The sequence below is a fragment of the Oryctolagus cuniculus genome, chromosome 10, assembly GCF_051225735.1.
Source record: "Oryctolagus cuniculus isolate XC-2025 breed Fujian yellow rabbit chromosome 10, ASM5122573v1, whole genome shotgun sequence".
Lineage (NCBI taxonomy): Eukaryota > Metazoa > Chordata > Mammalia > Lagomorpha > Leporidae > Oryctolagus > Oryctolagus cuniculus.
The window spans coordinates 2174201-2243648 of record NC_142876.1 but is presented as its reverse complement, the minus strand read 5'-3'; the positions used below and the strand labels follow the sequence as shown (position 1 = coordinate 2243648).

The following is a 69448-nucleotide window of genomic DNA, read 5'->3' as shown; positions in this document are numbered from 1 at the left end:
CCTGGCAGGCGATGGCGCCAGTTCCTACTGTGATACTAATAAGTCCAACTTTCTTTTTCACCAAGCAAACGTCTCAGCTAAGTAACCTGACCAGTACTTGGACCACTTTTCCCAGTCATTCAGGGGTTTTTGAGAGAGTAAGTCCTTTGGGTTATTAATGTTGGCTTTAAGTATGGAGAAACAACCCCATGATTATCAGTAACTTTTTCCATGTCTCTAGAGATTTATTTAAAAAGAACTCCAGGGGGCGTTGTAAAACCGTGCTCTAAATCCAGCAAGTGCCCGTCTGGTGTGCCTGTGTGCCATCAGGTGCCTTCGGAAACTCAGATCTGTCCTCAGCTGCCTTGGTTGTGGTCGACGGAAGGGAGGCAGTTTGTCACCTGCAGGTGCTGTGAGGCTGTCAGACCAGGTAGAAGTGAGTCAATATGTCACAGATGCCCTTTTGAAGAGCAAGGGTGTAAATTTGTATATGGAAAAAAATTAAAATTATTGAATAATTAAAGGTTTCCATTTTATAATAAAAATTGCAAACTGGCAATGCAATGAAATGATGGATAAGGCAGATGATGGCCAAACGTGGAAGGCCGTTCATCCCCGTCTCTCCCCCTCGAAGGGTTTGGTGTGGCTCCTCCTTTGGCTGCTCAGGAAGAAACATGACTGGATGCGTATGTGAATATTATGGGCGAAATGTGAACAGGCTACACATTGCTCAGCCTGATTGTTTTTTCATTCCTCAGTTTCTCTCTTGCCACTCCTCCCAGCTAGCCCGGGCTGAGTGAAATGTCACCCCGACATTACTGTGTGCCCCACGTAGGCAGCACTGGGTGCGTGGGTTGCACGGGGCCGATGCGTCTTGCTAATTCATCCAGTGAGATTTAGGAAGGCTTTCAGAGCACCTCCAGTGTCCCCACTACAAAGTCCTGCAGTGAGCACGCTCTAACGGATCCACTGAAACGCGTTCATGTGGTTAGCTTGGGTTCCTGAAGGCGGGCAGTTCACTTCTGGCTGGGGCTGTGGCCGTGAGCCCTCACACTTCAGAAAACCTCAGGTCTCCTTCGCAGTGTGACCAAGGAAAGAGTCTGGAGCCGTTTCTGTCCATTTCCCCACCTCAAGGCAAGCCTCCAGTCACAATGGGATTTGACTGACAGTGCATGGAGCCTGTAGATGAGTGACGGGGGTGGGGCCACATTGCTGTAGAGGATCTACGGTCTCCGCCCTCACTTCTCCCACTGCGCATGGGTGGAGAAGGGGAGGCCTGTTTCTCTTTCATCCATCATAGGGGAGCTGGCTTTTTATGTTAATTTTATAATGAAGTCCTTTATTGAACTCTTGCTGTTTTCACATTTCTCTAGAGTGTTTCCAAAAGTGAGACTTTAAAAATTCATCTTACTTGGGTCTTCATCTGAACGTCAGTTTCTGGACCAGGGGAAGCTCTCCTACTGCATCTTGGGTAATTTCTTTACCTCTAGTTTCTCCCTCCCTCCCTCCTCCCTCCCTCCCTCCTCCCTCCCTCCCTCCCTCCTCCCTCCCTCCTTCTTCCCTCCCTCCCTCCCTCCTTTCCTTCCTTCCTCCCTTCAATGAGGAGTTAAACACAGAGACGGAGAGACAGAGAGAGAGGTCCTCCATCCACTGGTTCACTCCCCAAATGGCCACATGGCTGGAGCTGTGCCGATCCAAAGCCAGGAGTCAGGAGCTTCCTTCAGGCCTCCCACGTGGGTGCAGGGGCCCAAACACCTGGGCCATCTTCTGCTGCTCTCCCACGCCATAAGCAGAGAGCTGGATCGGGAGTAGAGCAGCCAGGACACGAACCAGCGCCCATGTGGGATGCCGGCACTGCAGGCGGGGGCCTCGTACTAGGCCACAGCCCCTTTTGAAGATTTCTTTTGTTCAGATACGAGATGGGCCAGACTTTACCTTTGCCTCGCATTCCTCTTCTCCCCCCCCTCTGGTCTCCCCTCCTCCCTCCCATTCTGGAAGTTTCCTCCTCTCTCTGTTGCAATCCCACCAATCTTTTTTTTTCTTTTCTTTTTTTTTTTTTTTTTTTTACAAGTAAATTATAAGCAGGACTAAAGCCCCAGCAAGCAATGTCTTCTAGGTTGTGCCAGAGGCCGTCGCATGGTTGGAAATGGAGGACATTGTGTTAAAATAAATCAGGCGTAGAAATCAATAAAATAAAGCGGGCACAGAAATGCAAATCCCACACACGCTCACCCGTAAGTGGAAGCTACTTCAGTTGACTTCCTGGGAGTGAGCGGAACAGCGGTTCCCAGAGGCTGGGACGGCAGGAGGGAGGTGGCGGGGGCTGGGTGCCTTGTGCAGAGGTCCAGAGAGGGGGAGGGGTTCCCGTCTCTGCAGCCCAGCAGGGGACTGTGGTTTACAACTGGTGACAGATTTCATGAGGAACCAGAAGAGGCGAAGCTCCCAGTGCGAAGAAATGACAGTGTTTGCGGAGATGCAGAGGCCACAGCCGGGAGCTGACCAGACCCACCGCATGCACGCACGCACGAACGCACGCACGCACGCCCTGACCAACGCACACACGTGCTGGCGTCACTCTGAGATGCACAGGTGCCGGCAGAGGTCGCCTGTGAGAGCCTTCTGGTTCTCTGATTATGCCATTTCACACCGTGAGGGCAACGTCGTCTTGAGTCTCCTGGAATGTTAACTAAGCTCAGTGCTTTTTCTGTTCCCAGAGAGTCGTCTCTCTCTTTTTCCTGTTAGCATTTCTTGATCTTTGTCTTCCATTTGGCCCATTTAAAAATATATCTGGAGCTCTCTACACTGGATTTATGTTTTGGGACATTTCACCTTGCTGTTGTAGAGGGGTGCCAACTTCTCAGTCTAATTCCACGTCTTTTCTCTCTATTCAAACTCCAGTTGGGACTGTTTAGTGGCCGTGAGTGCTTGGTCCTGTCCTCTGTCCCCAGCCGTGATGATGTCCCCTGTGGACCACATCCTCACAGCTCCTCGGGCTTCCAGGCTGGGTCTGGGTTTGTGCTCAGTTTCCCCCACATCATTCAGTGAGAGACATCTATTCTAATGCTGATTTGCATGTCTTTTGTGCTTGGAATTCATTAAGATTTTACCAACTAAAAACCCCCCGCCTGCTGGTTTCCCAAGTCACTGCAGGACTTTGCACCTGCCTCCCGGCATCGTCTGTGAGGGACACACTGTCCGTCCAGCACAGCCACATCCCTCACGTCTGCCTCCGTCTTTGCTCCCATTTCCTCTCCAGACTCTAGGTCTGGGCTCTGCTGACAGTGCGTAGAGGAAGATGAAGTTTGAGTGGCGGGAGGGAGGGGCCTGGGGGTACCTGTCAGAGCACCCCCACTGGCGTTTGGCGCCTCGCTGTGCTGTGCGCTCACTCCCGGGTCCCGTGGGGCTGTTCACACAAGGCAGCACCCTGAGGCCTGCTCTAGGAGATGAGGTGTGACGGTGACTGGTTGACCCAGGCGTCATCTGCATCAACAAGACACCGACTCTCAGCTGGTCAGCACAGCTAGGCCCAGCACCAATTCTATGGACTGACCAGGGCTGACCTCTTTTTTAACACAGGTCACTCCCTGGCAGCTTCCTGCATACCAGGGCCCTTTCATACATCTACACGCCCATGGCTAGGGAGCAGAAAGTCACTTGGGTATAAATTTAGGTAAGCAGAGTTGGACTGGCATTACACGTAATGTAAAATAAAGCGTGAAGTAAAATCTTCACATGTAATTTTTGTGAATTATCAGTCGTATGGTGTCGTTTTGCTGCTGACCAGTTATCTGAGCAGCAGAGGTGATCATAGCTTAAACGTGGAGAGAGATGACAGAGGCTATTTCAAGGAATCGAGATCTCCTCTTAGCAACACGGAAGTGACGACATACTGGCCTGTTGGCTGCATCTCGGACACGAACATTACAAACTAGATGGAAAGAGAACTTAAATTTGCATTTGTTCCATGCTTGTTCTTGGCGCTTTACATATGGGAGCGCGACAACACAGGAGAGGCTGAAAGCACCCGAGTAGAAGAAAGGAGGAAAGTGGGCAAGACCCCAGACCCACCAGCAGCCGAGCGGGGCCTGCCTAGGCCTCGGGCAAGAGAGCAGCCCTCACGTAGCTCCTTCCCGCTGCCTGCGGCTGCGCTCCAGCGACTCTGCGGCCAAGAATGCCGGGAGATGCCGGGGACCGCCGTCTCGTGCAGAGAAGTTTGCTGCAGGAAGAGCTTGGGCACCCCCGCCTTCACCCCGCCTCCCTTGGCGTCCCCCACCTCTGCCCCTGCCTGCCAGCAGCTCCTGGCTTAGTTGCTCACTGCTGTGCTTCTGAAGGGGTCTGGAGTTCCTAGCATTGCACGTGCCTGTTTGGGAGGCCGCGGTTGGGCTGAGCAGCACACGAACTTTTCATAAGCAGACATTTACGCAGCCACACAGCAGACCCGACGCCCATGCGCGGAGTTCCCAGACAGAACTTACGGTGAGAAGCCATCTCACTGTAGTCCCTGTAACTCATTGGTCTGCTGTGGAAGAAACAACACCCTGGCCTGCAGCACAAACGTGGGCTGTTTGACAGCTTCTCGTTCACTCAGCAAGCAGGTATGGAGAGCACAGAGGGAGCCAGGGCTTGCGGCTGTGCATAGCCCACGTGTATGTGGCCTGGGTGCAGCTTCTCTGTGCTGTACACATTTGGTGGAAGATCAGTGTGTCCCTGTGTCGCATCCCTGGGAGGAAGCATGAGGGAGCAGAGCCCCTTCCCGAGGCCTGGGTGCTCCTGGCCCTGCCTTCTCCACCCGTCAGCAGGTAGGACTAAACCCCGTGGTCCCCGACTCTCTTGAGGCCGAATCAGCTTGTCTGTCACCCTGCAGGACTTCCCATGCTTTTGATGCCACGCCTTAGGGCTTAGCCTTCCTGTGAGGGTTTCTGAGTCTTTCAGTCTGGAAGTGTTTTTCCCAGAGGTGGAACGCAGGGTGAAGAAAGCACATTTGGAGGGCTGTTGAGGAGTTGGCAGTTACTCTCATTTCAAATTGCAGGATGGGACAGGAACCAAATCTGGGGCTGGGGGCCGGGGGGAGGCTGGGAGCTTTCGTCAGCTTTGATGCAGCTTTTCCTGTGAACGTCTGGACAGGAGTGAAGACACCGTGTCCTAGACCACCTGCCGCGCCACTGTGCGTGTCTGCATGGGCCGGGCCCCTTGGAGACAGACTGGGGAGGAAGTGCCCGCCCGAGCAACCTGGCCATGATGCTTGGAGCTCAGCACCTCTAGGACACGTGACTTTCAAGAAATCACACGTGTGTTTCTCCCCCTCAGAGACAGATTTCATAATAAAGGGCCGTGTGCTGGTGTCAGAGGTCTTGCTATTTATGGAATGTTCCGGGGCTTGGAAGTGTGGCAAAGACAAGACGGCACTTTCGAAGCAGTTCCACCATGAAGCTGTCGGTCTTGCTGCCGAGGACGAAGCTAAGGTTCTCAGTGGGTGTGGCTCACCCAGGGCCACACATCTGGGGCAGGGTGAACGTGGCCTTGATGTGACACTGAGGCTTTGCTTCTCTGTCTCTCCATCTCGGCCCAGCCTTGGCCACACGTGGCACAGTCGTGAGCAAACAGCCTTGCTCGGCTGCACCCAGAGGCAGGGCTGCAGGTGCTGGGCCTGGCTGGCAGCGCAGACGCCCTGGGCCAGGCCTGCAGGAAACACAAGCCGAGGGAGACAGTTCCCCCAAGGCTCTCCCTGGGACGGAAGACAGCGTCTCCTCCGATGCTTTCTACCAAAGCTGAGAAATGGTTTGCATACAGGGCCCAAGTTTGAGACTGTAACTGCACAGGTGACATCAGCAATACCTGTTAATATTGGAGTTCAAGCCGGCGCCGCAGCTCACTAGGCTAATCCTCCGCCTTGCGGTGCCGGCACACCGGGTTCTAGTCCCGGTCGGGGCGCCGGATTCTGTCCTGGTTGCCCCTCTTCCAGGCCAGCTCTCTGCTGTGGCCAGGGAGTGCAGTGGAGGATGGCCCAGGTGCTTGGGCCCTGCACCCCATGGGAGACCAGGAGAAGCACCTGGCTCCTGCCTTTGGATCAGCGCGATGTGCCGGCTGTAGCGCGCCGGCCGCGGCGGCCATTGGAGGGTGAACCAACGGAAAAAGGAAGACCTTTCTCTCTGTCTCTCTCTCTCACTGTCCACTCTGCCTGTCAAAAAAAAAAATATTGGAGTTCAGATGGACTTGAAAAAAGAAATAGTGAAGTCAGATAGTTTGCTCTGAGTGAGCAAGTCCACACCACACTTAGATAAAACGTGTCAGTGACAGAAGTGGAAGACAGGCCATTCTCTCGGCTTAATTAGCCAGAGGCAGCAGGCCTTGTGGGTGCACCCATGACATGCTAGAATGTTCCAGACCCCCGGCCCCCAGCCACCACGTGGAGTCAGGTGTCTGGAACAAGTGCGTTAATGGTGCTGACAGGTGTTCAAGTCCTTAGCAGGATGGTTCACAGTCTGATGAGATCAGCGAGGAGCGTGGGGGGAGAGCTGTGCTACCCAGGGAGGCCTTGCTGCTGCCCCGCGTGTGTCCTGCAGTTACAGGACACAGGACACAGCCCCTTCTAGAATGCTAGTGTCTCCCACATCAGCCCTTGCTGCTCTGACCTGCGATCTTCCTGCTGCTCCCAGCGCAGCCGCGGGCATTGGCGGGAGGTAGGCAGCCACAGCCCTAGGAGCCGTGGAAGGTGTTTGGAAGCTCCTGGCCTCCCCGTGTGGGGTCTGCGCACGTTTCTGTGTTCACACGCACACCTGGGTGAGGCGTGTCTGTTCAGAAAGGACTGCAAGGAGTAACCCTTTCTTGGTGTAGATTTTCTACTCGTCCCTAGAGGAAGGATTTGTGTGCTGACTCAAATGTGAGTGAATGGATGAGCAGACGCCTACAGGAGAGAAAGAGGACATCTTGAAGGAGATTATCAGTGTTGAGGGCCCCCTTACGATGCGTTGAGCCCTGTTTTCTTAGCAATGCTAAGGGTAAGCACAGTGATTACCTTAAATTCACATCGAGAGAGAGGATTAGAATACTAGAAATACCTATTCTGAAAGCCAGTCCAAAATTCCTGTGTTCTTACATCTGTTTGCTTAATTTCTATCACCTTTGACCTCGCTGGTCTTTCCTATGCATCTCATTTCTCAAAGTGTGCATGAGATCTGAAGAGCTGAGATGTGCTACCAGTCCTTCCCATGAAGCAGTGCGGTGTGAGGTCTTAGTGGGGGATTGAGTAGAATTTACTGTGAGAGCAGGGGAGTGGACCCAGCAGCCGAGTCGGGGCTCCAGGCCCCCGTCCTCGGCTTTCCTTTCTTCTGCATCTTCTGTGCTCCTGAGGGGCTCGCCGCACCTGGCAGCCACAGGAGCACCACGGTCCTGACGCGCGTGGACCTCACCACGGTCCTGACGCGCGTGGACCTCACCACGGTCCTGACGCGCGTGGACCTCACCACGGTCCTGACAAGCATGGACCTCACCACGGTCCTGACGCGCGTGGACCTCACCATGGTCCTGACGCGCGTGGACCTCACCACGGTCCTGACGAGCGTGGACCTCACGGCTCAGAGCATCAGGGCACGACGCATCCGTGAAGGCTTTGATTGGCGAGGCCAGAGGGGCCCATTTCCAGGCTGGAGCGAGGACTGCATGGATTCATGAGGATCTGCGTCTACGCGGCTTCGTCCCGGAGAAGGCAGTGACGCTGGGCAGATGAAACAGGCACTGAGCTCAGGGCTTTGCTCCACAGTGGGATCTCGGCGACTTCCATTTTGGAGGACACCCCTCTCACGGTGCCTGTGCCGGAGAGGCCTGTGCCGAGTGTCTGGTGCCCTATCACCGGAGGAGCACAGGTGGAGGGGAATCGCAGTGTCACAGGCGCCGCAGTCGTAAGGCGGGTGTCGCTGTGCGGGCTTTAGCCCTTGGCTTGTCCAGTGGTGATAATAATGCCCACTGCGTAGGCTGTTGTGAGGATTCAGTGGTGTGCACGTTCCCAGAGTGAGGCACTCCAGAAATTCCTTCCACATTGTGGCTAACCACGCCGTTGACTTGGTGAATGCTGGCGCGCTGCTGTTACCACACCCTCACATCTGGGGAGTGGTCCCTGCTGGATCAGAGAGCAGAGACGGGAGCAGGCCGTGCAGTGGGTGAATGAAGGTGATACTAGTTGCCGTGTGATACTAGTTACCGTGTGGTACTGGTTACCGTGTGTTGTATATTCTCTTCTAGACATTTCCTTTTGATACTATAGCCTGTGCATCATTAGAACTTAGGTATAGGACAGGAATCTTGGGCAATCCACAGCTCCTCCCCCCACCCCTCCCCCACCCCCCGCCTCTCCAGGATGTCCCTGAGGGCCAGGGAGGCCCTTGATGTGAGCGGATGGATGCAGAGGCTATGCACCCAGCAGAGCTCCCAGGGCTCCAGCAGTGGGTACGGGGTCAGAGCCTCACCTGAAAACCAGGGCCTCAGCGGGGCAGGGAGGGGGGACGGAGGCCTGGGGAAGCCCCTCTGCTGGAGCCAGCTGAGGACACGCCCTGGCGCCAGGGAGAAGGGCCGCGGGGAGGGGAGGCTATGATAGGGTCACCCTGAGTGTTCCCTGCAGAGACTCGAACTCCTTAAGACTGGGGTGCAGGCCCACCACACCCTGGACGCCTGGTGACCCTGCTGAGAGAGTGAGGACAGAGTGGGTGCAGGCCCACCACACCCTGGACGTCTGGTGATCCTGCTGTGATAAGCGAGGGTAGAGTTTTCCACGACTTGGGAACGAGCCAGGCCTCAGAAAGGAGAGGAGGCCGAGCTGGGGCCTGCCTGGTGAGTGCAGGGTCCCCTGTGGTGTGCAAGGCGAAATGCCGGTTAGGCAGGCGATGCCGTGTCCCAGGGGAAGGGTCACAGAGAGCCTGGGATGTGGGCACATGGAGCCTCCTGGCTGGGGCAGCAGGGAGTGGGCAGCCAGGAAGCCACAGTACTGCAGAGGGCAGGAGGCTGGCCAGGGCCGGGAGCTCCTGTCTAGATAGAAACTGCAGCAGAGTGGTACCCCTGCCTCACCCCTGCCTCTCCTCTGCCTCACCCCTGCCTCACCTCTGCCTCACTCTTGCCTCATCCTTGCCCACCCGGCCTCACACCCCCACCTCTGCCTCATCCTTGCCCACCCTGCCTCACACCTCCCTTTACTCCTATCTCACCCTTGTGTCACCCGTCCTTTTCCCTTCCTCACCTCTGCTCATCCCTGCCTTTATCTTTGCCTCACCCCTGCCTTCATCCTTCCCTCACCCCACTTCACCTCTGCCTCACCCCTGCCTCACCCATCTCACCCTGACTCACCCCACGTTGTCACCTCTGCCTCACCCCTGCCTTACCCCCGCCTCACCCCACGTTGTCACTCCTGCTTCACCCCTGCCTTACCCCCGCATCACCCCACGCTGTCACCCCTGCCTCACCCCTGCCTTACCCCTGCCTCACCCCACGGTGTCACTCCTGCTTCACCCCTGCCTTACCCCCGCATCACCCCACGTTGTCACCCCTGCCTCACCCCTGCCTTACCCCCGCCTCACCCCACGCTGTCACCCCTGCCTCACCCCCGCCTCACACTGTGCTCCAACACCAACAGCCACAGTCCTGTCCTGGGCTCCGCAGCCCAAGCCCCTGCGTGCCTCAAGGAGTGGCCGCTGACCCCACAGGACGAGCACCGTGCATCCCTGTGGGAGCAGCCGCTGTGCCCCAGGTGCCCTGCGACGGGGATTCATGAACACTGGGCACCAGAGACGGGGCCTGGCCTTCATCTTCCATGAAACGTGTTGTGTTCTCTCTCTGGAGATGTTTCTCTGCGTCTTCCATTCCTGATACATTGATCACATAGCGCTAATCCCATTAAAAAGCGGTTTTCTGTCCGTTTTATGGACTCCGCACAGGAAAGCCTTGCTCAGTGTAAAAATAAGGCAACCCAAGTGCATAACCAAGAAATTCCTGGCATCCAAAAATGATGCCGGAGCCCAAAGTCACCGGGTTATCCAGGCCACGGCCGCAGGGCACTCCTGACAGACTCACCGTGGCCGCGGGACTTGCTGGGATAGGAAAGCGGCTTCAGTAATTACAGCGCTGCTGAGACCCACGAAGGCGTGGCGGCGCCGGCGGCGCGGTGGCTGGGGATCCTGCCTGCTCCCACCCAGCGGCTGCTCCTCGTAGCAGAGGCCTCTCACCGGGTAGACCAGGAGTCTGGGCTAGGGAGAGGACGGCTTCTGCCCGTGAAGACTTGGAAGGCGTGTTCAAGCTTGCCTGTTCCCACAATGCCTGTAGGCTTGCCTAGCAGCACCAGGCTGAGCAGCACAGCTCACCTGAACCCGCAACGGGGAGCAGGACATCTGGGGGTCACTTAGCACGTCAGCGCTGGCTTTCTAATTTCATAGGGAAAGATGGCTTTGGGGCTTAACCTGGAGACTTCAAACTCAGACCCTGTTACAAAGCCAGGGCCCAGAGGGGCTCTCCCATCGCTGTGCGTCAGCGGTGAAGCCCCCCAGCCAAACGAACGTACCCGGCAGGTTCTGCAGCGCAGGTTCCCCCAGCCGAGACCTGTGTCAGGAGCAGCAGCCCCTCTGGGGTGTGCAGTCCTGTGCTAAAGGAAGGGGACCCACGGTTTGACCTTCAGCTCTGTGACCGCACAGCAAAGGCACCCCGTTTCCTTGGCCAAAGCCTGGAGGGCGTGGGTGTTTCTCATTCCCGGCCCTGAGAGGAACAGAGAGCTGAGCCAGATCACAGCGTCTTCCAACAGGGAGAGCAGCAAATGGCTGGAGCAGAAAGTTCCAGAACACTCCGGCAGCCTCAGAGGCAGCTGGGAGAGGAAGGTAGCTCTGGGCACTGGGGCCCGGGTCCCCTCTGTCGTGCGGGGTTTGCAGTCTGGCTGCACCTCTGGGTTCCGAGTGTCAGATGCAGACGTTCCCTGTAGCACGCCCAGAGTTGGCCCCACGGGGAAACGGCAGACGCAAACGAAAACAGTTTTGCAGGACTGCGCTCTTCTCTTGATTCTCACAAATGTGCTTTGGCCAAGTAGAAATCTAAAGGACAGCATTTTTACAAAACCGGAAGCAAGTCACAAGAACAGGAGCTCGGTTGAAACAATTTAAGCATAATTAGGCTCCAAGGAGCTCATAATTAATTTTTATTTCTTTATTTGCATTTTATTTGGAAGGCAGAGAGACGACAGAAACAGAGCTCTCCATTCACTCTTCCAAATAGCTACAAGGGTCGGGGTGGGGGCAGCCTGAGGCCGGGAGGTCTGGAATTCCTTCTGCGTCTCCCACGTGGGCAGCATGTTCCCAGAACTTCCAGTCAGGCTAAGATCATTCTTTATATTGCTTCTCCTCCTGTGGTGGGAGAAGGGAGGAGACAGAGCGAGAGAGTGAACAAGAGAGCACACAGCGTAGAAAACAGAGCACAGAACAAAATGCTGAAAGTCAATCCAGAAACCCATACAGAGTAGCAATATCAATAAGTAGAAGTGTGTGAAATTCACCCGTGTGAAAACTAGAGATTGCTGGCTGGATTCTCAAGTAATTTGGTCCTGTGTTCCTTTGAAGCGGTGCCCTGCATCACAGGGCATGGAAGTGACAGGCACTGTCCGTGCATCTACAGTGCCACGACAGCCTCACAGGCCAGACCAGAACAAAACTTGTCACGTCACTGAGCACAGCACACTGAGACAAAGAACAAGCAGCCAACCACTCAGACCCACCAGTCTGTCTAAGAGCCTGTGTGTATGCCACGAATGCATGAAGCAGCAGCAGGTGTGTGACCCCTGAGACCGCCTGGAGATGGCTGAGGGGACGGGAGGTGGAGAAAAGTGACCTCAGTTCTACTGGTCATCGTTTACTCCTCTAAGCTAGGTGGTGGGCCTGCGGGTATTTGATATGATTCCAACATACCTGTTCCATGCCAGAAACGGTTCATATAAATCTTTCCCTGTGCCACACGACGTGACTTTCCGTGCAGCAGAGCCGTCCAACACCTGGCACCAGGCAAGGCAGGGACCCAAAACAGCCCTGACAGGCAGCCCCACTTCCGGAGTTTTTTCAGGTGTCCTTCGGGGCGGGGCAGGTGAGGGCACTGCAATGAGCAGGCCTATCCAGTTTGTCCCCTGGAAAACGTGCGTCAGCAGTGCCAGACCCTTTGCAGGTCCGGCGTGGGACCACAGCGTTGGGGGAGCTGCAGCAGCCTTCCCAGTGCCAGGGAGAACGGCGCGGCAGAGCTGCAGACAGCTCGGGCACTGCACAGACCCCCGCGGGCCCCAGGGCTCCCCGGATCTAAGCCCTAAATCTGCCTCCCGCAGTGCGGCGCCCCCTCCCCTTTGCGCTGTCCCTGCTCTCGGGCCGCGCGTGGTGCCCGCTGTGGCGGCGGAGTCATCATCAGGAGAATGCACTGTGGTGTGTTTGAAAGATGCACACACACGACGCAAACATCACAGAAAGTCAATTTCCGCTCTTCAGCTGGGAACCTCCGGGATGACAAACCCACGTTCGCCAGCGCAACTGTGCCTGGCTCCATCCCTGCCGTGTGTCCAGCTTGCAGCAGGCAGGGACAGGACGTGCGCACGGTTCGGTCAGCGCCCAGAGGAGGAACGCAAGGCCTGGAGTTGGAACGCTAAACCTTCCTCCCAATGCTTTCTTCTCCCTGCTGTTGGCGGGGGAGGTTGGGGGCGCTTGGGGTTTGTATCGGCGGGCAGGAAGTGCCAGCTGCCCGCTGCCCGGGAGACACTGAGCGATGAGGCAGCCTGCGCGCCCCAGCGCCTCCCCGTCCAGCGCGCCCTGGAGCGCGCTCCGCGGCCCTCGCCAGGAGCCGGGGCCGCATCCTGCAGCCGCTACCATCCTCAGACCCCAGCAGACCCGCACCCAGTGCAGGCGCGCGCGCGCGGGTTGTAGCAAGGAGGTGGGCGGCGACCCTTCCTGTTAGGATTCGCCGTCTCCGCTCGCACGCCGACTTCCGGGGGTACGCAGGGGGCCCCCAGGGGGCGCAGATTAAAGCCGGGTTAAGTCTTCGCCGCTCCCACCCGGCCCTGCCCACCACTAGGGAGCTCAGAAAGCGCTCTCGCCCTGTGCGCTACTTGGAATCCCAGCAAGACCTGCGAGGGAGTCGGAGGCGCACGCAGCTGGGGAGGTGGCGCCGAGCGCACGGGAAGCGCCGCGAACCCTCTCCGCGAGCCCCACCCTTGGTGCGCTGCGCTCCCGGCCCTGCCCCGGGTGCGCTTTGGGGAGGAGCGGCTCTGGGCAACAGGTGCAGCCGGAGCCGGTCGGCAGCACGGGTCTGGAGCCGCTAAGGCGCCGAGAGGACTTTCACCTGCAGGGCTGCAGCCGGCGGGTCCCGGGGTCGGCGGCCGCGCGGCGGTCGTAGACGCGGGGCCAGGAAGACGCCTGTGCTCCCCGCCGGACAAGAGCCAGCTCCGCGCCCCCGCGCCGGCTGTCCAACGCCCGGCACGAAGACTGCGCTGCCAGGCGCGGCTGCCCCGCCGCGGCGCCCGCTCTCCTGCGCATCGGCGGAGGCTCCGGTGGAAACTCGCGCGCTGGCACTCGGGGCGGGACCCCCGGCGCCGGCTGCCCGTGGCAGACAGCCTGCCCCGCCACCCCGCGTCCCGGGCGCCCCCGCGGGCCATGGAGCTGGCTGCAGGGAACCTCAGCGAGGGTAACGCGAGCTGGCCCGAGCCGCCCGCCGCCGAGCCCCGGCCGCTGCTGGGCGTCGGCGTGGAGAACTTGGTCACGCTGGTGGTGTTCGGCCTCATCTTCGCGCTGGGCGTGCTGGGCAACAGCCTGGTGATCACGGTGCTGGCGCGCAGCGCGCCGGGCAAGGCGCGCAGCACCACCAACCTGTTCATCCTCAACCTGAGTATCGCCGACCTGGCCTACCTGCTCTTCTGCATCCCCTTCCAGGCCACCGTGTACGCGCTGCCCACCTGGGTGCTGGGCGCCTTCATCTGCAAGTTCATCCACTTCTTCTTCACCGTCTCCATGCTGGTCAGCATCTTCACGCTGGCCGCGATGTCGGTGGACCGCTACGTGGCCATCGTGCACTCCCGGCGCTCCTCTTCCCTGAGGGTGTCCCGCAACGCGCTGCTGGGCGTGGGCCTCATCTGGGCGCTGTCCATCGCCATGGCCTCGCCCGTGGCGTACCACCAGCGCCTCTTCCACCGCGGCGCCGCCAACCTGACCTTCTGCTGGGAGCACTGGCCCGATCCGCGCCACAAGAAGGCGTACGTGGTGTGCACCTTCGTCTTCGGCTACCTGCTGCCGCTGCTGCTCATCTGCTTCTGCTACGCCAAGGTGGGGCGCGCGGGACCGAGGGCGCGGGGCCGGGGGTGCCCCGGGAATCGCGTTGTGTCCGCAGCCCCCGCCCGCGGGCCCGCGCGGCCTGGCGGTGTCCGGCGGACGCCGCTCTGCCTTTGCCTCTGCGGGCGCCCTAGCGTTGGAGGCGGCGCAAGGGTTCGCGGAGTTTGCGGTGCTGGGGAAGTTCGCGGGTCGCCAGTTGACTCCGGGAGGGACGTTCCCCGTTCTCAAGCCCTAGGCCCCCGCGGCCCTGGGAGTCCAAGCGCAGCCCGCGCGGCCGGCGAGAGAGCCGCTCTGGTGGCGCAACTGGGACGCGGGAGCAGCCGGTGCCACTGAGCGCGGCGCTGCTGGGCGCGGGGTCCATCGGAGCGCGTCGGGCCCGCCGCCCCCTCCCTGTGCTGGTTGCGCTGGGTAGAGAGGGGGCGCCCGCCGGGAGCTCCCTCCAGGACCGGCTCTGGGAAGCCGCTGCTCCTGGGAGAACGGAGCTTTGCGGTAGTCAGCCCTGTGGTCCCCGGGGCCGCGTAGAACCCCTGCCTTCCGCGTTTCCACAGCTGAATCCCCGACCCTGGGGGGAGGCTCCCGGGAACACAGCGCCCTCGGCCGCCGCGCCTTAGCCCGCGCCCCAGCTGCTGGAAGGCAGTTCTCCTTTCCCTGCGCTTACTCAGAGGACCTGAGGACTTCTGCCTTGACCTGTGACACGACCGGTCCATGTCTGCGTCAAGAGGCATGTGTGTTCAGTGAGGGTGGCGTTCGTGGGGTGCACGCCAGTGTGCACACACAGCCCCCCATGCCCTCAGCGCTAGACAGACAGCTCCCCAAATTCTGAAATTTCTGCCCACCTCCGCCCTGCCGGTCTGGCCCTCTGTTTCTGGGAAGGCTGAGGCGACAGGACCCTGAACAGCCCAGGGGGCGGAAGGAAGACGCTGGCTTAGAATCGGTTCCCAGGGCATTCTGCCCCCCCCAAACCCCCCTCTCGCCATAAGCCTGCTGGTGTTGTTCCTCCTCTCTGTGCCATCCAGGTGGGCTACGTCTCCTGCGAGTGGCAGTGTTTCTTGATGTCACCCAAAGGTTCTATGAACAGATGTGCTGGGGAGGTAGGGGATTCAGAAATGGCCCATAGCCTGGCCGTTGGGAGAAGGCTGACTCATTCCTGAGTCTGGGAATGCAACCCAGAGGCTGGTCCCCCAGCGCAGCTGTCCCTGTGTGCCGTCTCACTCGCCTCGCACACCCCGTGGGTGCCGGCTGCTGTCCCCTCTGCAGTGACGAGAGGAGTGGAGGCCCCGGGGGCCAAGCTGGAGATGGTTCCGGAAGGCTTTTCAGCAGGGGTGCCCAGGGGCATGGAGGAGGGGCAGACAGTGGGGGCCTTGTGGGCATGGAGCTTGAGACGGGGGGACACTTAAAATGCTGCCTTCCGGGTTCCTAGCTTCCTGCCTTAGACCCAAAGCGAGCGCTTCCCTCACTCCCCCAGAGGCCTGGGGGAACTTGCTCAAATCCTGCTGGTGGAAGTGACAGGGTCAATCTTCAGGGCTAAACTGGCCATCTTGCTGTTGTTTGAGAGCTTGTAAAACTCGGAGGGCAGAGTTTAAAAAACGTTTTTTTTTTTTTTTTTTTTTTAGAATATTGCATCTTTTTTTTTTTTTTTTTTTTTTTTTACAGGCAGAGTGGACAGTGAGAGAGAGAGACAGAGAGAGAAAGGTCTTCCTTTGCCATTGGTTCACCCTCCAATGGCCGCCGCTGCAGCCGGCGCACCGCGCTGATCCGATGGCAGGAGCCAGGATCCAGGTGCTTTTTCCTGGTCTCCCATGGGGTGCAGGGCCCAAGCACCTGGGCCATCCTCCACTGCACTCCCTGGCCATAGCAGAGAGCTGGCCTGGAAGAGGGGCAACCGGGACAGAATCCGGCGCCCCGACCGGGACTAGAACCCGGTGTGCCGGCGCCGCAAGGTGGAGGATTAGCCTATTGAGCCACGGCGCCGGCCCTAAAAAACGTTTTTAAATACTCAGTCATTTGCAGATTTTCTCTGGAAATTGCTTGCTTCTAAGTGGAAAAGCCTTCTGAATTTGAAGTAGTATTTGCAAGCCCCTTCCAGGGCAGTGTGAACAGGTGGAGGTGTGTGGCCTGCAGTGCTCCCTTGGGTCAGCCGGTAGGTGCTTAGCACCTTCGGATCTCGTTCTTGAGGGGCAGGTTCGGGCCTGGCTGCAAGGGGTTGCTTCCAGAGGTGCTCTGTGCTCCCCAGACCCTGCTGGTTTCCAGTGGAACAGCTCTGGCACCTGTCAGTCATGGGAGCGTCCAGAACACGTGGCTAGTGGACAAATGCCGGCGACCAGCGCAGTACCCCCTGGGGCGCCCACTGCTGCTGTGGGGCTGGCCTTGGGAGCATCCTGCTCCCAGTAACTGCTGCCCACCCCACCAAGATGCTCCACACCCCCAGGGTGTGCCCGGCATGGCCCTGGGGTGGGTTTGACCAGGCCCCTCCCTGTGTGTGGAGTGAGTGAGGTCTGTGGCCACACCTTCAGCCCTGCCTTCTTCTTCTTCTTTTTAAAGATTTATTATCTGAAGGTCAGAGTTACACACAGAGAGAAGGAGAGGCAGGGAGAGAGAGAGAGAGAGAGAGAGAAGCCAGGAGCCAGGAGCCTCCTCCAGGTCTCCCACATGGGTGCAGGGGCCTAAGAACTTAGGCCATCTTCTGCTCTCCCAGGCCATAGCAGAGAGCTGGACTGGAAGTGGAGCAGCTGGGACTTGAACCAGTGCCCATATGGGATGCTGGCACTGCAGGCGCTGGCTTTACCCGCCGTGCTACAGCACTGGCCCCAGCACTGCCTTTTAGAGAGCACCATCATCACCCCTGGGGGGACCCCCCCCTAATTGGGATGCACCACGCACAGCGGTGTGTGCAGAGTGCGGGCACACATTGAGGGGAACAGCCATGGAGAATGCGCTGGAGTATTTCCTCCACTGACCGTTTGCCACGTCTGGTGTTCTCGGATGCTCTGGGGTTACTCAGCTGTGACCCAGGTTAGTTTGTTGAAAGAATAAACTCTTTCCTTCCCGTTTGAAATGCTTTCCTATTTGCTCCTGCAAAATCTCTCTTGTCCCACGTGCCTTCCTTTCAGTTTTTGGTACCCTGATTATTCCTGCTGGAACGGTGGCCTCGTCCCCTGCCAGTGCACTGAGGGTTATCCACGCGCCCCCGTGGGGAGTGAAGGGCTGTGCTGCCATAGCTGGTGCATGGCTGTGTCAGGAAGTGGGGAAGAGGGTCTGAAATCAGAGACCCATGCCACAGGGACGGCCGCTTAACCCGCTGCAGGGCCTGGAAGTCTGGCGAGCACGCGCTGTGGTTTCTCCACTGGAGCACGACGGCTGCGTCCCGCTGGACGGGGCAGGACCTTCAGGGCGTCCAGGCCGCAGGGCCACAGGGAGACCGAGGAGTGCCAGGAACGTGTGTCCCGCTGGACGGGGCAGGACCTTCAGGGAGTGCAGGCCGCAGGGCCACAGGGAGACCGAGGAGTGCCGGGAACGTGCGTCCCGCTGGACGGGGCAGGACCTTCAGGGCGTCCAGGCCGCAGGGCCACAGGGAGACCGAGGAGTGCCGGGAACGTGTGTCCCGCTGGACGGGGCAGGACCTTCAGGGCGTCCAGGCCGCAGGGCCACAGGGAGACCGAGGAGTGCCGGGAACGTGTGTCCCGCTGGACGGGGCAGGACCTTCAGGGAGTGCAGGCCGCAGGGCCACAGGGAGACCGAGGAGTGCCGGGAACGTGCGTCCCAATGGACGGGGCGGCTCCTTCAGGGAGTCCAGGCCGCAGGGCCACGGGGAGACCGAGGAGTGCCTGGAACGTGCGTCCCGCTTCTCGAGAGACTCTCAGTAGTGTGGTATCCACGCTCTAGGGCATCAGATGCTATTTTTTTTCCTAAATTTCCTCTCAGTTGGGAGGTGAAAATCAGCTCAGGCACGAGTTCCTGATTGGTGCTGTTGGATATCAGGTTTATGTTGGGAAGTCGTACATACAAGCAACAGTTCTCACGCCGTTGCTCCTGAAACACACTGCAGGGACAGAGAGCGAAGCCTCGAAGTGACTCACGGACAGGGACATAGTTGTAGAACCTTGCAGAACAGTGGTTAATCCTCGGTGATGTCGAATGCCTGAATTGTGGGTTGTGTCACGATATGGCGTGCTGGGTAGGCTTGGAGCAAGGGAGGAAAGCAGGCCGGGGCCGGCAGTGTGCCTGCAGGGGGTTGGCCATGGGGACAGGCATGCAGGGAGGGCAGAAGGAGGGGCTACCGAATGAGGAGTGGCCTGAGTGTGGGCTCTTCCTTGTTCACCTCTGCTTTCCCCGGGGGTGGTGAACTGGACGGAAGGTGTCTAGTGTTTCAGTGTGTGTGGGATCCAGCATTGTGCCTGACATCTCGTGGGGACCTGTTGAGAGTTACTCGTGGATTCCGGGAGTCACCACGGCAGAGGCAGACAGGTGTGTGCCTGCCTGGGCCCCGGCGGGGGTGGCTCTCAAGGAACACATCCCAGGGCCGCAGGCGCCAGGACCCCCCATGCTGCGAAGTGCATCTGGGTGTGCGTCCGACTTCCTGGGACACCCCCGAGTGTGGGAAGAGCAGGTGCCCCTGGCAGCTCACTCGCTGAGCTTCATCAGCTGCGGGCCATTTCTGTACGTTTTCGTGCTAATGATTTTGTAGGTGACCACGGCGGAGCGCCAGTGGTCATCCGTGAAAAACAAGAGTGAGCGTGGGGGCGTGAGGCAAACCGGGTTCACCCATCTGTGTTTTCCAGGTCCTCAGTCATCTGCATAAAAAGTTGAAGAACATGTCCAAGAAGTCAGAAGTGTCCAAGAAAAAGGTAGGGCTCACAGGCCGTGTTACGTATGGGCCTCTGTTTCCGGCTCCTGTTTCTACTGTCGGCTGTCCTGTCCCCACCCCAAGCCTGCCCCCTCTGGGTTCCCTGGTGCAGCTCTTTGCCGCTGAGGTGAGGGATGGGGTGGAGAATCAGCCCTGGGCGGGGGGCACCGCAGCGGCGCTGAGCTGCAGGTCCGCGCCTCCCCAGGCCGCGTGTGTTGGGCCGACTGGGGCAGAGTGCGGAGTTTCTGACTTGCTTGGTTATAGGAGTGTGGTGATGTCGCTCTCTGCTGCTGTCTCTGACGTGAGTCTGGAGCCATCGTTGTCTTCCGTCCCCACGGCCTGCAGAGCAGAGAGCCCCATCCCTGCTCTCCCGCCCGAGCTGGCGCTGTGCCTGCGGAGGGGCAGGGCCACCCAGAGGGTGCTGGGGGTGCTGCCTGCTCTAAATTGTCCCCCTCGCCAGGGCCCGTGCCTCCCGGGGACGGCCTAGTCACAGTTTCACCTCCCTGGGGTGGCCCCGGTTAGCTCTGACTGAGCCATGTCTGTTTAATTTCTGCTGCAAGGAAGTGGAGGAGGTTATTAGACGGTGATCAGCTAATGGTGAGTGTGGAGGAGATGACACCCGACGCTCGCCCACTGATGTTAGTCATAACATCCTACCATGCGTGGTTTCCTTCCTTCTCAAGTTTATTTTGATCAGTGGCATGCATCATTTTGATGCATTATAATTTAGGTAATCATATTTACCCAAATAAAGGGCAGCTCTCCTGATTTTCCTTGTTTATCAATGACAATGTGGCTAAAAATCGCACCTGCTCCTAGAGTGGGAAACCGGTGTTTAAAAAGGGTAAAATTTAAGACTCTTTCTGGCAGCAAGCATTAGCCTGTATTGGAGAAGTAGCACGTGTCTTTAGGATAAGCATGGAGGGCACAGCAGAAGCGAGGAGACTGACAGCTTCTTGCCATTGTCCCTCCTTGTAGCGCCCGGCTATCACGTGGGCTTACTTTGAAGCTCCTTGGCCCCTCTCCCTAGCAGCTGACACAACCTGTCGAGTTCTGTGGGTGGAGTGAGTCCTAAAAGCTGGCATGTTCCTGTTCCCACTGATGTGCTATTATGCTACAACTTTTCCATTTTTCTGGTGCATTAGATTTTCCTCTGAGACACACTTCTCATCTCCAAGAAAGTGATTCATTAAAAGCGATCGCCGACTGTTGATCACCTCCCCTTGCGCAGTGGAGCGCGGGCCTGCACAGGGCTGAGCTGGCCCACGGGGTTCCCAGGGCATGGGCTCCAGAGGGAGGCCCAGGCTGCAGTGGGGGAGACAGCCGTGAGAGTCCCACGGTGCTGCCCAGCGAGATTCCGGCTTGGGGAGGGGGAGGGAAGGGCGGGCTTCCTGGGGGAGGGGGTGCGGTCTTGCTGAAGCCTCCGCAGAGGAGCCTCTGCTGATGGCTGGTGAGTGTCTGTCCTCGATTCAAAGGTCTTCTGGTGACTGGCAGGAGGGAAGCAGCCTTTCTCTAACCGCGTCTGAGGCTGTGCCAGCTCCGTATCTGAAAGGTGTGGGAAAACGAGTTGCAGGCACCCCAGGAAGAATTCAGTGCTTAAACGAAAGGAAGTGGGTCTTGTGAGAGAGGAGTGGGAGGTTCCTATCTGCTTGCAGTGAGAGTAGTGTGATGAGTGTGACAAACTGCACACACACGTGTGTGAGTGGTGTGATTCGTGTCTGTGGGTATACACATCAGGGAACCCCTGGATAAATGGAATTTAAACATAAATCCGCTTTGGTGCAAAAAATTGAAATTGATGCGTAATTTTTTTCCGTCATCTGTGTTTTCCATGAACTTCTTAAAATCCTCTTGTGGCCATGGATTTCAAAATTTTTGCACCAAAATAAGCTTACAATTTCATTTCATTTTCTGAAACTTTTTGAAGTCCCCCGCTAAGTAGAATAAGTGTATGTGCTTATGTGGAATCACTCCTTTGCTCCTTCTTCCCGCATGGGAGAGGGTCTGAGCTTCTGGAGGGGGCGGCTGTCCTCTTCCGTTCTCACACCTGAGCAGCTTTGAACAGGTGTCCGATCTCTGAACACAGCGTCCTTGTGTGCACACAGCAGATAAATGTGGCAGTGATGCGGCATGTGCCTAAGAAAGAGAGGAGAGCGGGGTGGTGGGGGGGAAGGGAGAGGGGAGTGGGGAGAGAGCAGCAGAGGTGGGAAGGGAGGGGAGAGATGTGCAGCAGAGAGCGAGACTGCGAGGTCACTCCCTGAAGGCAGGGAGCTGGGGCTCAGTGTGGGACTCCCCCAGACCCTCGCCTGGAACACTGTGTGATGGGTAGCCATTGTGTGACGGATAATGGATCGATGGCACGCAGGCTTTGGTGGGCAGAGGATCCCTGGGACGCAGGCTTTGATGGGTAGAGGATCCCTGGGACGCAGGCTTTGGTGGGTAGAGGATCGATGGGACTCAGGCTTTGGTGGATAACGGGTTGATGGGACGCAGGCTTTGATGGATAATGGGTTGATGGGACGCAGGCTTTGATGGGTAGAGGATCATGGGACGCAGGCTTTGGTGGATAATGGGTTGATGGGACGCCGATGCTGAAGGGTGATCGTTGATGGGGCCTGGATTTTAGTGGACGATGGGATGCAGGTTTCAGCAGTTTGCTGCCTTAGACTCCCCCTGCTGTGGCTCCTTTCTCGGCCTGTTCTGGCGCTGTGCTTCTGCCCACAGGCTGAGTGTCTTACACACGGTGAACATTTACTTCTCATCTCTCTGGAGCCTGGCAGTCCAGATCAGGCACCAGCAAATCCGGCAATCAGTACCTGTCGAGGGATCGTCGCCTGGCTTGTCGGTGGCACCTTCTCACCGCGCTGTCACGTGGTAGAAGGGGGAGGCAGCACGCAGGGGCTCTCCTAAGAGCGGGATTCCGGCTGGAGAAGGCTCCTCCCGTGGCCCCCTTGCCTCTGTGACTCAGTTCCGACGCAGGTGACTTGGGAAGATGCAGACATTCAGACCGCATCACCGTCACCTCGGGGCTTTCCTGTGGAGATCTATGGCTATGTGGGGTGGAGAACTGGACCGTTCCCGATAGCCATGCTATAAACAGTCACCCCCGTGCTTGGAGGAAGTCCGTCTTCTCTTGCAGACCTAATATTGAAGAATAATTGCCCTCTAATTGGTTAGATGTTTTGCTCAGGCTCTGCTAGACTAGAAGACATGTTTCTGGCACGAGGCTGGCTGGGCAGAACGCGGATCCTGAAGTCATCCTTGGGGTCTCAGCTGCACTGCCTGGGGGCTGCTGGGAGGGAAGTCGGAGTGAAAGGTCTCTGGGTGCCCTGCCGGCGAGTGAGGCTTTCTAACGCTTGCTTCCTGTGTGTGTGTTTTGTTTTCTGTTACTCTGGCTTGGAGTATTCGGCGAGCTTTCTGGCTACCGTTTATGAAATGTTTTTCATCATTTTCAGCTTGTAGTCTTTTTTTTTCTTTCCAGCCAGATTCCGTTAGACATTCTGTGAGTCCAGCTCTTGAAGGAAGAGCAGATGTCTCAGACGACTGGAGAAGGAGCATTTCCTAGAGAGGACAGGGAGAAGTGTTTCCAGACACTGTGAGTTAAGGAACAAACAGAAATCCGCGAACGAGGGCCTGATCCCAAGGATAGTAAGAATGAGGCAGAGGCTGAGTGTGTAAGTTTACAGGGGACTTCTCCGTAGGCGGGTGGTGTGGGCACGCAGCACATGCACGCTGGGCGTGGCACCATCTCCAGAACACACAGTGGTGCTGTGAGAGAGGGAAAATGCGCGTGTCAGAAACGGGAGACGGACCGGCCTCATGTCCACTGGGAGGTTTCCGTGTCAGTGGTGCTGTGAGAGAGGGGAAATGCGCGTGTCAGAAACGGGAAGAAGGACCGGCCTCATGTCCGCTGGGGCTTCCGTGTCGTGTTCTGATGCTTCAGAAGGAGACGGGAGGCGGCGTCTCTGGCTCTGTCTGAGGAAGGGCCGTGTCCACCCGGGGGCTGGGGTGTTGAGCCAGGCCTCCATGATGGTCGCAGTTGCACGTGGGTAAGGGAGTCTGGCTTGTGTCCTGGCTTCTGTGTAACCCATCAGTGGTTCCCCAGTCTCCCTCCCGAGCTTGTCAGGAAGGCAGACTGCTAGGCCTGCACTTCAGAGCTCCCCGCCCCGGACACGGGGGGCCTGTGGTTTACTTAGGCCCAGGGTGGGAGGAGCCCACACCGCACCCCTTCCCCAGCTCTGGGGCCAGGCTGGTTTTCTCCCAGAACAGGACCTTGCCTGGTCAGCACATCACCCCGATTCTCCAGGCCCCGAGGCCTGCAAACCCTTGTTGCAAGTGGGGAAAGAAGACCTCTGTCATCTGCTGTCCCCAGCTATGCACACGGGTGTGTCTGACATCTTGGTGTTGCTGTGGCTACAGGGCCAAGCGTCCAGGACCGGTAGGCAGGGCCCTGACTTGTGTGCTAGCTATGAGAATGTCGGCTGCAAGGGGCTGGGTCCTTGATGAAATGCAGGGCGACTCCAGAGTGACCTCAGTGGGGACCTCCGTCCACTGCAGGGGATCCTCTTGGACTCTGGGGAGCAGCCGTGGACAACGTGGAGTTTGTGTGAACTCCCGTTAAAGATCCTCCCCCGCATACTCACTACAGGTCGCAATGTGGCTGCCTTCCAAGGCCACCAGCAGACCAAGAGACAGAAACAGACCCCAGTCCTAGCTCTGAGAAGTCCAGTGGGGTTGCTGAAATTTAAAGGTGCACTTTGAATGCTCTACAAACAGACAGACTGCAAACACACGCAGGGCACTGCCATGGAAAATATCCCATGCTGAGGTCACGCCGCCATCTGCCCTGTGGGTCTGGATAAGATAGGGATCTTATCAGCAAGCTGCTGGGGTTATGTGCCCTGCGCTCCACGCTTCGTAAAACGCCGGCAAGAAGCAATGAAATGGAATCTCCAAGGGCGATCATCCCGGGAAGCCCAGAGGTGCTCTGATGGGAAAGAAACGAGGATGCTTTCTGTTCTATTTGGAGGTACAATTACGTCTAGATTGTTTGATCAAATCACCCAGAGTGGCATTTCTCATACGCTAATGGGTAAATGGGATGATGGCGGACACTCCCTAGATACATGTGAGTGTGCTGTGTGTTTGCTTTCCGTGTCATGTGCTAAGTGGCCATGGGGTGTGAGCTGGCCCCCCGTCAGCTTCCGCATGAGCGCCTCTCACGTTTAGATGCAGCAGGTGCGGTCTGGCTCAGCCTGGGAGTCGAGGCCCCGCGAGGGGCGTTGTTTCCACACTTACGACACAGACCTGCCGCCCAGCCGTGGTACCTGACCGTGAGTTGGGTCTCGCCTCTTGCTCCTCCTGGCCACTGGCGCTGGCCGGCCTCGTCCTGGAGTCCAGCCCTCTGCTGTCTCCCGCCTCTGCCTGGCCCCTGGATTCTAAGTCCCCTCTTTCATAGCTTCCTGCTCGCGTCCTAGTTGGTGCCCACATCAGCCCTGGGTGTCTCGGCCTGATGTCCTGCAGGCGTTTGGCCGTGTGGGGCCACCTCTGCCACAGCGGGGCTCTGGTGCCTGTGACGGTCGTGCAGGTGGGGGCGCTTGTGTTGTGACAGTGGCTTCCCAGTCACAACACCTGTGGCCTGTGTCTTACTCTTCGCTCTATGGGAGCGTTGAGAACAGCCAACGCCATGAGCTTTCTTCCGCTTCCTTCTCTCGCTTGCCTTTCCTCCTGACTCCTTCCCGTGTGCATCGCCCCCATCACACGCCGGCCTGCGATGGTCGCATCCGCGTTCCCGGCCGGGGAGGCCCGTGTGGCCCCGTGTTGCTTGTGCCCCACAGCGCTGCAGCCTGGACGGCGTCTGGGCAGGAGGAGGCTCCTTGACCCCTGCTCCGGGGCAGTGGCTGAGATCCCAGGCGTCTCATCCCGGTGCCCGCCCTGCCTCCTCCCTGCCCCCGGGAGCTGGGGCGGCAGAGCAGCCGTGAGCGGCTGGGGAGCCTCCTCGTGGGCTTAGGTTGGAGAACAGAGATGCACGTGGTCTTGGGGGCCTTTGTGACCCACCTGACGACCGAACTGCTTTGCGTGAATGTGTCCCTGTGCGGGCGGTGGAGCAGGAAAGGGGGTCGGTGGTCACAGGGCAGGTGTGAGAGCCGGGCAGTGACGAGCTGGCCTCAGCCCTGACTCGGTGTTCAGCTGCAGAGTTTGGGTGCTCGTGTTGGTGTGACTGGACATCCCATGGGTCATTCCAGGGCCCACAGAGCAGTGATGCTCACGGCCAGGGGCCGCTGCCTTAGGTGCCAGCACCATCCAGAGCTGCGGGGACTCTGCGTGGCTGCCGTGGCACGGTGGCCCAGCCTGGCGCCTGGCTGTGCTTCTTGGAGGAGAGCACTTTGTAGGGAAGGAAGCAGCTCACTGCTGTGCATTTTGTAGCGGGAAATTAGGGCGCCTTAACTGGGCATCTGAATACCACAGGCGTTGTCTTGGTTTGTGCCTGCAGACCGGCACGAGCACCTGGTGGGTGGTTCCGTGCCCACAGGAACAGGCAGCGGCGTCCTGTGGCCCATGGAGGAGGTGGGGTCTGTATGCACGAGTGTTGTGTACAGGAGGGTCCTCGTTTAGCACAGGCCACCTCCTCTCTCGTCTGCTCAGTAGAAAGCCCGAGGCAAGCTAGTAGACGCTTCTCCGTTTTCCAAGTCTCTGATTTAGGGACAGCAAGGGGAGGGTCCGGCTGGAAGCGGCTCCAGAACACCCGTGTGTGTGCGTGTGTGTGTGCGTGTGCGTGGCCTCTACCTGGCTGGCGTTGAGAGAGGAGACAGAGGTCCCCACTTGTGGGTGATGTGCTTCCTGCAGGTAAACAGCTGCTGCCTCGGACCTTGGTCCCCGTCTGCCCCCAGGACTCCGAGGTCACGCTGTGCTCGGTGGAGGGGTGCTCCCGGGGGGGGGGGGGCACACCGCAGGCCTCGGAGACGCTGTGAACAGACATCGTGTGACGCAACAGTTACCTTGGAGGCAGACTGAGTGCCTTCTGCCTGACCCCATGAGATGTGCGTGAAAGGATCTTGGGGCTGGCGAGAGCGCCGGGTTAGTTTTCTGCTGTAATCGACTTCTGTCTTTCCTCTCCTCCTCCCCTACCCCCGCAGACGGCGCAGACGGTCCTGGTGGTGGTGGTGGTGTTTGGCATTTCCTGGCTGCCACACCACGTCATCCATCTCTGGGCTGAGTTTGGCGTTTTCCCGCTGACCCCGGCCTCCTTCCTGTTCCGGGTCACTGCCCACTGCCTGGCCTACAGCAACTCCTCCGTGAACCCCATCATCTACGCCTTCCTCTCTGAGAACTTCAGGAAAGCCTACAAGCAAGTGTTCAAGTGCCACCTCCGCCACGAGTCCCCGCTCAGTGACAACAGGGAAAACAAGAGTCGGGTGGACACCCCCTCGTCCACCAACTGCACCCACGTGTGAGGAAGGAGAGGCCGGGCTGCTCTGGGTGTTGTCTCTGCTTGTGGACCAGACACGTAACACACACAACCTGCTGTCACATTGGTTTCACTGAATCCCACGTGCGTTGAGAAGTGCCCTGAACCACCCAGGAGATTCTTAGGTCCCACGAGCGTTGTTTTCCAATTTTATTTTATTTTGAAAGCATATATCAGAAGCAAAAGAAAATGCTGTATAGTTTTATACCTCCTAAGAAATGGAAGTTTAGTACAAGTCCATAGGTAATGAATCAATGTCCTGAGAGTTTAGTAGAATTCTGTTGGTTCCTTCTAGAACAAGGAGCAACCCCATCCGGAATTTTTGTGATGTATCTTTTAAAGCAGACTTATTTAGAAAACCTCGTGCTTTGATTTTTCAATTTCAAAGGCAGAGGTGACATTAGCGGCCGTGTTTCCAGGTGTGGTCGCGGACCCGCGATGGGGATGTTTGCCTCTCTGACGTCACTGTGGAGACACCGCGGGGTTGAAGCCGACCCCCTGAGATCCCCCCGCCGGCCGCCGTCGTGGGTGGAGCTTGTGAGGTTGCGCTCGGCCCCCTGCGATTCCCAGCTCCCTCATCTTCACTGCAGGAGGCTGGTGCTGTGCGGTGCCGTGCCGTGCCGTGCGGTGCCGTGCGGTGCCGTGGCTGCTGCTCTGAGGGTGGCAGACTACACCGTGAGCTCAGACTGTGGAGTTCACTAACCCAAGCCAGGAAGGCGCCAAGGGCGACTGTCCTCGCAGGGCAGGCCCTCAGGGAGTCTGAGAGGGAAGTGGGTGTTGAAGTTTGATACAGCTTGAGTGTCCTTAGTCAAGGTGGTGAAATCCGAAATGTTTTCAAATACAAAGCTGTTTGAGCACCCACACGATGCCAGAAGTGGAAAACTCCACACCAAGAAGCTTTCTTTCACACACAAAACTGCTGAAAGTGTTGAGTAAAATTGCCCCCAGGCTACGTGCATGCATATGAAACATAACGACTTTTGTGTTTAGACTTGGGTCCCCTCCCCAAGACATCTCACTGTGTATTTTTTTTAAAGATTCATTTATTTATTTGAAAGTCAGAGTTACAGAAAGAGAAGGAGAGGTAGAGAGAGAGAGAGAGAGAGAGAGGTCTTCCATCCTCTAGCCCACTCCCCAGTTGGCCACAATGGCTGAAGCTGCGCCAATCCAAAGCCAGGAGCTTCTTCTGGGCCTCCTTCGCGGGTGCAGGGGCCCGAGGACTTGGGCCATCTTCTGCTGCTTTCCCAGGCCATAGCAGAGAGCTGGATCGGAAGTGGAACAGCCGGGACTAGAACCAGTGCCCATATGGGATGCCGGCACTGCAGATGGCGGCTTTACCCGCTATGCCACAGCGCCGGCCCTCACTATGTATTTTGAAGTATTCCCAAATTCCCTCCCTCCCGCCAAAAAAAATATTCTGAAACACTTCTGATGCCAAGATGTTTGGGTAAGGAATATCAAACTTGTCTGTGTACTTGGCCAAAGCATTCGCTGTGCCTTGAATGGAACCTACCAGAAAGGAGAGGTCAGGAGCGCCAGTGAGGAGAGGTGTGGGCAGTTATTTCCGCGGGGTGACGATCAGGCCGGTGGAGCAGTGGTCCTGCAGTGTGCAGAGGGCTGGCCACACCAGCCTGATTCAGATCGCGCTGGGGCACAGCCGCCCTGTGAGTGGGGACGCCTCTGATGCCTGCGTGTGGCTTTTTCGTTACTTTTCTGGAAATACTTAACGCACATTTGCCCAAATGTTGTTCCCTCTGGAAATGTCAGTGTGGGCTTAAAGCTGTCACCACTTCAGCTCCAAATGTTTTCATGACAATGTCAGAATCATTCATGTTTACATTAAGAAACGGTAGGGAAATCTCAAAGTTTCCTACAGTAGAGAAGTACTTTTTGAATTCTAAGACTCTGATATATTTTCGGAGCACATAAAAGCATGAAGTTTTTCAGAAAAGCATTTTGTGTGACACACACTTGTGCCAAATCCATGTGAAAATATCCATGTGAAATACCACACTCCAGATGAAAGAACGCACTCAGCGTGAGCCCTTGGCACGCCGGTTCTTCTAGCAAGGATTCGCTGTCACTGATCGCATTCCAGGGAGCCCTGTTGACATCGCAAAGCCCTAAGCGACTACCCGGACAGGAGAGAAGGTGAGAAATGACGGGGAATGGCCGGCCCTCCTGGCTGTTGCCGGGGACAGAAGTTGTGCCCAGAGCGGGTGAGTATTTGAGAGTTATCAGCCCCTCGCGGGCATGTGTTTCACACTTCATTCACGCAGAGGAGCAGGGATGCCTTATCCCGACACTGCTGCTCGTGTAGGGCTGCCCTGGTCTGGACTTGGGGGTCGGGAGCACTGAGGAACGGCCGCCGCTGCTTCCTGAGAGGCCCAGAACGCGGCATCGGCCGGCGTGGCCCCCTGGCTCCCCGAGAGCTGCCGTGGGCAGGAGCTGGGGGCGTGGCGCTCATGAGAACCCTGGCACTTCCAGTCCCCAAGCGGGGGGCAGCCGCGCAGCCATTCTACTTGGCTGTTCCTCCTCCGCGTAGCCCAGGTTGGCTCCACTCCCAAAGCCACGCTGATGCTGATGACGACTCACACCCTCAGAAAGCGGCCGCTGTGTAACGTTCTCAGAGTGATGAGGACTTGTGGAAGAACCTGGGACAGCCCTGGCCTTGCCCGCGGGGGAGGCCACGGCCCCTGCGAAGCACCTGCTCTTGCCTGCCCGAGGACGGCTCCCGCCGCGCCTCCCCACCCGGTGGCTGGCGCAGGAGGAGCACTGCTGCCTTCACGGGCGGCCACGGTTTGCAGGAACCGGGTGACTTCTTCCTCAGAGCCCCAAGGCAGTGGCTGTTTCTTAGAGTTCCGCCTTCCCGTGGGACGTGTAAATCGGAGACGTGGTTGCCGTCTCGCCCGGCCTCTGCTAGTGTCGTAATGGTGGCAGGAGCACCTCCGGCACGCCCGGGACACTCCCGTGCCACCCTCCCCCTGCGTGTGCTCGCCAGTGCCAGTGTGGGGGCGCCAAGGGCACGCCGGGGCGTTTCAGGCAGATTGCGTTTGCTTTCACGCGTGTTGTCTGTGTTACAAGCTGGGGCCGAAGCCGTCGTTCGCTGCTCTGACCTTTCTCCTCACTGGCTTCTCCAGGGAGCTCCTGGCCGCGGGCTTCATCTGCGGCCGAGACGAGACCAAGTGGACCGAGAGGAGGTGACCGCTGGCGGCTGCGTCGCCATGCTCACGACTTGGGTGACTCGAGGCGGTGGTCTCCCACGTGCCCTGCCCACTTGAGGTGTCGGCAGAGAAGCCGTGGTGCCCCAGCCCCCTGCCTGACGTGGCCGCGGCCCACCGAGTGGAGGAAGGGCCTGCAGCTCGGCCCGCCTTTGCCTCACAGGAGTGACCACGGTGCCGCGAGGCTGCTTCCTGCGGACACGCACCGTCCGGAACGCGAGGCGTCGCAAGGACTCCCGGGGCTTCAGTGCGGACATGACTCTGACCAGGACGCGTGTTCAGCCTGGCTGTTAGCGTGCAGCGGTTACTGCTCCGTTCCACGTCAGCCGCGGGCTTAACGGGTGACTCGGTCGCTTAGAAAAGGGACCTAAGATGTGGCAGTTACCTGTTGCCTTGGAAGGAGAAAGCTGTCAAATGGTACTTACGGCTGTCTGAATTCACACAGTGCTCGGGTGTCTTCCCTTTTAGAGGGGAAGGATTGATCCTGAAGAACGCTTCCCAGTGCTGACGTCTCTGCCGAGGGCTGTTCATACAGGGGGAGCTGTGCTCAGAGGGGGTCCACCTGTAGAGGAGGGTGCTGTGTGCTGTGGGTGTCGGGGGATGTGTTGTGTATTCATCTGTAGAGGAGGGTGCTGTGTGCTGTGGGTGTCGGGGGATGTGTTGTTTACCTGTAGAGGAGGGTGCTGTGGGGTGTAGGGGGACACGGTGTTCACCCATAGAGGAGGGTGCTGTGTGCTGTGGGTGTCAGGGGGTGTGTTGTTTGTTTACCTGTAGAGGAGGGTGCTGTGTGCTGTGGGTGTCGGGGGATGTGTTGTTTGTTTACCTGTAGAGGAGGGTGCTGTGTGCTGTGGGTGTTGGGGGATGTGTTAGTTCACCTGTAGAGGAGGGTGCTGTGTGCTGTGGGTGTCAGGGGATGTGTTGTGTGTTCATCTGTTAGAGGAGGGTGCTGTGTGCTGTGGGTGTCGGGGGACACGGTGTTCACCTGTAGAGGAGGGGTACGTGTGCTGTGGGTGTCGGGGGATGTGTTGTTTGTCCACCTGTAGAGGAGGGTGCTGTGGGTGTCAGGGGACACATTGTTCACCTGTAGAGGAGGGTGCTGTGTGCTGTGGGTGTCGGGGGATGTGTTGTTTGTTCATCTGTAGAGGAGGGTGCTGTGTGCTGTGGGTGTCGGGGGATGCGTGGTTTGTTCACCTGTGAAGTGGCTCAGTTCCCCCGCTGGTTTCCTCCCGTGGTGTGCCGGCTCACCTCAGCTTTGCCCCCGACACTGGGATGCTGATGCTGCCGTCTCCGGTCCTTGACGAGAGCCTCGGGAGCCCACGCAGGCCCGGGCCCCGCTGCTTTGCTGCCTTTGGGGCTGCTCCTGGGCTGAGCTGGGCAGATGCCACCACACCTCTGTCAGCTCTGCCCGTTCCTGGTTCCGTGCCGGGTGCCACAGTGGTGGGAGTGGCCATCACTGTGCCTGGGGAATGAGGTGGGCGAGTGTCAGTGAGCTTGTCTCTCTTATTTTTAAATTTGTTTTATTTGAAGTACAGAGTTACAGAGAGAGGGAGAGAAAGAGAGAGGGAGGGAGGGAGATCCTCCGTTGGCTGGTTCTCTTCCCACAAGGCTGCAGTGGCCAGGAGGGCTGCCTCAGGCTGACCAGGAGCCAGGGACTCCATCCTGGTCTCCCAGGTGGGTGGCAATGGCCCAAACACGTGGGCCACCTCCCTGTGCTTTCCAGGTGCATCAGCGGGGAGCTGGGTCAGAGTGCAGCAGCCGGGACTCGAACCGGTGTCCACAAGGTCCACAGGTGGTGCGGGTGGTGGCTTTGCCGTCTCCCGCACGGTGCTGGTCCTGAGCCTTTCACTGTTGTGACTGCTGCGGGAATCCCCTCTGCCCCTCTCCTCTCTGTCCTTGGCCGTGTTTGCCTTGATGGGACAAGTGTGTCAACAGCCAGTCCTGTAGCAGCTCCTACAGGTCATTGTGCCCCCCAGCTGGTGGACAGGGCAGTGCTCGCTGCGTAGCCCCAGCTCTCAGGAGTTAGGGAAGTCCAGGTTGAGGGCTGGGATGATGGCACTGGGCTCCGCCGTGTAGACAGCAGACACCCGGGGAGTCGGCCGCGGTAGCTTGCCCTTGTGGGGGCGTCTGTGGGACGTCGTTCACCGCTGCACTGTGCTTTGGGACGCTGGGTGTCGCACGCCGAGACCTCTGCGGCTCTGCCAAACTCCCTTCCCCACGGTGAGCTGGCCCGGGCTGCTCTCATTGCCACGCCGCACGTGGCACGGACACCACGGTCCTGCCGCTGACGCAGTGCCCGGCACAGGGGTCTGCTCCCGCTTCTCCAGGGCGGCAGGCACAGAGCATGCGCGGGGACGGTCTCCTGGCACCGTCACGGTGGAGAAGGCAGGGCCTGAAGGGCCTGGCCTTGTGGGTGTGACCTGCACAGCTGGGGCGCCCAGGCAGCAGGAGGTCCTGCGAGGGCCAGAGCCCGAGGACCCCCGATGGGGCGCCCGTGTGAAGCGCAGGCCCTGGACGCAGTGCCCGGCGGCCCCTGGAGGACCCTGAACTACCACTGGGTCATGGACCGGCACTCTGCCAGGGCCCCCGAGCCTGCCCCTGGGTGCCCCAGGACTTCTGCAGATCCCCCTGGTGGGGGCCGGGGGCAGTGGGAGCAGAGCTGACAGCAGAGTCTGGCTCCCAGCCCCCACCCCCAGGTGCCGTTGGACACCCACGCACGTCCCGCTGAACATGAGACCACAGCTGATTCTGGGACCACGTCAGCCCTCGTGTGTGTTCCTCTCCCTGCCTCCACCATTCCTGTCATTTCCCTCGGCTCAGCCAGGCTCTGTGCCCGAGGTGGTAGAGCTGTCAGCGTGGAGGGCTCCCCTGTGGCGGCAGGCCCCACCCTCCCACGCGTGGGGCTCAGCACAGTGACGTGTTCCTGGTGCACCCTCCCTGAGCCATCGCGAGTGCAGGAGAGCGGGCCTGGTGGGTGTCATGCACCTGAGGGCCCCTTAGGGCTCCGTGGGCAAGGTCCTGGGCTTGGTAGAGGGACCCTGGACCTGGAGGCTGACCCCCTGTGGCAGGGCCTCCTGGCCGCGCTGTGCCCGCTGAGGCTGAATCGCTCCGGCCAGGGGGTGCATCCACTTCTCCAGGAGGTTGAGTTTTCCCAAACGCTGAGCTGGGGTTCCCCTGGACTCACGGTGTGAGGAGACGAGACACAGAAGAAAGCTGGACAGCCAGGGGAGGACTCAGAACCGGCCTCACCCATGGGTCTTGTCGACCTCAGCACGGTGGACTCGCCGGGGAGACACCCTCGTCTAGGACCAGCTAGGGCCCGAGAAAGCCGAAAGCGAGTCACACTCGTTTTCAATGGAAATCCTCCCCTCCGGTCAGGAAGCAGCCGTGGCGACCAGTGCTGCTGGTCCAATGCTGGGCATTCTCCCAGAGCCACCCAGTTTGACCATGGGGAAGTGTTTTTTAAGGCTGGATGTATTGTCTTTCTCCCAAATAGGATGCTGGTACCTAGGTGTAACGCAAGGAACAAGTTTCCGTGAGCGGGCTCAGGGTCTGGAAACCAGAGGGAGGTTGGGCGTTTGTGTCCTGTCAGTCTTCCCAGCCGGGCGTCCCACAGAGGGACTGTCCCCAGTGGACACTGGCGACGGACAGATGCCTGGATCTGAGTCTCGAAACTTCAAGACAAGGCTAAGCAAGAACAAAGGGTTGAGCTCGGGAATGCTCTTGAAATGAAATCCGATTATAGCAGAAATACCCAAAAGCCACACGCCGACGTGCAGTGACGTGTTCTGCGTTTTGCTTTTCTGAGTCAGTTTACTGCCCGCCAGTCACGTGGGGACTGAGCGCTGGCTGGGGGGATGGGCAGCCCTTGTGGCGTCTCAGGTCAGGTCGGCCAAGGGAGGAGGGAGCCGGCACACTGGGGAGGGGTGGTGGACACCTGGGGACTTGTGGTCTGGTCCGGTGATGGAACGAGGAGTGTGGGGCAGGTCGAGGCCGCCCTAGTCGGCCGTGAACCAGGTGGACTTTTCACGGTGCTCCGGCCTCCCCATAGCGAGGGAGTTGTCAGCTCTGCCAGGTCCCTGGAGAGATCCGAGCCAGTGCAGGGCAGTGGGGTGAGGCCTGGAGCCCGACTTCCTGACCAGCTCCTGAGTGGCAGGCGTGCCTGGGAGAGCCGCAGGCAGATGCACTGGGCTGGAAGCTGCCGCAGGTGGCCAGGCCTCCCGTGGGTGAGGGGCTCCGTGTGCCCCTCCACAGCGAGGAGCCACTCACGTTGAGTCGATGAGCTGCAGTTCTGTAAAATAAATAAATAAATAAATAAATAAATAAACGGGATCTGAATCATTCAGGTCAAGTTTTTTATTGTTTGGCCATAATCATAAATTCTCTGCTCAGCGATGACTTGGCCCTAGTGATAGGAATTTATGTTTTCAAGAGCTTGGAGATGTTGTTAGCTCAACACTTACGGATTTCAGAGATTATTGCAATTTGTCTTTCAAAAGAATAAAATAGCTCGATGGAAAAGAGATCTTAAGGGTTCACCTTGTTCCCCAAGTTGAAGTAGCATCTGGATTCTTGCCTGTGAATTTTTGAACGCACTGTTTCAACCCAGTGTCTAAGTTAAAGCCGCGCACGTCTTGTTACTGCTAACTTGTACGTGCGGCGTTCTCTAGGGGACAAGCGTGACTCTCCCTGCGGTCCAGGTTTTCAGTGGCGGATCTCCTGCTGGCCTGGGTGCCGCGAGGAAGGAAGCATCTGATGCTGTGTTCTTATTTTGCTCCTGGGGCTGCTTAGAGCTGATCTGTAAGCAGCCGTGTGCACGGGCTCCCAGCACCCGGAGCTGCTGTGTTGCTCCCTCGAGAGCTGGCCGTAAACTCGCCTCGTCCTGTCCCGGGAAGTCTACACAGCCAAGGTGCAGCAGTCGGGAGCTGTGTTAGTCCTCCGTGTGCCAGACGTGGTCCTTGTCCATCAGCCGCCCTCTGCACGCTGCATGGAATTCAGCGAGACTTTGTGAAGCGAACCGATTCGCTTCCACTGAAATACAATTTCTCCCTCAAACTGTTCTAGTTTGAGAGTGTGCGTTTTGTCACAAACAAAGCAGAATGGTGCCGTGTTGTGCGGCGGTTCGCTCAGCACGGGACAGATGTGGGCTTGCTGAATTCGTGGAAGCTACAGACGGACCCTCCTGGTGGAAGACTGATGCCCGTGTTTGTAAGCATTTTATTTCCTTCCTCCTCTTCCTCTTCCTCTCTTTCTCTTTTCTGTTTTGATAAATACTGTTTCTTGTCTTTGTACAAACAACACAGAATTGGTATAAGAAATCATGAAGAAGAGAGTAAGACTCACCCTACATGTCATTACCGAGGCGTAACCTTTGTTACCACCTCTGGAAGAGGATGGGAGGGAGGAGCTTCATAAAATGGGTCACGTTCTGTGCAGTGTAAGGAAAATGACCAGCTTTAATTTTGCTTGAATTTGGAAAACCCCTGTGGTGATACAGGGAGCTCTGTGAGACTGACTAGTTGGGACTGTGCAATGTTGAAGAGGCGTGGAGTGACTGTGTGCTAACTGCACGGTAGCTTTCACTGCTAACTGTAGTTAACTGCGCTGTAACTAGTACTCACTAGTTAGCAGCTGTTCACTCATAAGGAGTTAGAGCTGCCGCAGCTCCCTCTGCCTTGTTTTGCTAGGTGTCTCCTGGTCTTTGCATTTCACACACAAAAGTGCTCCGTGTATTTGATTCCGTGTTGATTGGTAATGAATTGATAATTTCCCCCTCTCATGGCCTCCTTGTCTGCACGGATCTCACCACGTGAGTTTGTATTCCCACGTTACTGCATGGTTGAGCGTAGTAACTTGTTTCCTTATATCTGAAAGCAGCGTCCTGTGTGGAATCAGTTCGTTGCGCCTCATTTTCATCGGTCGTCTGCAGACCCAGCTCAGAATTCCAGACGCTCCTGGGAGGGCGACGTCTAAAGGGAAACTGATTTCCCCTCTTGAGGCAAATAGCACTTCCCCTTCCCCCCGGGACATCGACTTTTTTTTTTTTTAAGATTTATTTATTTTATTTGAAAGCCAGAGTTACACACAGAGAGAAGGAGAGGCAGAGAGAGAGAGAGAGAGAGAGAGAGAAGGAGGTCTTCTATCCGCTGGTTCACTTCCCAATTGGCCGCAATGGCCGGAACTGCGCCGATCCGAAGCCAGGAGCCAGGAGCTTCTTCCGGGTCTCCCACACAAGTGCAGGGTCCCAAGGTTTTGGGCCATCTTCCACTGCTCTCTCAGACCACAGCAGAGAGCTGGATCGGAAGTGGAGCAGCTGGGTCTCGAACTGGCGCCCATATGGGATACCAGCATTGCACGCGGTGGCTTTACCTCTACGCCACAGCGCTGGCCCCAAGGCGTCTACTTTTTAAACCTGTTGATGCCTGCTGTCTTCACCAAGATGCTTCTTCACTTCTCTCTGCAATGCCTGAGTCTGGCACATGAATTAAATTATGATTGCGCTGTTTGATAAAGGTGAGCAGGATGTTAGTGGATTCCCAACCTTTTATTTATTTTTATTCATTTAAGAGGCAGAGCAAGAAGCAGAGAGAGAGAGAGAGAGAGAGAGAGAGGAAAGGAGAGAAAGAGATCTGTCTGCTAGTTTACCCCCAGCAGTAGCCAGACCCGAGGCAGCCAGGAGCTGAGGGCTCTACTCAGGACTCCCACGTGGGTAGCAGGGACCCTGCCACTCAAGCCAGCATCTGCTGCGTCCGGGGTTCGTTAGCAGGAAGTCAGGATCAGAAGCAGGGCTGGCATTGACCCCAGGCCCTCTCAGCTGGGATGCAGGCAGCCCACGCTGTGCCTTCCTCGCCACGCCAAACGCCTGCTCCAACAGAAGCCTTTAACATGTGTATTCAGATGGCAGTTTCTGTGGTGATAGATTTTATTTGATTACCTGGTAGAATTTCATTTACTATTGAAGGAACAGTACGAGTTCTAGTAGCATCCTGCACGTGTGTGAACACGGGGAGATAGAGTTAAACTAGGCCAGCACGCGGGGCCTGTGCTGCAGCACCTGTCTCCCCCACCTCCCTATCTGAGCCCCCCACTGCCGCTCATCAGGGCGCCTCCCCCGCCTCGCACAGGTCCCTGTGTCTTCCGAGTCTTAGGGCTTCGCGGGGCCTGTGACTGCTGCCTGCCTGGGGTCCAGGGCCTGTCTACACCCCACCCCTCACGGTTCACCTGCTCATGTGTCCAGGTGAATTTAGCCCTCTGCTGCGCTCCTCCAGGAGGCTCATCGGTGAGCTGATGGGTGGAGAGAGAGATGATCTACGACCTTTGCTGGATAATGGGTACAGGGCGGCGTTCCTGTCCTTGCTCCTAACCCGTCACTGACCTCAAGACCCCAGGCAGTGAAGGGCACTGGGCTTTGTGACACTGAAGACCCGTGCTCCGGAACCCTGGGGCGCCCTCTCCAGCAGGGGTGCTGTAGCACATGTCCACCAGGGATCCTCCAGCCCTAAGATCCGTGATTCCACGTCTTGGGGCTGGGCCACAGATGTTGCATTCATGGAATAATTTTGGGCAGCTGGTTACCTTTTTTCCTATGCATAGATGTCTTCTGAGGAGTATATTATTGTTTTAAGCTTGTCATTTTTTAAAAAGATTTGTTTATTTATATGAGTTACAGAGAGGGAGAGAGAGAGAGGAGATCTTCCATCTGCTGGTTCAAACTCCAGATGGCCACAGCAGCCAGGGCTGGGCCAGGCCAAAGCCAGGAGCCAGGAGCTTCATCCAGGTCTCCCACATGCATGCAGGGGCGCAAACATCTGGGCCAGCCTCTGCTTCTTTTCCAGACCGTTAGTAGGGAGCTGGTTGGGAAGGGGAGCAGCTGGGACACAAATTGGAACCCATATGGGATACCAACATCACAGGCACTAGCTTTACATACTATGCCACAATGCTGGCCCCAAACTTACCATTTTAAAACTTAAATTGGGGCAGTTAAAGCTGCCATTGTCTTCTCTGCTTTATCTAAGATGTGACATGAGCACACTTGACTTTATGAGGCGAAGAGGAAAAACTGCCTGCAGTTGAGATACAGCTACTGACACACGTGTGGCATTCCACGCTCCGAAGCCTCGCCTGGTTAAGGCGCGTGCCATGCCCTGTCTTCTAGACACAGCTTCCGGTGGCGCCTCTCAGGAGGGAGGGAGAAGGACAGTGGGTGAGTTCCAGGAACTGCCTCGTCACAGGATCACACCGTAGGTACAAACAGGTGCATCAGGTCTGCATGAGTCTTACGGTATGTGTTATTGTCAAGCTGTTACGATGCATGCTGATTGTACATTTACTATGTTTCCTCTCATTTGAGGATTCTGGAAGATCCTAATCCCCTAATGAGTAACATTTTGTGGTCCAAACACAGATGTTTCTGTAAATTGAATCTTCTTGTTGAATCAACCAATAAACATTTTCTGAACGACATTTGTGTGTGAGTCATCAAGCTTGGCACTGTCAGGGATAAATATGAACAGTTTTTGGTCCTTGTCTCCCAGGAGCTGTAACCACGTAGTTTTAAGAAAAAAGGTGAGTTGTTGATTAGACAAATTCACAAAAATATCCAATGACTGAAGAGCGACTGGGCCAAACTGTAACAAGAAGCAGGAGAAGGAAGACCCTCTGGTAGTTGGAGTTGCTAACAGGGTCTCCAGGGAGTCCCTGTGTCAGCCTGGGAGACTTAGAGCTCCCAGATGTTTGCTTCTCTTGGTCCTGGAAACTCCTCCTCACTGCAGGCGATGCCTGCAGCCAGTGCCACTGTCATGGCTTCCCGCTCTGCAATCATGGGCGAATCTTCATTTGGCTTCGAAGAAAAGGAAAATTGTTAGCCAGTGTCGGCAGAATCAGAGCAAAGCAGTACAAGGACAGTAGAGAACAGCTGTGGTTTATATGTGCCTAAATGATCAACACAGACATGCCTGTAGCGCAGATCTACTAATTGGTCCAAGGACACGGTTATCCAGACTGGCTATGTCCAGTTCTGCTTACTCTACTTTTAAATCTTGTGAAAATAGATGCAGGCCATAGTTTCAGATATTTCCGTGTAGGAGGTTTGGGATGGGATGAGTGTGCATGTTTTTGATAAGTTCAAAAGGTGGTTTTGATTCCTAGACATTTTTGAAAATTGCTAGAAATATTTGAACTTTTAGTTATCAATTAAGATTGATCTCATCAACTGGGAAAAAATGGAAACATAAATGACTGGATCTAAATTCTAAGAGCATAGTCTTTATTTTAAAGGCAATGTTCTCCTGTGTCTGAGTGTCCCGTGTGAAGGACTTATTCAGAAATCAAACAGGATGAATAGCCACTGACGGTCGCTGTCCAGGGACGGCACCAGTGAAGAAGGCCGAGGGAAGACGTCCAAAAATTCACCCTGCCGTAAAATCACTGAAGAGCAAGTAGAGTTAACGGAACCAGGTTTTGTGGTTCTGTGGAAATTAACAAGATTTATAGCAAACTGGGGCACAGTTGGTCAAGAATAACAGCTAAATCTTGGGGAAACCCATGGATTTGACTGAATTTTTGATTACCCTCGCTCCGTTTTCTATTCTGTTGCCCGTGGTGGCTCCGAGCAGCAATCGCCCAGGCGCCCTGTACAGAGGGAGTAGAGCAGAATTGGAGCTATTTCAAGGCCTCCTTTCCCTTCAGAACACTCAGGCTTTGATAGGTCTGGCAGTTGCCTGGAAGATCTTGCTTTAAGTTTTCATTTGGACCTTTCTTGAACTCCTGTCCTAAATGCCTCTCCAAAGAGGGTGTTTGCCCAATGTTTTAATATCAGTTTCCTGAGACAACAGACAATAGCTAGGTCACACAATAGACTCACCAAAAAGCTAAAAAAACAGAGGAATGCGATCTCCAGAAGGGCTTTGAAACCCTGACACACGTGGGACTCTAGAGAGCCGTGTGCACCGTGGGATTGTTTGTGTGCACAGGGCTGTCTCACACCCAGGAAGGCCCTGGGATGGCCCCAGCTCTCACTTCTGGCTGACTCTGCAGGTCTGTGCAGGCAGGAGGTAAAGGCTAAGGCAGGGTTGTAGCTGTGGGCATTGTGCCCTATCATCCACAAAGACTGGGGGCTTATTGGGCCCAGGTCATAAATGGGAATGCCACCACCGTGAGAGGAAAGTCGCATGTTACAATCATGAAACAGCTCTCACCTCTCAGCCGGGGTTTTGACAGTGCGGCCATTTGGAGCTCAGGGGAAGACCCGGGTGGAGGCTGGGTGTGGACACCATCTGCCTGCGGGTCTTGATGAGATGGCACAGGGCTGTTCACTGGTGATGGGAGGAGCACCGGGACCCCTGCCTGGGGGGCAGAAGAGCTGACCTGAAGGACAGTTGCAGAGGGAGGGCCAGAGGCGTGGAGAGAACCAGAGAGATGATCCGGCTTGCAGACAGCCAGACACCTGCCATTGGCTCAGCCCCAGGGGAGGGGTTGAGGCCATCACCTCAGGGGCGTCCACCCCTTTACTGGGTCCACTGATTCAAAATCTGGCCTCCTCAGGAAACATCCTTACAGACACATCTGAATTAAAGAAGGACCGAATATCTGGGAACCTCTTGGCCATCACGTTGATACAGAAATGAGCTGTCACACACACCCAGGTAATTATTATTCAAGATTCTTTATTTTGACTATTTGAAAGGCAGAGTGACTGAGCAGAAAGAGAGAGAGAGAGAGAGACAGAGAGAGAGAGAGACAGAGAGAGAGAGAGAGAGAGAAAGAGAGACAGAGACATCTTCCATCCCCGGGCTTACTCTACATATGGTTGCAACACCTGGGGTTGGGCCAGGCCAGAGCCTGGAATGCCATCCGGTTCTCCCACCCAGGTGCAGGGGCCCAAGCACCAGGCCCACCTTCCTCTGATTTCCAAGGCCTTTTATCAGGGAGCTGGAAGGGAAGTGAAGCAGCCGGGACTTGAACTAGTCGTCTGATACGAGATGCTGACGTTGCAAGTGGCGGATTAACCCTCTGTGCCTCACTAACTGCTATTGTTCAAAAGTCTTTACATTCCTCACCTTATAGCTCAGTCAGCCTATCAGGCAAGCACCATCATTTGCGTTTTACAGGCAAAAAAGCAGAAACCCAAAGAGACAAGTGACCTGCGTTTCTTGGGAGTGCAGCTGAGCGGCACGGCGAGGGCTGGGTCTTGGTGAGTCCCACGCAAAGGAAATGTCATTGTCCTGCGAAGCCTGGGGACAGCACAGTTCCTGTCGCCGGGCCCTTGCCCATGTCCGTGTATCTCAGAAGCGTCTGGCAGTGCCTGGCGCTGGCAGGTATCCGTAATGAATGGTGGTCAGTTACAGCCCTCAGAGGCTTCTGGACCAGGCGCGACAGGTGGACGGTGCTCCTGCGGGGACACCGTCTGGGGATGCTGACGGACCTGCAGAGCTGGTGTGAGCAGAGGCTTGCGAGGGGGGAGCTTCCGGGAGGACTTCACGGGTAGGAGAGCACGTTGGGTTGCACCGTGACGGAGGACTGGGTCTGGCTAGAGGGAAAGCAGTCAGTGGGTTAGAATGAACCTGCAGCTGCTAGCCCAGGCTTGCTTTGCCAGATTCCAGGCCAGATTCCTGAGCAGGAACCCTCACTCGCCGCCTTCCTCCTCTGACCGCGAAGCCTCGGCAGTATATTTTAGAAAGTGCTGGGGTCCCGTGGGCTGAGTTGGCTGCCTGCGCCCTGCACGGGACGCTGAGGCCTCGGCGGCTGGACCTTGGTCCTGAGGTTTTCTGCCCCGGGCTGGGCAGCAGTTTGTGAATGACGCCTTTGTGCCTGCACGGCCCTCGGACGCTGTGAAGCACAAGCAAGGGCGACCCGGTTCGTAGTTGTTGAGTTCTGTCTTTTCCGTAGTTTCTGCATCCTCTGATGTTTTTGGCTGTTTTTGAAAAGAACGACTTTGGAGTTAGCCAGAAACCTTGCGTGTTTGGTTCACAGCTCAGGGCTCACTGCCCGAGTCGTCGTGTGCCTTGCGACGGCGTGGACAGAGGGCCTTGCTTCATGTCTGCTCAGTCACCGAAGCCGCAGAGGCGAGGCCGACGTGGAGCCCACTTTAATTAGAAACCGCCGTGTGTACACAGCGGAGACTCCAGCTGCTCTGCCTGCGACGTCACGAGAATGCAATAAAATCTTGCTTTGCGGGTTGTTGTGAGGTTGTCAGGCGGTAAAGGGTGTGGAGGGGCGATTTGCTGTCTGGATGGTGGTTGCTGTCACTGTCACCATGGCCATCGTAGCAGTGTTTGCGTACTGTGGTGGTGGCCGCATGGAATTCTGTCCCTGGGGCTCACTGCCTTCTTCATGCACTGTGCTCAGTGAGCGTCTGTGAGGGCGGGGCTCCACCAGGACGCTCGGGGTGGGGGGCCCTTGTGAGCCCGCACTCCCGCTGTGAGCACCAGGGCTCCCTCCGGCTCCACCCCTGCCCCGGCCACCCTGGCTGTTCTCAGTCCCACGATGGGTCCGGTGCCACAGGCCTGGCCCTGGACGCATGCTTTGTCCTCTCGGGTCTTGCTTCATTCTCACCCACCTTCCTTCCCCTCCACTCGTTCCTCTTCCAGGTCCCAGTTTGTACAGCCCCGTGCCAGGGGGCTTTGCTGACTCCAGCCCAGGTCTCTGTGCAGCGTCGCCCTCACTCCTGTGTGTGCCGCGGACTCCGGCTCAGGGCCTGTGGCGTGGTTTTCACAGCCGAGACCCCTGCACGTACCGTGCCACGTCCGCCCTCGTGGGCGCTCATCACCATTTGTTGAAGATTTGAGTGACTTCACGTAAACAAGACCAGAGGGCGTGCAGAGAGAAATTACAGCGTTCATGAGGCCACGTGGTGAAATGTGTAAACAGTGCATCTCCAGGCAGGAGTGCTGCTGTCGTGATGTGATTTGGAGGTGCCTCAGTTTTCTCACCTGTAAAATGGGGTGGCAACAGTGTGGCCCTGTGGTAGGCTCTGTCACGGCCAGCTGTTGGCAACATTGGCATAGCCGGTAGGTTCCCCGGCTGATGACATAGTCAGTCATAGTGGCGGTGAGTATTTTCCTTCTTTACACATATAATGTGTACAACGTCGTTAGTAGTATTCGCAAGTTATAAGTGTATAGTTTATATGTATGTATACACACACACACACTTGGCAATGTACTGGAGTAGTTTGTTGTTGTTTTATTGGCATTTTTCCTTCTGAGAGAAGTCGTTGGTTTGTCAGCTCATGAAAGCGAAGGGCAGAGGACGAGTCATGTACGAGAAGGAGTCGCCGGGCGCGGGCTGTTTCCAGCACGGACGGACCCACGGTTAAAGCCCTGTTGTTTGGGAGACATTACACACGCTTTAGTGCCGAGCCTCCATTCACCTCACTGCGTATCATGAGTTTACTTAACAGGCTGCGTGAATTTTATTTTGACGACATTTTACAATGCCATATATTCGGGTTTTTTTTTTTTAGTAGAAAAATCCATAAATTTTAATCAACTTGCAGCAGCCACCGTGAAGTGGCCCCTCTGAGTGCCAGGGGCTGACGGATCAATGACTCCATTACCGACTCTGTTACCGACTCTGTTACCAAGTCCGTCACCAAGCTGCTGCCCACGTGCTCAGCTTGGCCACAGGCCCCGGGCTTGGCAGTAACCGCGTGTGACCCTGGCTGGCCTGAAGGCATCGATCGGCGCCGGTCCTCGCTCCTCTTCACCCCTCCCACGCTGTCCTGGATGTGAAAGGCCAGGAGCGGACTCCTGGGGTTGCCCTTTCAAGCCGTTGGTGGGGAGCTCGGCGCATCTTAGGCTGTGTCTTACCCGGCACCGCAGGGCGCGTGAACTGGCTGCTGGCGGAGTTCTGGCGTCAGAAGCGTTGTCTGCTCCGGGCAGCTCTGTGGGGTTGGGGCCTGGACCCAGCTGGCTTTAGAGGCTGTGAGCTGGGAGAAGAGGGCGGGCCGTGAATCGGAGCCTTTTGGTGTTGGTGCCCTTGTCCTGGCTGGGCTGGGTGGCCCTTGTGAGCGTCCACTTCCTGGCACGTTGCGTGGGGACATCACTCCGGATCTCCCAGGGAGGACCTGAACGGCGGGGCAGGAGCAAGGCTACCCAGTCCTTGCTAGGTCTGCGTGAGTCTGTGGAGGGTCAAGGGTTTCTGCTGGCAGCACAAGTGGTGGTGGAAAGCCCATTGTGAACACTGTCCTTACCTGAGCTCTAGCTGAGGCTTGTTCTGAAGATCAATAAAGCAGAATTGAGGTCTGGAGCCTTGCCGACATCCTCACGTCAACGCTTCTCCCTTTTCTGATGGAGGATGAGATACCGGGAGCATGGAGGGGCGCGCACTGGGGAGTGGGGCTGGTGCAGAGGGCCCAGGAGTGCAGCTGGCTCCATCACCTGGGCTGCGCCGCTGGGTGCCTCCTTGTCTCCTTGTTTAGAGACCCGGCAGCCGCACGATGCGGTCAAGGACACATCAAGGTCGTGGCAGGCCCAGAGCTGCTCCCGAGGGCCCTCGATGATGGCATCGTCAACAGGTGGTACAGAGATGGCATGCTCATGGATGCAGCAGGAGGAAGTGACGGGAAAATGGGAGAATTTCCAGAAAGCGACTCCCACATAGCTAAACTCGCCACCTTCCGTCAACAGGATTCTTCTGGTTCCAAGAGGCTTAAGCAGAGGACGGTGGTGAGGAGGAGGGTTGAATGAACTTGGGCATTTCTACCACCAGGCGTCTGGGGGTCCCCGGGCGTCAACAGCTGTGTGTGGAGGGGTCAAATGATGCCACCTGGTTCTATCGCTTTTCCCCCTCTCTCCTGGCCTCCTCCTGAAGTCAGGCTCCTCTGTGTGATGAGCAGGAAGGTGCCTTCAGCCCCCGTCTGCGGTGATCCACAGTGACTCAGTCAAGTGTTCAGAAGGCATGGATTCCGCAGCGACACTCAAGGCCCAGGGCGCTGCCACAGTCCGGGCACAATTTGGCATCCCCAACTCATACAGGCGTTTAACCCCCCAAGTGTTGTGCTAATGGGTAATGGATTCATGTGACCCATTTACGGGGTCTGGGAGGTGGGCCTGGAGGGAGGTCTGGAGGACATGAAGGGCTTGTCCCTGGGTGGCGGCTTCCTGGAGCCGGGTGGTGGGAGAAGCCAGGTCCAGCCCAGCTGTCCCCTGCTTCCTGGCTCTGCCTTCTGACGCGATCTTCCCTCCGCATGTGGTCCACCGCCCTCCTCAACACCACAGCTGGCTTCCTTCCTCCGTCCTGGATGGGGTATTTGCTGTGACGAGAACGTGGCTGGCGTACATGCTGCGGTCCGTTTCCCACGGTGCCACACGCCAGCAGGACGAGCGAGTCTCTCTCAGACAGTGGGGCACTGCTGTAAGAGAAAAATGAAGGAAGACTCTCACTATGGCGTTGTGCTGTGCGGTTTCCCCTCTTATTGGTTAAAGAGCCCTGACATTAGGAATAACGTCTTTTCAAGGTCCCACTAAGATACGTTCCTCCAGGGAAGCACGTTTGGGACCCCAGCAGCCCCCGGTTAGCAGACCCCCAGCAATATCGCTGCCTTGTTAAACTAAAGCAAGTGGCCCAAAGAAACCTGGGAAGTGTTCTATTCTAGTGCCTACCTTGATGCGATCGCTCCAGGCGGGTATACCAGTATGTCCAGATACATGGAGTCCGCGGCCGGCAGTAAAGCCTTAGGACCCCCTGGCTAACTTTCCGTGTGTCCTGGGTTAGGCTAAAGAATCTATCAACGACACCACTCAGAGCCATTCTGCTAATTTCTGTTTGGCTATTTGTGAAAGATGGGGAGAGACGCTCGCGGGTGGCTATGATTAGAGCCACGCACGCGCCTCTGGACCCCGGCCCTGTGGAGCTGTCGGCCTCGCAGGAATGCTGTGTGGGGCTCAAGCACGCCTTCGTTGAATGCAAGGAAGGCGGGTCCCGGGGCAGAGGTGTGGGCCAAGGGCGACGCGGCTGTGGTGCAGCCCGGCTTGCAGAGGCAGGGGCACCTCTTGTGAAGCCCGGGGAGACCTCGGCTGGGAGACTCAAGGCTCCTGTTGTAGAGAACCAATCCAGTCGCATGCCAGACTGCAACGCGGACCGAAGAGGCAGCAGGGCAGGCTGGGGAGCTGCTGAGGGGCCAGGCAGCTGTGGGGGAGACGCGCTGACTTCGCCACCTTTTGTCTGTGAACCCCGCGTTACTATTCTCTCAGAGGGTCACGGTCCGCCATGCCCCTGCCATCAGGCTGTGCGCTGTCCGCTGAAATGCTTTGTTAACCCAACAGACGTGTTCTCTCAATTTTAAGGCAAAAGCTCCGTGTCTGGGAACAATGAATATGAGAATGATTTGTAACAAAATGAGGACCAGTGGCTCTCAGATTTCTCCTCCTACAGAACCAGGAACGTGATTTTGCCCAGTCAGCGACACTGAAGTGATGGATGCTGTCCACATGCACACACGTGCACACACGCAATATACATGCAATGCACACATGAGCTTTTTTTTTTAAAGAAAGCTTTTATTTAATGAATACAGTTTTCATAGGTACAGCTTTAGGAATATAGTGGTTCTTCCCCCATAACCACCCCCAACTCCCATCCCACCTCCTACTCCCTCTCCCATCCCATTCTTTAAGATTCGTTTTTTATTAATTTTATATACAGAAGACCAACTCTATACTAAGTAAAGATTTCAACAATTTGCACCCACCCACCCCCCCCCCCCACAGTATAAAGTACTGTTTGAAAACAAATTTTACAGTTAATTTTCGTAGTACAACTCATTAAGGACAGAGGTCCTACATGGGGAGTAACTGCACAGTGACTCCTATGTTGATTTAACAATTAACCTCTTATTTATGACATCAATGATCATCTGAGCTCTTGACATGAGCTGCCAAGGCTATGGAAGCCTTTTGAACCCACAACCTCCATCACTATTTAAAAAGGGCCATAGCAAAATGGAATCCCTCTCTTCCCTTCAGAGAAAAGTACTGCCTTCTTTGATGGCCCCTCCTTTCCACTGGGGTATCACTCAGAGATCTTTCATGTAGAACATTTTTGCCACAATATCTTGGCTTTCCACGCCTGAAATGCTCTCATGGGCTTTTCAGCCAGATCCGAATGCCTTAAGGACTGATTCTGAGGTCAGAGTGCTGTTTAGGGTGTTTGTCATTCTATGAATCTGCTGTGTGGCCTGCTTCCCATGTTGGATCATTCTCTCTTTTTTAATTCTATCTATTGTTATTAGCAGACACTTGGTCTTATTTATGTGATCCCTTTGACACTTAATCTTATCTATATGATCGATTGTACACTTAATATGATCATTTTCACACATAAGATGGCATTAGTACCACTCAGCTTAATGGAATCTGGAGTCCCATGACAAGCTTTTAGTTTTACCCTCAGGGGTAGGTCCTTGGGAATGTGTGCCGAAGTATACGGCTCCTCCCTCTCTTATTTCCACTCTTATTGTTTTACTGGGATGTATTTTCTTTTTTCTTTTTCTTTTTTTTTAAAGATTTTATTTATTTATTTGAGAGGCAGAGTTACAGACAGTGAGAGGGAGAGACAGAGAGAAAGGTCTTCCTTCTGCTGGTTCACTCCCCAAATGGCCGCAATGGCTGGAGCTGCGCCGATCCGAAGCCAGGAGCCAGGTGCTTCTTCCCAGTCTCCCATGTGGGTGCAGGGGCCCAAGCACTTGGGCCATCTTCTACTGCTTTCCTAGGCCACATCAGAGAGCTGCATTGGAAGAGGAGCAGCCGGGACTAGAACCAGCGCTTATATGGGATGCCGGCGCTGCAGGCAGAGGATTAACCCACTGTGCTATGGCGCCAGTCCCATGAAGCCTTTCTTATAAGGGCCTTGAACTCATTCTTAATGGAAGAGCCCTAGTTGTCTGATCACTTCCTAAAGACCCCATCTCTTAATATGATCTCAATGGTAGCGTGCTGAAACCATAGCATCTCTTCTGATGGGCTACTTCTTTAACATAGGACTCTGGGATAAATTTTCAATTGATTTTATACACCTATGATTAATTCTGTGTTAAGTAAAGAGTTCAACCAATGGTATTAAGTAGAAAAATAATAAAAAATAAGATAATGAACTGTTGCTTAGCAGTCGACACAAGGGCTGTTCAAGCCATCGCTTCTCAAAGTGTCCATTTCACTTCTACAGGTTTCCTTTTAGGCGCTCTGTTAGTTGTCAATGATCAGGGAGAGCATATGGTATTTGTCCCTTTGGGACTGGCTTATTTCACTAAGTATGATGTTTTCCAGATTCATCTGTTTTGTTGCAAATGACCAGATTTCTTTTATTCTTTTACCTCTGTGTATTCCATAGAGTACATATCCCATAATTTCTTTATCCATTCTTCCATTGACGGGCGTGTAGGTTGATTCTTGTCTTAGCTACTGTGAATTGAGCTGCAGTAAACATGGAGGTGCAGACAGCTCTTTTGTTTGCTGATGTCATTTCTCTTGGGTAAATTCCGAGGAGTGGGATGGCTGGGTCGAATGGTAGGGTTATATTCAGGTTTCTGAGGAATCTCCAGACTGACTTCCATAGTGGCTTGACCAGTTTGCATTCCCACCAACAGTGGGTTAGTGTCCCTTTTTCCCCACATCCTTGCCAGCATCTGTTGTTTGTTGGTTTCTGTATGAGAGCCATTCCAACGGGGGTGAGGTAGAACCTCACTGTGGTTTTGATTTGCATTTTGCACACATGAACTTGTGCGCATAACACACATGCACAGAACGCACATAAAGGCGTGCATATCTGCACATGCACAACACGCGTGTATGTGCACACACACACACACACACATCCGGAACATGTCAGGAGTTTTGTGAAGATGTTGATGGAAGCCCGAGTCAGCACACGAGGGCCATCTCTGCTTGCCAGGTGCTTCCGTCTTCGTGTCTGAAATAAGGATCCTCACATGGCGCCATCGTTTTTGTCACATGGAAATCCTAGAAAAGCTTCAAAGGCACTGTTTCATTTCATTTTCTAGGCCTGTTCATGACGAAGGTCCACTCGGCTCCTCCTGAACCCGGGAGAACAGCGCAGTCTTGGCCAAGTCTGACAGCCCTCGCGTTGGCTGGGTGTCAGTGGCGCACAGTGGGGATGCCGTCAGCACTGGCCAGGACCTTTGAGCTGAGGGGGACGCAGGAGAGGCTCGTGGGTCTCGGGCCCACGTCGGGGGCTCGGGCAGGGGAGCGCCGGCTCTGGGCTGTGCCTGTAGGGACGTCCCATGACGTCTGCTTGCAGGCAGAAGTGGCCGAACATGCAGAGATGCCAGTGCTGCTGTGTCCTGTCGCCGTGACGAGACCTGCGGCTTCTGGATCCCGCATGAGCTACTGAGAAGGATGTGAAGGTCAGAAGCCCATAAAATAGTGCAGCCGATTAAATTATATCAGGGCACAGATGAGCTCAGAGACGCTGCCTCCAGCAAACCCTGTTAATCTGGCGAAATGACTCAGGGCAGTGCATCAGGCGAAGGCCCCCTGTGGGGCCAGGCCGAGCCGGCTGTCCTCCTCCAGTGCCCAGGGCTCGTGGTGCCAGAGCGGACCCGAGCGGGATTCAGTAGCGCCGACAGCATTTCTGTGCTGCCTGCCACAGCCCAGAATGGGACGCTGTGTGTGTTCGGAATTTAAAGTGACATTTCCCCAAGCGGGAAGTGCACTGGGGAAGTGGTCAAACCTCTAAAGAAGACACTGACAGCCTACAGGTGTTAGCAAGAGCGAGCTCCGGCTGCCGACCCTGGGAGGCCGCAGCGGCGGCGCGGGTCCCCGCGAGCTCCTGGCTTCAGTCTGGCTCAGCCCTGCTTCTGGCACCTGGGTGTGAGTCAGCAGTGGGGGTTCTCTCTGGGCCTCCGAAATAAGTAAAGGAAGCTGGGGATGTGATGTGTGCCATCCCCGGGGTGCAGGGGCGCTGGCGGTCGTGGTCCTGACTCGTGCCAGTGCCACGCAGTTCAGAGGAGAAACGGCTTCTCCCAGGAGGGGCTGCTCGGGGCCAGGCGCAGAGTGCGAGAAGTCCTGGGTGCTGCCTCGGGTGTGTGCTCGGGCAGCAATCGCTGAGCTCCCTGTGGTCGAGTGGCACAGGAAAGCAGAGCTGTGCCCATGCCCAGGACGTGGGGAGCCGCCCCCGGGAGCTGGAGCAGTGCCTGGGGACCCGTTCCTGCGCGGTGTGCGTTGTACCGGGGAATGTTGTTTTTCACCGTGGTGCCAGCAGAACGCATTCAATTACTGAAATTGCAATATGGGCTGTGCACGCAGACTTCCTGTGGCAGCTGCAGAGTGTGCACCAGGGAGCCCTTCCTGGCTGCTCTACAAAGTCACCGTGTCAGTCGCTCTCCCCTTTGCTAATCCATCCTGCTCCAACGGACGTCGGCAGGACGTGCTAGCGGTCACTCACAGACACGGCCTCAGGATTCTCTCCTGTTAGGAGGGACTCTTGTCCCCACAGTCCAGCTTTCCTGCTAGACGGTTGAGCACGAGCGGCCCTCTGGTTTCGTACATGGGATTTGGGAGGCGTTTTCAACAGGCAGGAGATGCCAGGGGCACCCCAGGCACACGGCACCTGGCGTTGTGGGGGTTTGAAATTTGGGGCACTTTTCGTAGGTTTGAACAGAGACAAACAGCATTTTAAACCAAATGGGAGACTAGGAGCTTAGAAACGATAGTTGGATGTGGTTTCAGATTTCCAGGTGATAAGGGGAGTTTGAAACAGCTCGACATTTTGCTGAAAGCTCGCTTAGCAGTCTGAATTCTTAAAGAAACAGGCATGGCCGTTCTGGGTGTACGGAATCTTCCGGGTATAAGCAGAGCCACGTCCCTTTCCACGTCCGGTCGTGAGGGCTTCCTCCGTGCCAGGCCCTGTGTGAGGCGCCAGGAGAGACGCAGTGCGGAAATGGGAAGGAAGAAGCCTTGGCTTCCGACCTGGCTTTGGCCGCCTCCCTGCGCTGGGTGGGCACTTGGACGTGACCTCCATGCTCCTGTGCAGAGAGGCTGCTCCTTCAACGTCTGGCTGGGTGAATACAGCTCACAGTTGTTCCAGAAGCCTCCAGCCAGCTCCCAAGACAAGAATCCAGGGGCCCCCGGGATCAAGCGGGAGTAAGCTTCTGGAAGGGTCCGAAGGGCAGGGTCCTCGCCTGCTTCTCCAGTCACCCTTCTCGGCATAGCCAAACTTATAATCCAACCATCAGTACTGCATATTTTTAAAAGACATTATTTACTTGGAAGGCATTTACAGAGACACAGAGAGAGAGAGAGAGAGAGAGAGAGAACCGTCAGATGGTTGACTCCCCAAATGGCTTCAACAGCTGGGGCTGGGCTGGGCCAGCTCAAAGCCAGGAGCCAGGAACTCCATCCGGGTCCCCCATGTCGGGGGCAGGGGCCCAAGCACTGGGCCATCTTCCTCTGCTTTCCTAGGTGCATTGGCAGGGAACTGGATAGGAAATGGGGCAAGCGGAACTCCAACTGGTACGCTTATGGGATGCCAGAGTTGCAGGCAGCAGCTTGACCTGCTGTGCCACAACGCCGGCCACGATGGCGGAATTCCTTGAAAGCGTTTCTTCTTAATAAGCCATTCAGGAATAATAACAAAGACAATAACAGGAGACTTGGATCCTTCTCCCCAGATCCGTGCGTGTGTGCCACGGGAAGCTGGCACTGGGGTGAACAGGGCAGACGTGCGGGCTGCTGTGGGCAGACTGTCGGGGTGCACCTTCCTGGCAGGTCACGGGGCTGCTTTCAGTCTGCTCCGTGGGTGAAAAATCCCCCAGCCACCCAAGAGTGAAGGCTGGTTTCAGTGAGGGGAGGGGCTCCGGAGGGCAGGGCTTCTGTGCTGGTCCCTGCGCCCAGGGCGTGGTGGGTGGTAAGAGCTGTGCCTGGGGCCAGCCCCTGCATCCCAGCCCCCCCCCCAACACCTGTTGCCCTCGACCTCTCTGTGTGCCGTGTTCCTTACATGCAAAGCTGAGGTGATGATCACGGGGCTGCAGGGATCTCATTGCCAGGACGGTGCCTGGCACGTAAAACAGGCACAACGCACGTAGACTGCTGCTCACACTGCCGGAGCCCTGCGGGCGCCCTGAGCCAGAGTCTGGTACCCGACTGGACACCTGAGGCACAGCAGGTGGAGCACCCCAGGACACTGAGGGGCGCCCCTCAACAGCTTGGGCATTTGTGTACTGGCTCGGCCGTGGAGAAGCCCACGAGGTCTGAGGACACCAACGTCCAGGGCACCGGGCCTCGGCGGTGGATGAGGGCCCGGACGTAGCCCAGACATCCACCCCGTGGGGCCTCCTTCAGCCACGAAGCGTCTCTGCTGTGACAGGAGGTGATTTGGAGGGCCAAGTCACATGCGTCGTGGCCGTGAGCCACGCCTGTTGGATGGGGTGTGTTTGTCAGCTCCCGCCGACATGACCAAATACCCCAGGCTGGGGGCTTCAGGCCAGAAATTTCCCTCACATGGTTCTGATGGCCAGGGCGTCCAGGCCCAAGGTGTGCCAGGGTTGGCTTCCGGCTGGAGTTCTCCTGGCCGGCAGGTGGCCCCTTCTCATCTGACTCCAGGGGCTCTGGTGTCTCCCCCTCTTCTGAGAACACCCGTCCTGGTCGGGAATCACTCTTACAACCTCGTTGCTTTTTAAAGTATTTTTGAGAGAGAGAGAGAGAGAGTGCTCCCCTCCTCCTCCCCTCCACTGGTTCGCTCCCCAAATGCCCACCATGGCTGGGATTTGGGCTGGGACAGAAGCTGGGAGGCAGAAAGTCAATACAGGTTTCCCATGTGGGTGCCAGGAACCCAGCCATCACCACTGCCTCCCGGGGTCTCCACTAGCAGGAGGCTGCACCCAGGAGCAGAGACTTGAACCCAGGTTCTCCAGTGTGAGCTGCAGGTGTCATAACCAGGGGCTTCCCGCTGGGCTAAATGCCCACCCTTACTACCTCATGCAGCTTCAGCTAGCCCCCTGCAAGCCCTCTCCTGAAACACGGGAGGTTAGGAATTCCACACTTCAGTTCTGGGGCTACAGGGCAGCCCAGGACGCGAGGTCTGTCTCGCTGAGCACATCCCAGACGTAAGGACTGCCCATCATGGACACTGTCGGGAAGTCCGGTGAGCTCTGCAGGTGCTGCCCGTGTCTCCAGGGGACACAGCCTGTGTCAGAGACCGGCGCTGTCTCCAGGGGACGCAGCCTGTGTCAGAGACCGGCGCTGTCTCCAGGGGACGCAGGCTGTGTCAGAGACCGGCGCTGTCTCCAGGGGACGCAGGCTGTGTCAGAGACCGGCACTGTCTCCAGGGGACGCAGCCTGTGTCAGAGACCGGCGCTGTCTCCAGGGGACGCAGGCTGTGTCAGAGACCGGCGCTGTCTCCAGGGGACGCAGGCTGTGTCAGAGACCGGCGCTGTCTCCAGGGGACGCAGGCTGTGTCAGAGACCGGCGCTGTCTCCAGGGGACGCAGCCTGTGTTAGAGACCGGCGCTCTGGGCTCCTCTCCCATGTCCCGATAAAGCTCATGCACAAAGTTCCGTATTTCAGCATCTGTCTCTGGGGAACACCGGAGAACAGTGCAGGTGCCCAGCTCCTGCTTCCTGCAGCTTCACCCCTCGACTTATTCACAGCAAGACTCGTTTCTGAGACCTGTGTCCATGGCTTGTATTATGCAACGCAGTTAAGTTCTTTAGTTGCTTGTGAGACGTGTTCGTCTGTTTCCAAGCTCTCATGAACACAAGCAGGAAGGGAGGGCCGGGTGTGGCCATCCCTGGTCATTTCTTTGGGGAAACTTCCTGGAAGTGGACGTCCCAGACAGACGGCACCGTGAGGGTTTGGATAGGGGTTGGCACGGCCAGCCCTGGCAGCTTGACCAGCTTGGAGTGTGACCGTGGAAAGAGCTCTTGACCTCTCGCCTCCTTGCCCTCCCAGGGGGCTGGGGCGGCGCTTGTGGTCCCAGGAGCCACTCTGCACCTCCTTTCACTCTACACAATGTCTTTGTTTTGATACTAAGTTATATGGTCAGCGTCATTTGATTGGCGCATCTTTCATTACAAATGATACTGAAGATTTTTCAATTGTTTATCGGACTTTCACATGCCTTCTTTTGTGAGGTTTCTGTTTACATCTTTGCTCAATTTCAGTATTAAAGAGCTTATAATTCTAATGATGTTTTAAGGCTCCTTACCCTCTGTTTTGTCTTTTAAATATGAGGACATAGCATGCCGACACAGAGCATGAAGCGTGTTGATCAGGAGTCACACTGATGGACAAGCAGACCGCCCTCCGGCTGAGGTGTCCTGGGAGTGTTGTCTGGCATCTGCTCAATGCAACGCCTCAGCGCTTCGCTTCCAGAGTCCTGGGAGGAAGAAGTGAGGTGCAGGCGACACGGCACCCAGCAGCCATGCGACCGGCGTGTGGCACAGTTCAGGGAACCACTGCTTCTGCATTTGTTCCGGAAGCGGGGAACTCTGGGTGCAGGTGTGCAGTCTGAAAGAAGGAAGTCGCAGGGCCCAGCACCCCGTGCAGCCTGCCGTCAGTGGAGGAGACCCCGCCACACACGCATCCTTGCACGTTGGGCAGTGCTAAGGTGGAACGGTCAGAGTGGAAAGAAGAGACTTTCCTTTGGTTGTGCCATGTGGGCGGCGCTCCGAGGAGGTCCGGGTCAGGCTGAAGCCCAAGACGAAGGGGTCGATCTCGTGCAGGGCAGCAAGCCGGAGCCAGTTCTGTGCAAGGAGATCTAGAGGGGAGGAGCCTGGAGCCGTGACTCGGAGTGAAGGCGGGGAGGAGGCAGGGGCCAGGGCGTCCGGGGCTGCAGAGACCACGTTGAGAATCGTGCCCCGTCTTCAAGAGGACGCGGAAGGCAGGTGTGACCGGAGGTGGCGTCCAGCAGTGATGGTGGGCAGCCGCAGCGGTCCAGGTGGGAGGTGAGGGCAGCACGGCCCGGCGTGGACGGTGGGGGAGGACAGACGAGAGCCACGGCTTGGTCAGGAGGCTCCAGCCACTGCTGTTGTCGCTGTGCGGTTTGTTGTTTGGCTTTTCATTTGCATGCCGTTTTGACCAAGAAGTTGCTATTTTATGCAATTGAATTCACTAATATTTCCCGTGAGATTCTTTTGTCTTTGGCCTTTCCCTTCCAAGCCTGAGTCAATACTCACCTGTGTTGTGCTCCAGGACTTGGGTAGCTGGGCTGCGTCACATTGCATCTCCGGGAACCCTGAATCCATCTTGCATCATAAGACGCAGTAAAGCCACTTTACATTTTAAAAAGGCATTTTCCTAGCATCATCCACTCTACCTGTAGTATCACAAAGGGCCTGGCGCAGCCGGCGCCGCGGCTCACTAGGCTAATCCTCCGCCTTGCGGCGCTGGCACACCGGGTTCTAGTCCCGGTTGGGGCGCCAGATTCTGTCCCGGTTGCCCCTCTTCCAGGCCAGCTCTCTGCTGTGGCCAGGAAGTGCAGTGGAGGATGGCCCAGGTGCTTGGGCCCTGCACCCCATGGGAGACCAGGAGAAGCACCTGGCTCCTGGCTCCTGCCATCGGATCAGCGCGGTGCGCTGGCCGCAGCGCGCGGGCCGCGGCGGCCATTGGAGGGTGAACCAACGGCAAAGGAAGACCTTTCTCTCTGTCTCTCTCTCTCACTGTCCACTCTGCCTGTCAAACAAACAAACAAACAAACAAAAAAAACAAAGGGCCTGGCGGGGAGTGGCCGGGTGCAGCTCAGGGGTGTGGGGGCTGCGGCACCGCAGCCCTGAGCCCTGTGCAGGGTCTGCAGTCTGCCACAGTGGTAGCAATGGCCACTTCCTGGGATCTCCTGCTCCTGTGTGGCTCAGGGCGCTCACTGGGACGGGTGGCTGTGTGTGCCGTCGTCAGTGAGGTGCTACTGCCTGGAGGTGGAGGTTTGGACGAGAGCTGTGACCGCGTGGCTCCGGTCAGTTGGGCACACGACGACCCAGTGCCTCCTGGGCTTCTCCAGTCCCATCCTGCCTGCACTCGCCCTTGTTGGAACTCCATTTGTTGCCTGGGTCACACGTCTGGCCTTGATAAATCATTTTGAGCTGCTCGTTAACTTTTCACAGGCATTTGTTCCACTTGGCTACCTCTCCAAATATTTAATCGTTTGTATCATTTCCTCTCGCCGGCCTCCCTGGAATTAAGAAGAGAATCATCAAGAACAAGCAGGAGTGGGTCGGAACATGACCGTAATCCTCCAGCTCGTGCACTTGCGGTAACCTTGACAAAACTGGAATAGTCCAGTCTGACGTGCACCTCTTAAACTGGCTGGTATCTTTCGTGCTGTCATGTGCACGGGGCTTTTCTGCTGTAATTGTGCACTCAAAAAAAAAAAAAAAAAAAAACCCACAGACCTGACAGTGTCCTGTTACAAATGGGAAAAACAGGCTCGGCTGAGCTGCGAGGCATTCTCTGGCAGCCTTTTCCAAGACTTTGCACTCACTGATGTATTCGACACCTACCGAGTGCCGGTAGTGATAGACACTGAACGTGGGGGAGGGACTGGGATGTGTGCCCCCAGGAGAGAGAGAGCGTGTGTAGACCACGCAGCCGCCCCGCCAGCCAGCCGGCCAGCCTGCCAGCGAGGCAGCCAACAGCTCTCCCCTAGAAACAGACACCGCGTGCCGGGACGCGAGCTGTGAGTCCCGCCCAGCACTGCAACCTGGGCGTCACTGACATGACTGAAACGGCAGCGTCGGCCCCTTGTTCCCTCGGCTTGAATCCTCCCGTGTGGCTTGGGATGAGGCTTCAGACACATTTCATGATTCTGAGGGGAACACTGAAAACATTTTTTTACATAAACATTCATTTTTTGTTCTTTCTCTCCCATGATGTTCTGTCCTCTGGAGTTAGCTGGAGCAAGTTTTGGGGACCTTTAAGTGTTGTCAGGCACGTAGTCAGTGCTCTGTGCAACACTGATGCACTTGTAATCTCTGGTGCAAGTGAGCAAGGTCAAGCATTAGACACGTTTCACAAAAATGAGGAAAAATTATTTTGAAAGATTTATTTATTTGAAAGTCAGAGTTAGAGAGAGAGGGAGAGGACGAGACACACACAGAGAGGGGTTTCTTCAATTTGCTGATTCTTTCCCAGATGTTACAGTGTACAGGGCTGAGCCAGGCTGAAGCCAAGAGCTCCATCCAGGTCTCCTACGTGGGTGCAGGGGTCCAAGCCCTTGGGACATCTGCTGCTGCTTTCCCAGGTATCCCAGGGGGGAGCTGGATCAGAAGTGGAGCAGCCGGGCACGGACCTGTGCCCAGATGGGTGCTGGTGTTGCATGCAGGCAAAGCTTTGCCCACCACACCACAACACCAGCCCAAGGAAAAACTGTTTTCTATGGTAGTATCGCGTAGGGCCTGGCAGCAGAGTGGTCGGGTGCAGCTTGGGAGTGTGGGGGCTGTGGCACCGCAGCCCTGAGCCCTGAGCAGGGTCTTGCAGGCCCCCGACCCACGACGGCCACGCAGAGGCACGGCGGCCACCAGGAACCCGTGTCCTCGGGAACTGCTCCAGGGTCTTCACGCAGCGGCGCTTTCCATAAAGCCCCCGACCGGCTCTCCAACACTTGGCTGGCTTCCCGAACAACAGAAGCGTTCTCCGTGTGGCTTTGCCTTGAGCCAGGGCAGAAATGGCGCGCTCCTCTTTTCACGGAGCTGCTGCTCATTGTAGATATCGATTTCGCTTGAAGAAATAAAATAATGACAAGCGTGGGGAGAATCGTGCAGGGCCAGCCAAAGATCCAGAGGCCACGTGACAGATTTCACCTCTCGGGGCAGGAGACGGGGCTCCCAGGGGTTGGGTTGAGAACGTCGTCCGGGCCGCACGGCTGCGGGCCCTTGGCAAGCCGGGGTTGCTCTGGGCTTTGCTTCTCCTTGGAACCGCTCTTGGGAAAGCTTAGCAAGGTCAGCTCGCAGGGGGAGACCGAGGTCTGTGGACTGATTCTCCCTCAGTGCACATTTTCACTGCTTCAGCATTGCCTCATTAATGTTAATAGTTAAATAGGGCCGGCGCCGCGGCTCACTAGGCTAATCCTCCGCCTTGCAGAGCCGGGACACCGGGTTCTAGTCCTGGTCGGGGCGCCAATTCTGTCCCGGTTGCTCCTCTTCCAGGCCAGCTCTCTGCTGTGGCCAGGGAGTGCAGTGGAGGATGGCCCAAGTGCTTGGGCCCTGCACCCCACGGGAGACCAGGAGAAGCACCTGGCTCCTGGCTTCGGATCAGCGCGGTGCGCCGGCCGCAGTGTGCCAGCCATTGGAGGGTGAACCAACAGCAAAGGAAGACCTTTCTCTCTGTCTCTCTCTCTCACTGTCCACTCTGCCTGTCAAAAAAAAAATAGTTAAATAGAATAAACAAATGCTGAAGCTCATGGAATCGTAATGGCGTTAAATCCTTCGTAAGCTGATTGCGCTCAGTCTTTATGTAAGTTACTCAGATATTTCTCGTCATCCACAGGATAATACATTGCTCGGCATCTGCTAAGTTCAACAACGTAAAAGGTAGGATGGCTGTTTTGATAGAATTGATTGCACTTTTCCTCATTCCTCCTGTGAAGTAAGTATTACCTCCCAGAAACACCTGGGACTCATAGATTGTGACTGGACTCGGATCGACACCCTGCTGGCCCAGAGCAGGAAGAGCTTTGCCGGCTACGACAGCGGGGTGCCGGGCGCACCCAGGCTTTGGCCTGCCCCAGGCAGCACGGCTGTCCCCATCTGCACAGCCCAGGGGACACTGTGCGCCCAGGTCAGTAGAATGCTCCTGTCCATAGACTCAGTGCCCGGCAAGGAGTGTGCAGGCCGAGCGGCGGCCGCCTCAAAGGTCCTCGACTCAGTTGGGCCCCGGGGGGACACAGCCGTGGCCGTGAGGGAGCTACCGACGCCACCCTGGAAGCTGAAGAGGCGTGAGGAGGCAGGGCTGGGAGAAAACGAAGACCTGGCTGGACAGGGAGGGTGGGGAATTCTGGGAAACTCGCACCCACCCGGGTTTCACACTGACTCGGGAATGTTTCCAAGTTTCAGGAAGAGTGCTGTCCCCTGCGGTGGGCACCCGGCTTTGCCGGGTCACAGAACCACGGCCGAGCCAAGACTGAGCCGCTGAGCCCCTGAGCCAGTCCTGGGCTTGCCTTGCCTGGTGCCCCACGGCGTTCGCACGTTGCAGCTTTTCTGCCTTTGCCCCTGCTTCTCGGAATGACCGGAGCTGGAAGGGAGGGGCTGTCCAGACACGGACCCGGGACCGACTCTGCTTCCTGGCTCACCTGGGCACCAGAGGGCTTCCAGACCCACCCCTGCCGACCAGCCAGCGGGAGCACGCGGGGCAGAAGCCGTCTGTCGTCCGATTAGTGTAAGACAAGGGCTGCTTCTCCAGGCTCACTTCAGGGGAATCCTTGCCCCAGCACCAGGCCTGCCTGCCACACAGCTGGATGAGGCCTGCAGTGCCTGTCGGGGCTGAAGTCCACAAGAGCAGAGCTGTCTCCAAAAGTCAAGCCCTCTGGGAGCCGGGGGAGCAGACGCTGTGTCCTCTGCACACCAAGGGCTGGGCTGGGCATCCTGGACGTGGGTGTGCCAGGACCACAGCGAGGTTGCTCCACAGGTCCCCTCCAGCTTCCACGTCGGAGGGCTTTACGGTTTACTGTCGCTCCCCCTCTTCATGGAGGAACGACACTAAGCCTTGCCTAGGCTTCACATCCGAGTCACGGCACCATTATGTCGCTCCCCCTCTTCGTGGAGGAGCAACACTAAACCCTGCGCTGTTCTTTCGTCTGCTCGGCCCTCCCCGGGTTTGCTGCTGGTTCTTCCCGGGTTGGCTGCTGTCCCTTCCACCTCCGTGGAAGGGCAGTTCCCCCTGGCCACATTCCCCACTTCCGCAGGGGAGCGGCACACCGCCGGCTGGCTCTCTCGGGGGCTGCACAGGTGTTCCCTCAGATGTTCCCCTTAGATGTTCCTGGTGCATGCCGTCTCTCTCCTCCTTTATAGTCCTCCTCTGCCAATCCCAACTCGGCTGCCCACACGCTGAGTACGCTGCTCTCCTCCAATCAGGAGCAAGTCCTACAGTTTATTGGTTGAACTGGAGGCAGCTGTGTAGAAACTGTTTCCTCCTCTCCCAGCGCCATATTGTGGGAGAGCAGGTGCATAGAATAAGTCTTAATTCCAGTAACAGTCTAGTCCGAGCTGCTCCCCACAGTTTACTTGATGGAATAAAAATAAAAGTCTCAGAACGGGGATACTCTAAATGTTGCCTCATTGTGTTTGTTCTTTTGACAAACGCACTGTGGCATTTAATTTCGCTTGGCTAACGGGCAGTCATTACTTCCCCATCCCAGACGTGGAGGCCTGGTCTCTTCGGGGCCAATAAGCCGGCACTGGGCTTCTAGAGTGCTTTTTCTTGTTTTATTTGATAGCCCCTGTTGAGCGTCTACATGTTTTGTTGTAGCCTTTTCGTTCAAGAACTTCTTCCTCGTGCCCATGAGGCATAGACCTAGCTGAGGACTTGATGCATAATACAGGTAAAATGGAAACAAACTGCAGCCACCGCCCTTGGATGTGTTCGTTTGCGTAATTGTCGCAGTCACTTTGTGTGTCGCTTTAGCTCGGTTCCAGAGGCAGTGAACAATGGCTCAGATGAAACTGGGGGTCAGAGATGTCCGTGAGACCTCGATGTGTCCCCAGGAGGTTCTTGGGTGCTTTAATTTAATTGTCTGTGTTCTTTTTGACCCTTTGTGACGCTACTGAAAGTCTCTGTGGGACGCAGTCCCTGTCGGCTGACCGGAGGGGGCCCTGCAGCCTCGGGCTGTGGTGGGGGCTGCCTTCTGTTCACGAGAGTTCATGTAGCCCCCTGGGAAAGACAGAGCTACCCAGAGGGCTGGGGTTGGATTTGCTCGGCTTTCTGCCCCGTCTTCTGCCTCTGCGTTTTTGCAGGGACATGTCACCACAAACACGCTTAGCTACGTGTGTGTGTCGCCTCGTCACCTAAGGAGCTGCATTTCTCAGAGGAGATCTGAAAAGAAGAACTGATATGCGTGCTGATGCATGGAGTGTTTAATTAAAAAAGAAATTAAACTTTGGGAGGACGGCTCCATCAGCAGTTTCTGGGAACCGACACCGTGAGACTCCTTGGCATCGCCACCTCCGGCTGTCTCCCCGCTTCGCGTGGGCGCTGGCAAACCAGGAAGCCACTGCGTGAGGTCACAGGGGTCATCCAAGAAGATGACGGATGGATGGGCACCGGTGCCGAGGGCTGGGAGAGCAGACGCGGAGTGATGTGCACGCACCAGGAGCCTGCGGCAGCTGCGCTCACCAGCCAGGCACCCAGGGAAGCGTGCGGTGGTCCCAGCTGTCGGGAGCACGCAGACTGCGGAGTGGCCACGGCTCCCACTGGCTGGGCCGAGTCTCAGTCCTAGGGGACGTGCGGCACTCTGTGCCCGGCGGGGCTCTCGTGAACAGCTCCTGAGCACGTCTCTCTCCTAGTGCAAGTCAGACTCCATTAGAACTGGAATCACGCTTCCTGGGCCACGCTGAGGAGGGCCTGCTGGTGAGCACCTGCCGAGGAGACACGCTGCTGTGCGGCGCGCACCGCCGTGTCCAGAGTTCCGTTCCCAAGTCCTGGCACGGGCTACGCGTTCCCCACAGACTCTGCCCGAATTGTTTCTTACGTGTTCAGCAATGCGGCCAGCTGCTGAGAGGACCGTGCCACTGTCCCAGGCAGTTTAAGTCAACGCAAGCGTGGAAGTGCGGCGGAGTAAGAACACGCAGCCCAAACACTGCTGCCGCGTCCAGGGCTCCGGGCAGCATCCAGCCAGAAGCAGCGCTGCTGGGGCTTTCTGGTTCAAGGCTCAATGGCGGCGAAAGAATCCCCAGGAAGTAACTCCTTCAGAAGCTGGACAGAGGCAGGCACAGTAGTGCTGGGCAAGGGGCGAGCCTGGAGACCGGAGGATGTCCACCAGCCGTCCCCGGCGACAGCGCCTTCACGGACACCCACCAGCAGCCGGCGCGTGGGCCGTGTTGTCGGGAACAGAGACTGAGATGAGAAGGACCCGGGGCATAAAAGCACACCTGCTCTGAGTGGACCGGAGTGGCAGAGAGCTGATTAGAAGATGGCTCACTCCATCAGCAAGCTTCTTAAAGAGGGGCGAGGCTTTCTGGAAGGATTCTGTGTCTGAGGTTCCGTTAATTGCACGGAACAGGTAATGAGCGGGTGTTCCATCGCCGGGACGATCAATCGGTGGACAACCTTACAGCCTCAGACAGGATTCAGCTCTGGGCCAGATCCTCAGAAGAATCATCGCTTCTTTTTTAATCTTCTGATGAAACGCTGGGCCACCGAGTTACAGACAGAACAAGAAAGCATCATTGGCCAGGCACCCCGAGTTTAAGCGGGCAGGGGATGGGAGCAGTCTTCAGGTGCAGAGCCGGCAGTTAAAGGAACAAAGACGGTGCAATGGACAGTGTAGCAGAAATGAGGATTAAAACTCTGTTTTATCCTGAATAGCACAAACTTAACGGTAGGAAAGTCGTCACCAGAAACTAGAATGTGATGGAAACAAGGCAAGAGTGGTTTTAGATTTTAAAATGCTTGAAAAAAAAAATAAGAAGATCTTTCAGCACGTGTAAGCCTTGTAAGTTTCGGTTCCAGCGTCTGCACGTGCAGGGCTCGGGGAAGCGCTCCGCCCACCCTCCGCTCTGTGGGAACCATCCTTGCAAAGCTCAGCGCTGGCTCCTTCCTGAGGGAAATCCTGCCGCGTGGAGCACGATGGCCCAGAGCTGCCTGGAGACCCAGGCTTCCTTGGATGGAGCTGATCGTTCAGGGCACGCGTGGGGCCTCCCTTGGCTTTCTGGCCCTCGACGAAGCCTCGCGTCTTTAGGTTGTGCACACGCCGGGCCCACTGGTGTAACGATTGGGCACCCGGGGCCAGCAGGCTTATAACCACCGGAGAGGCATATTAGCAGCTGCACTCACGTGTGTGCTTGTTCCGCGCACGGCACAGGCTGCCCTGATGTAGGTGTACGTGGTGAAAGCCAAGCCAGCTAGCACACCCAGGCTCCCGCGGCTACCGTTCTGGGGAGTGTTCTCTCCTCGCAGCCCGTGGTTCCTACCATCGTGGTCCTCACGCAGCCCGTGGTTCCTACCGTCGTGGTCCTCACGCAGCCCGTGGTTCCTACCGTCGTGGTCCTCACGCAGCCCGTGGTTCCTACCGTCGTGGTCCTCACGCAGCCCGTGGTTCCTACCGTCGTGGTCCTCACCTCTGCTGTCCCCGGGAGAGATCCCCTCAGCCGGCACTGCTGTGACTTTGTACCCCAGGCCACAGACCTCCTCCTTCCCCAAACTCCTGCCCCGGCACCCACGGCTCTGCTCTGTTTCCGTGTGTCTCATTTTCTGTTGGTTTTTGAGACTACACATGTAGATTTTATCACTCAGTATTTCCTGTACTTTTCTTTCTGCGTCTGCCTTATCTCCCTACGCGTGGTGTTGTCTAGCTTCTTCCATGTGGATTCTCATTTTTTTCTTTTTCAGACTGGATGGTTTCCCATGGTGCCTCCCATCGGAATTTCTTGATCATCTCTTCCTGGACAGTGAGCTCTGTAGACGCTGCTTTCATTGCCTTTGGTTATTTGGTTACAAGCAGTAGTGGGACTGCGGGGTCTTGTGGGAGTTCTGCTCATTGTCGAAGGCCCTCCATCCTGTTCCCAGCATGGCCACACCGCTGGCTGTTCCGTCTCCTGCACATGCGCGCCAGCACACGGCAGCCCGGGGTTGCCATCCTGACAGGTGTGGACGAGCACCATTTCACTGTGATTTGGATTTGCACCTCCCTGATGGTTAGTGACGCTGACCACCTTTCATAAGCCTGTTGCCCAATATTATGCCTCGGATTGGACGAGTTAATGATGCTAAAATATCCCTATAACCAAGTACGGTTTCAATGCAATCCCTCCCAAAATTCCAGTGGATTTTTCACAGAAGTGGGAAAAACAATTCTAAAATCCATATGAGAACACAAGACCCACAGGTAACCACCAAGAGAATTTTGAGAAAGAAAAGCAAATTTGTAGGCACTACACTTCCTGATTTCAAAGTATCTTATAAAGTTGTAGTAATCAAAACAGTATGGTGCCTGCATTAAAAAAAGAACATATAGATCAATGGGACAGAAACGAGATCCCAGAAATCAACTCACCTAGCTTACATGGCCTACTAAATTAAATTTTTAATCTATTTATTTGAAAAGCAGAGAGACAGGAGAACTGCGCCATGCACTGGTTTACTCCCCAGTTACTTGCAAAAGCCAGGGCTGTGTCAGTTTGAATGTAGAAGTCGAGATCTCAGTGCGGGTCTCCCGCGTGAGTGCCATCACCTGCCACCTCCCAGACTGCATATCAGCAGGAAGCTGGAGCCGGGAGCGGGGCCAGGACTCAAAGCCGGGCACTCTGGTATGGAGTGCGGGTTCCCAAGTTGGGCCTTAAACACGGCACCAAATGCCCACCATTTACGTTTTGGCAAGACCACTGAAAAAGCACAGGGAGGATGGCAGTCTTTCTTTTTTTTTTCTTTTTTTTTTTTTTTGACAGGCAGAGTGGACAGTGAGAGAGAGAGAGACACAGAGAAAGGTCTTCCTTTGCCGGTGGTTCACCCTCCAATGGCCGCCGCGGCCGGCGCGCTGCAGCTGGCGCACCGCGCTGATCCGATGGCAGGAGCCAGGAGCCAGGTGCTTCTCCTGGTCTCCCATGGGGTGCAGGGCCCAAGCACCTGGGCCATCCTCCACTGCACTCCCTGGCCACAGCAGAGGGCTGGCCTGGAAGAGGGGCAACCGGGACAGAATCCGGCGCCCCGACCAGGACTAGAACCTGGTGTGCCGGCGCCGCTAGGTGGAGGATTAGCCTAGTGAGCCGCGGCGCCGGCCTGATGGCAGTCTTTCAATAAACGGTGCTGGGCAAACTGGATTTCCACAGCCGAAGAGTGAAGCTGTGCACCCCTCTGATGCCTACGCAAGAATCAACTCAAAATAGACAAAGACCCGCGTCAGACTAGGAGGAAACAGGAGCAGGCTGCTGGGTGGTGGCCTGGGCAGTGCTGCTTGGGACACGACACCCAAACTCCAGGCAGAAACAAAGTGAACAAGTAGGACCACATCACTCAGGGAGGCAGCTGTTAGAGGCCTACAACGGCAGGTATTTCATTTAAACAAAAGAGCAGTCCCAGCACTGAAAACTGAGCAAAGCCAAAAATGGCGGAAACCCTCGAAGCCCTGCGTCCGCGGGAACCCTGCGGCCTCTCCGGGAGAGGTGAGGGGTCCTGTGCTGTTAGCTTGTTAGGATTCTGAGACTGAGGTGTGCTGCGGTGAGCAAGCTGCGGCAGGCTCAGGGGCTCAGCTGTTTACAGGAAGCAGAACCTGGTTGGCACTGTCCCACGCCCACCGCGAACAGGCCTCAGCGTCTGGGGACCGATCTTCTGGGAAAGACATGGGAACCGCCACTTTGAAGTGCCACAGTGTAGTCTTGGAAGTAAGCAGTTTTTCAGTGTCCAAAGAGAGGTGTCAAATTCATAATAGATGGAGTATGGGTTTCTTGTTGCTTAGCTCTTAGCATTAGAACTAAACTTGGAAATGGAAGTCACGTCGTGGAAAGAGCATTGCCTTCAAATAACAGTAGTTCTAGCCATCGGAAAATATGCTATCTCCATCTCAGAACTGACTCTGTTTTATATGTTGAGAATTGCAACTTAGTTCCTTATTTCTCCTGCACTTGTTCCTGGAGACTTAAGGTAAGAATGTCAGTAAAATGTATGGATGGCTTTCATATAATTATAAAAGTAAGACAATTAGAGGCAGGATCACTTAAGTAGGAAAATGTAAAATGACCCTTAATCGCATTATCATTGTTCTGTAGTCTGCTTCCCTAGTTAATAGAAACTTTGATCATATTTCTCAGTCATTAATGGATGCACGGCACACTGTTCCTTTGTTTGAGTTTACCATAATTAACGTAATCTATCATTTCATAGCTTGATTTATTTTCTCTTGTAAATAAAACTACAGTAAAAGTGCACTAAAGCTAAATCTTTGATCAAGTTTTGTTTTTCACCTTTTCATAAACCTGTAACTGATCCACGTTTATGCACATTTAAAAGCCTATTTTCTTTTTATTTGTTACATTTGACATCTACTTCATTATTTTTGTTTCTGTTATTCATGGCAATATGGGGATCGCCGTCCTGCTGTATTTTTTGCCTGGTGTTCTGACTAAAAATTTCTAAGTTTCCTATGTTGAGAGCCTTTCTTTTGTGCTTCTGTTATACATTTTTAGCTCAGCTTCATGCGGCTAGGAAATGGCCTCTAACTCCCTCTTTTCTGTGTGGCTCGGGAGATGGCTTCTGGGCAGGCAGGTCAAATGTCCTCCGTGTGTGCAGAGGCAAACTTCTTATTGGATGCTCCGGGTCGGAGCTGGACCAGGACAGTCAGGGTTTGTCTCACCACTCGAACGACAGCGCGGCCATGAGGAGCCGCGTCTGTCCAGGCTGCAGTCCCTTGACTACTCCCAGGCTGTGCTTTCATTCTGCCACCTGCAGAGAGATGAGTCAGTGTTTCAGTGCTGTTGGCTTCGTCCACGCTTTTGCCTTCAGTCAGAGAGGCACAGTCAGCCAGGAAATCATGACTCCTAGCCTGGGTTATATCCTGACGTGTGCGTGCTATATTTTGTCAATAAAAAAAGACCTTTTGAAATAATGATTAGTACATTAAACCTTGAATTCTGAGTTTTTTTCTGGTGGTAATATTGCATTTTTTGGCCATTGTTTTGTGATTTGCTGTTTTAACTTGCCTGTTCTTTAAGTGATAAACTCCCAGTGTTTTTCTTTAGTTTTGTGCTTTGTGAGCACCGGGTAGATGGGCAGGGTGGAATTTCTGTATTTTTGCTTTATGTTTGAGGCTTTCCCCCTAAAACTCAAATGATATGAAACAGGCTTATTAATTTTGAGTTCAACTAACAAACATCTTTGTAAAGATTTTTCTCTTCATTTGGCTCTTTTTATTACTGGAAGCTTGGTCCCTGCCCCTGGTGCTGAATCATAGTGAGGTCGAGGTTTGAGGGTAAAGGAGAGGGTTTACTCCATGAAGATAAGGGGGCAGCAGATTAGCAATCCCAAGAGCGCCCACCCTGTCAGTGAGGATGGTCTGGGGGCTTTAATTCGGTTGCCAAGGACACGGTGATGTTGTGACAGGTCTGAAGCCAGCTGCGGGTCTGATAAAGTGGTGTCTCAGATGTCAGCATAGTTCCGTGGGAAACTAGCTTGATGGCTGGATTTTATCATGAGGAGGGAATGGCAGGATGTTCTGCACGGCTAAGCAGAACCAAGATGCTCCTTGGCTGGGATCTGAAAGAGACGAAGGGATCCCAGTGCGTCATTAACCAAGGCGAAGCCCAGCCAGCCGAGGGCCCACGCCTGCTGTGCCCTTAGTCATCCGTACCCCGTATGTCTGTCATAGCACATTCAAGCCTCCAGGTTGTTCCGCGACTTCAGCTGGCTCTCTCACGGCCAGTTTGTTTCTGGAATTTGCAAGCAAGCAGTTTGTCTTTTTGAATTGACTCTTCAATCAGTCGTAGGTTTAACGGTTCACTTGTTCATCAGAATATGAAAAGAAGTATGCATTTGGTTTGGTTACATTTTCGTTTTCATTGTAGTTTCTTTAGGAGAGCAGTATGTTTTAATTCTGAACTCCAAAGATGAATTTTTCCTTTGTGGATTGTGTTTTTGGTTCCATATTTAAGAACTTGTAACATAACACACAAAAATCATAGAGACTTTTCTATTTTATAAAGTCTTACAATTTTTACATATGCTTATCATCATGTATAAATCAAATTTTTTTCCTTGTGTGAGTATGCAATGATTTCATTTATGAATGAAATATATATATGAAATGAATATAATTGATTTATGAATTATCTTTCATTATTATAGCAAAATACTTGAGAAAGTCAATCTCTATAAAGAAAAGTGGTTTATTTTGGCTCGTGGTTCTGGAGATTCACAGTCCACGTTCTGATGATTTGACTCTTAGTGATGGCCTTTTTCCTGGTAGAGAGAGGTGGAAGGAGAGACAGAGACAGAGGGCGAGCGAGTGAAAGAAGCAGTCCTTCATTGTTCATGTTAGCTCACCTCTCAGTGGTCTCTTCCGGCAAGATGCTACAGGGGTAGTTCCAGGGAAGCTAATTTCCGGGATTTAGGTATTTGAGACGTCTTCCGTGGCAGGCTTTCTTTGCATGTCCATTTGGCAGGTTCCCTCAGAGCTCCGCGGAGGTGTCTGTGGCGTCTTGGCACGGCAGTGTCTGGTGTCTAGCCCACCGTGCAGTTTCCACGTTAGTTTGCTTGCCTGGTGAGTACGTCCTTCCCCCGAGGGTTGCTGCCTGCACAAGGATATATTTTGTTGTTCGTTAGCGTCATTATTTTCCACGTATGTTACTTACCTTCTGATTTTGAAGTGCAGATGTTCTTCGATTTCAGAACAAGATCTTGTAGGTTTGAATAGCTCTTTTTGGCCACATTTATCCTCTTATTTAGGGAAAAATATGCCTATGTGGAAACTCAGTTGGCTCTTACCTATGAATTTTTTCTTACTCCTTTAATGGTTTCTTTTTGCTTCTGTTTTGATGACTTTCTGAAATTTGTTCTCTGAACCTACAGAAGTGCTTTTGGATATCTGTGATATCTCGCTAAGTAGAATGATTTTTCTTTACGTTCTTGACCTTCGTGTATCTCGAGTTCATTCCCTTGAGGCTCATGTTCCCCCGAATTTCTGTGAAACCCCAGAGAAGTGTTTGCTTGAACTTTAGTTTCCTGGGTCAGCCTTGTCGCTGCTGGTTCTTTCCTCTTTTCTTTCCTCTCTGTGGGTGTGGTGGCTGCTGCTCGTACGTATCAGGGCACGCCAGCGAGTTCACGGGAAAGTGCAATGAAAAGTCTGCGTTTATTTTGGTGTAACCTTTCCCCCACTGTATGTGGAAAGTGAATATTGTGATCGATATATTCGTGTAAATGAACGTGCTGTCACTTTTCAGATGAGATGTACAGACGGTGTTGGCCTGCGATTACATCATCTCGAAGCACACACACGTCACAGCATTCGTGACGAGCCAGGGTCGTTTTTCTGGGCCTCGGCCCAGCAGATCGGCCTGGCTTTTGTCGCATCAACATCTTACGAGGCCCCTTAGCTCCTGGCAGGTAACAGCGTGAACTGTCCTGGCATTGCGTGGCCTCTGTCACTCACACTCATCAGGACTGAAGCCACACTAGAACGACCGGGCAGGCGTCCTCTCTCGCACGTGGTCCCCCTTCCGTCATCGTTGTTTGAAACCACCCAGAACTCGGTGTTCCTAATAAAGTGGAACACACAGGAATTTGTAAAGAAACGGAGCATGGCCATTAATACGGACCAGCCGTTTGTTTGTGTTACGTTGGAAAGTGAATAAACCAGCCATCACCATGGCTCACTAGGCTAATCCTACACCTGCAGTGCCAGCACCCCGGGTTCTAGTCCCGGTTGGGGCGCCGGTTCTGTCCCGGTTGCTCCTCTTCCAGTCCAGCTCTCTGCTGTGGCCTGGGAAGGCAGTGGAGGATGGCCCAAGTGCTTGGGCCCCTGCACCCCATGGAGACCAG

The 69448-nt window shown here is 55.8% G+C and overlaps 1 protein-coding gene across 2 annotated transcripts; it reads left to right on the top strand.

Annotated features, from left to right (window-relative positions):
* The first annotated feature begins 11377 nt into the window (after nt 1-11377).
* On the top strand, nt 11378-38286 carry GALR1 (galanin receptor 1). Of its 2 annotated transcripts, XR_011379152.2 has the most exons (4): nt 11378-14291; nt 19076-19141; nt 26277-28759; nt 29749-38286. XR_011379152.2 is itself a non-coding variant. In XM_070049847.2 (3 exons), the coding sequence occupies exons 1-3, from the start codon at nt 13626-13628 to the stop codon at nt 26592-26594; spliced, it is 1050 nt and encodes a 349-aa protein (XP_069905948.1). In that variant the 5' UTR covers nt 13024-13625; the 3' UTR covers nt 26595-38286. The 2 variants fall into 2 exon arrangements, 1 of the variants encoding a protein (XP_069905948.1); XM_070049847.2 differs by having other exon boundaries at nt 13024-14291; nt 26277-38286.
* The last annotated feature ends 31162 nt before the right edge of the window (nt 38287-69448 follow it).

Excerpts from the sequence above, each read along its gene's own strand:
- GALR1 (XM_070049847.2), top strand. The coding sequence starts at position 13,626 with ATGGAGCTGGCTGCAGGGAACCTCAGCGAGGGTAACGCGAGCTGGCCC. Across the intron at positions 14,292-19,075 it reads TCTGCTTCTGCTACGCCAAG|GTCCTCAGTCATCTGCATAA; the intron begins GTGGGGCGCGCG and ends TGTGTTTTCCAG. Across the intron at positions 19,142-26,276 it reads CAGAAGTGTCCAAGAAAAAG|ACGGCGCAGACGGTCCTGGT; the intron begins GTAGGGCTCACA and ends CTACCCCCGCAG.